At 42.9% G+C, this 72,089-nt stretch overlaps 1 protein-coding gene and 1 long non-coding RNA gene across 2 annotated transcripts; one reads left to right on the top strand and one right to left on the bottom strand.

Moving 5' to 3' along the window:
• Window positions 1-26,121: 26,121 nt before the first annotated feature.
• LOC117870920 lies at window positions 26,122-45,803 on the bottom strand. Its single transcript, XR_004644073.1, has 3 exons — window positions 45,672-45,803; window positions 26,620-26,852; window positions 26,122-26,201 (listed from the first exon to the last, which is right to left on the bottom strand). It is a non-coding gene; the product is annotated as an uncharacterized LOC117870920 (long non-coding RNA).
• OLFM4 (olfactomedin 4) lies at window positions 26,584-58,673 on the top strand. The gene is made up of 6 exons (XM_034758396.1): window positions 26,584-26,721; window positions 28,517-28,594; window positions 31,656-31,808; window positions 42,729-42,941; window positions 43,744-43,897; window positions 56,500-58,673. The coding sequence occupies exons 1-6, from the start codon at window positions 26,635-26,637 to the stop codon at window positions 57,300-57,302; spliced, it is 1,488 nt and encodes a 495-aa protein (XP_034614287.1). The 5' UTR covers window positions 26,584-26,634; the 3' UTR covers window positions 57,303-58,673.
• The last annotated feature ends 13,416 nt before the right edge of the window (window positions 58,674-72,089 follow it).

Here is a 72,089-nt window from a genome sequence, read left to right as displayed (position 1 = left end):
GACACCTGGGGTGGAAGACGACTTTACAGCAGGTGGCCCTTAGATTTTTCTGTCCTAGCATTCACAAGGAAGTGAGTTATTTTGTGCCTCCTGTCTGGAATGCCAACATGCTGGCCCTAAAGGAATACCCAAGGCACCCCTGATCCCTCTCCCTGTGGTCGGAGTGCCTTTTGAAAGGATCAGTATGGACCTGGTGGGATGCTTAGAGAAAAGCAGGTCAGGATTCTGTAGATAAATCTCTGCATTAAGCATCTTCACATAACATTCATATGACTTTGTATTATTCCTCTATTTTCATACAACTTTGTATCAGATCCTTATGTAGAAAACTTTGTATTGAGCCTTGGTATAATGTTAAAAAATGTCTTTTTGCTAGGAGTTGAATAAGATCTCCCCCCCCCCCCCCCCCCCCCCCGCACCTTTTAATCAATTGCCCTGTTGAATGAACGAGGTGTGAATGAGTAAGGCATAGAAAGCAAGCACCTCCAGACAGCAGCAACAGTTGGAGAGGGGATGGAAGCCAGACCCAAGAACAATAAAACTTGTCAAGTGGGCTCACTAAAGAAGATCAGACATATTGATGGCCTTGGGGGTTAAAAGCAAGCACCTTCGTTTGAAAACACCCTCTTTGAACAGCAGTGGGACAACACCCAGAATGAAGCAGCACAAGGACCAATGGACACAGATACAGATTTTGAATCTGGTCTAGATTTGCATGAGAGGGAAGCTGCTATAAATATGAGGTGTCTTGCAGAGGACCCTGGGTCTCATCTTATTAACATGGGACCATCGAGCCGGATCAACAGAAGCCCGGCTTCACCCCTCCCCCATCTAACGCACCTGGCCACTGAAGTTAAGGGGAGCAACTAGTTGGTAACAACAACAAGACGGAGTACGCTTGTGTGTGTGTGTGAGTGCATGAGTGTAATATATATCATATGCATATGATACGGTGTTGATTGATACATGTATTACCAATAAAATAGGCACTCTGCCTTATTCCCCGTGAAAAGATCCTGTGCAGTAGTTTAAGTACACAATTCCTCCACATACTGGTAGTGGTAGACTATGCGACCTGATACACCAAAGCTATCCAATTACGTTTGATGACTGCGACTGTCATAGCGGCAGAAGGTGCAAGACTATCATTGGACACTGCTCAGGAAGATGTGGGGTGTCGTCTGGGAAGAGCTTGAGGCGACGCTGGCCCTGGGGGTCATAGACGAATCTCGCAGTGAGTGGAGGAGCCCCATCGTCCTGGTTCCAAAACCTGACGGATCCATGAGGTTCTGCACATACTTCTGGAAAGTCAGTGTGATCTCCCAATTCAACGCCTACCGTATGCCTTGGGTAGAGGAGCTCAGAGTAGGGAATGCTGAGTTTATAGCTACACTGGATCTGATGATGAAAGGGTACTTGCAAATTCCCCTGACCCCAACCCATCCTATCCCAGGAGCAGGATGGGGAAGAACAGCCATTACTCTACCTACGTAGAAAGTTATTTCACCATGAGACAAAATATTCAACAATAGAAAAGGAGGCACTGGTGGTGAAATGGGCCATTGAAGCCCCACATTATTATCTGCTGGGGAACCCATTCCAGCTCATCACAGATCTATGGCCTCTTCAATGGATCCACTCTATGAAGGGCGCTAATGCCAGGATTATGAGGTGGTACCTCTCCCTGCAGCCCTATGAGTTTGAGGTACTTCACCACCCAGCTGAATGCTGACTTCTTTTCCCGAGTGGGAGGGGAGGAAGACGAGGGAGGTTCTCACTTGAGGGGGAAGGTGTGTGACAAGGTGTATCAACCCGACACTGCTGACCAATCACTCTGGGCCCAGGAGAACACCTCCCCCCTCTTGCCCCTGCTGCTCCAGGTGGTAGAAACAGATAAAAGGAGGCAGCCCAGCTCAGTCAGAGCTGGCAGAGCAGGAGGAAGGATGTGTGCTGCAGGCTCCTGCAGAGGAACTGTAGACTCTCCAGGCTGTAGGGACAGTGGACCTGGACTACATTGTGGATGCCCAGCTGGGATGCCAAGCTGATGTCAGCTGAGGAGATGCCAGAGATGGGCTTTTTGGTAGGAAGTGACCCAGGGGATGTGTTAGGAGTCAATGTCTGAATCCTTAATCGGGAATTTACTGGCTTCATAGGATCCTGGGTCGGAACTCAGTGGAGTATGATGGGCCTGGGTTCCTCTAATCCCCCACCCCCTCCACACTTGCCACTAGGCATTGCTACCGGGAGCTCCAGCTATAGACTGTAATAAATTCATTTGCTCTGCCCCACCCCAGGGGCTACAGACAGTTTGTTTGCTCTGCCCTGTCCTGAGGGTCAGAGCTCTCCCAACTTCCATTGTCTGCCCAGCCAGAGGGCTCAGTGGCCATAGATTGAGTGTTTGCCTTGCTCTGCCCTGCCCCAGGGGCTACAGACCACTTGGTTCCTCTGCCCCTTTGGAGTTCTGGGTCCCCTGATCGTGATTGCTTGACTCAACAGGGAATCTTGACAACCATGCTACAGGCAGGGCCGGCTCCAGGCACCAACTGAGCAAGCAGGTACTTGGGGTGGCCAAGGGGAAGGGGCGGCACATCGGTCTCTTCGGCAACAATTCGGCAGAGGGTCCCTCGGTCCCTCTCGGAGGGAAGGACCTGCCGCCGAAGAAGAAAGTGGGGTGGTGGAGCTGCCACGGATCGTGATCGTGGCATTTTCCGCCCCCCCGCCGCTTGGGGTGGCAAAAACCCTGGAGCCGGCCCTGGCTACAGGGTTTATCAACCCTGCACTGGGCAAGCAAAGGCGACTCCGCTCAACATGTTGAGACCCCGTGACAGGGCCAGACTTTTAGCATGCCTTTTCATACTTGCCCCTACTCATATTGTTATCTCCATGTCTTTCTTCTTTGGCCTAGGTGTTTTCCAGTTTCTCTCTATTTTATCTGTCTTTGTGGCCTTATTCATTTGACCTGTCAAACTGACTTACTTGTTTTTCCATACTGTTATCTATAGATAGCTGGTTACTCCCACAGTTTCTGTTTACCCAGTTTCTTACATGGGATTCCAATACTTTGATTCTCTTAACACTTTGTTGGCAACTTCTTACCTGTATTCAGTCTGGTTTTCTAGAGCTTGCTCAGTAAATGACCATATGTTTTTAAGTACCTTTCCATGCTATTATTATATTAGACATATAGATTATATATTAACATTTAGCTTTGTCAGGGTTTTGCTGAGAAGTCATGTGGCTAAGAGGCTAAGACTTCATTCTGCCATACTGGTGACAAGAGTTTTATTTATAGTATAGTTCATCTTTAAATAATAAGTCAGAGTACATTTATATCCTAATTCTGGTGATTTTTACTTTTTATCCTATTTAATATAACAGTAATTGTTGCTACATGTAAGAGATTTAAGAAGCTCAATCTCTTTTATTTATAAAAGAGAAGGATAAGAGATGACCAGATCGTAGTCTATAAGTACTTATACAGAGAGAAGATTTCTGATAGTAGAGGGCTGTTTAATCTAGCAGACAAAGGCATAGCAAGGTCAAACAGCAGAAAGCTAGACAAATTCAAACTGCAAATAAGGTGCATATTTTTATCAGTGAGGTTAAATAACTAATGGAATAACTTCCTGGGTTGGGGTGGATTTGAAGTATTTCAAAAATCAAGATTAGATGTCTTTCTAAAAGATACGCTGTAGTTCAACCAGAAGCTATTAGACTTGACACAAGGAGTACTGGGTGAAATTCTATGGCCTGTGCTCTACAGAAGATCTTAATGTTCCATTCTGGCCTTAAAAAGCTATAAATCTAACATCTGAGCATCAGGCAGCGGAAACCGTTTCTAAATCCATAATCCCTGGCACTGAGGACCTAGCTACCAAAAATAACCCCAGTGTCAACAGAATGTAGTATATAATATACTTAACATTGCTAAGATGTTTAACCAAATACAAGCAAAATGTAATAAATTAATTGAAGTATATAATATGAAGGCAAGAGGAAAATTGTGTTGGTAGAGAAATTTGTACTATTTATGGGAGTTGTGTAAAGTACAATAACCAATTCATTAGGGGATATTAAAAAAGGAAAATAGCCTAACTTTATTAGCAATTAATATTTAGCTAAGTGGTATTGTCCTTAGTGTATAACGAAAACAGTGGTAAACTGGAAAAGTGTTAAATTGTGTGGACAGATCCCCTTTTGGTACCATTCATAATCTGGGGTCAGTGGCACCTCATCCCTAATCGAGGCAATTATTCAAAACAATCTTGCTCAATGTTTGGTTCCATATATACCAATATTTGATCCTGACACAACAATATTTAACAAGTTAACCTACTGAATGGACATTAGCCATCTGGAAGACATCATCTACAAGGAACAGATGGATCTACCTCAGCTACTGGTGTATCATGTAGCAATGCAAATCTAAAGAGCGCTGCATGTGGCTCGTTGTGCCAGAAACAATCTAACATTATAACTTCAGTGGCCACAATGATTCGTTACAGTACAACGAGACAGAGAAGCGAGCTGCTCCTCTCTCCTGCCTGGTGAAGCTTACCACATGGTGACAGACAGCAGTAAGGGTAACATAATATGAATGGACAGTACTGTGTCGTAACCAATTACAAGTGAGAGCTCCATATGTAAATTTCTTGTAATGTCACTACTCCAATTTTCTGTTTTCCTCCTCATGTACGTAACACTGTAGGATATACTATAATTAATGCCTACCCCAGTTTTTCTACATGAATCTATTGTCCAAAGGGAGTCCCAATGTCAGGGTGAAGTTGAAGCTTACTTACCAGGTTTTAACGTATGTATTAATTCACTTACTTTAAATTTAAAAACGTTACTAGATTGGAAAGACACGCGTGTTAGTCAAATTAGCAATGACTCGCAGAAGGCAAAACTAGCCTTAAATGCCACGATGGGGAACTTAAAATACAGATTTCCCACACTTGGATAGAAGTTGCATGTAAAGCTTTGTTTGTGTTACAAGGTGCATTAATTTTAGCTGTGTTAATTATGTAGTGCTGCTCATGCAGTTTGGTAAAACACTTTAAATTACATATAAAGATCCTGTCACCGGGGCCACCGCTGCTCCCCAGCTCCAAGCATTCGCTGCCACGCCCAGTCTCAGTCAAGGAGATTTATTCTTTTATGACAAACGTTAAAGAAACAGAATGCAGTCTTTAGTCAATACCTGGCCCCCAGACTTCAGGGCCAATCTTCCCAGGAGTCTCTGGCACACCAGGTCCTGGCAGCTTCCTTGCCTCTGCCAGCTCTGCTCCGCTCGTGGAGCTGCAGTCATAGGGTTGCTTCTTTGAGCCCCTGGCCCCCTTGCTCCTTCGACCCACGACAGGAATTAGCTCCACTCCAGTGTGGCCTTTGCTGCCCAGGGTTCAGCCTATCTCAGTTCTTCCTCTTCAGCTGCCTACTAGCTGTCCTTTATAGGCCTAGGTGTAGCCCAGCCCTCTTTAACTGGCTGGATTAGGTTCACCTCACCTGCTCCAGTCCAGGGGAGCTGGGCTCAGTCTATCCAGAGACCAGCTACCCTGTGACAGGCCCTCATCACTGCTCCATATATTAGTCTGGCAAAGGTGTCTCTTTAGCTATAATAATTATCAAGGTGATAAGGTGGGGGCCTGTTGACTAATATATGTTGGTTATCATATATACATATCATATTAATAATATGTATTATCCGCACCATATTTATAATAGCATACATTAAGCACAAATATTATAGCACAACATATAGTCTACATTGGCCTATGACTTCTATATAACCCAGCTCACTTATGCTAAGTAGCCAATAATCCCTTGCATTCACTGAAAGAAGTTTTGGCCTGAGCAAAAAGGGAAGCTGTCAAGGTCAGGACAGATGAATGCTTCACCATAGAAATAGAAAGGGAGTTACTCTCACAGGCGTGTATAAGAATGTCCTAAAGGAAAAGAGCAAGATATATAATTGTTCTACCCTAGTACAAACCTAGAAGGTGCCTTCATGCCCTTTGGCACCTAAAATGCATATGTTCAGATCAAGGAGATAACGTGTACCCTGAGGTACCAGAAAAACAAGGTAGAAAGCTAGTTGGTTAAATCTAGTTTCAGATGACGCACTCAGTACCTTTTACTGTAAACAGGTAGGGTATAAAATAATGGCTTTAGGAGTACACCTTCTGTGGAAGGTGAAAGTAACAATGCTGCATAATATGGCTTCCCAGAGATTGGTATCATATAGAACCTTTTTTTCTGTACGATATTATTATTATTGCGTTATAATAAGAACCCGGATGGACGTCGATTTGTTTTGAAATATACTCAAAAGACCAAATAACCAAAGTGTAACCAAGTAATTGACTATACATTGCCTATAAAGTGACAACTTATCAACAATCTGCATATTAGAAACCTGGCTTCTGTTTCTCAGCTCTGCAAGACTGACCTTGTGTAATACTTCAGATATTTCTTCTTCTGTAAAATTTAAGCTTATAATTTGGCTAAATCTGACTGGATCATCTTGGAGACAGCATAAGATACCTGTCTCACCCCAGGACTCTGCCTCTACCACATTTCAAGTTACTGCTGCAACCTACTGAGCTTGTCTAAAATCTGCCAGAAAAAAATTAACAATGGAAAAACTACCTATTTCCCCCTAATCTTATTCTCTAAAATGGTTGTTCTGCTTTTGCTGAATCTTTAAAAAAATGAAATTAACCTGAGGCAGTGACTGAACAAGAAAAATTTCATCCCAGATGGTTAAAGTTTGGCAAAATTATAAGCAATTCAAAACAAGGCCTCTGTAATGGGAAGTGCTAGGTAGCCTTATCAGCGCCTCCTATATCATAGGGTTACATTCCTCCTTGGTGTAACTTCAGTTAAATTGAGATTGAATTGGGTTCATAAGATCTGGAGACTATAGAATTGGGCTCATAATGTCTACAGCTGTAACCATAACATTTCCTTAGGGAGCTAGTGAAAATTCAGGTTGTAATGTGGGTACTATTCTCAGGGAAGTTTCTTTTAGAATCATAGAATCATAGAATATCAGGGTTGGAAGGGACCTCAGAAGGTGATCTAGTCCAACCCCCTGCTCAAAGCAGGACCAATTCCCAACTAAATCATCCCATCCTTTCTCAAGAGCCTCCTGGGGCTGCTGAGCCACTCTGTTTTCTTTTGACTCTATTGCTTCAGTTGTCACAAGGTTCGAAAACTGACCTGGTAATTCATTCTGAACAGTAACATGATTTGCATAATGACAACTGCGGGGGACACTGAGCCAGCCTGTTCTACTGGAATTCTGCATACCACAGAGTGACGTTCAGCCTATCCCATACCAAGATTCTCAGGAACCTGACTGGTGCTCCAGTAACAACTCAAATAAATCAGAAAAAAAATTCACAGTCCCACTGACCATGCCCCCATTCCACCTTGATTATATGTCTCCCTGTTGTATGCATAATTCCACTAGAATAGCTAGTTCAGTGTCACCTGCAGGTGCCATTATGCAAAACACATTATTGGTCAGAATGGATCATCATGCTCATTATTTGACTGGAAGCACGTATATTCCATGGTCTACAGGTAAACCAAAATCCTGCACAATCTAACAATAATGTACTTTGTAGCTGAATATATATATATATATATATATATTCAGGCTGGCTCAACTAGCTATATAAATAAATAAATAAAGGGTAGGGGATTTCTTCATTTAGCTTAAATAGTGTGCGTGGGGGGAGGTGGTGGTGGAAAGGAGGGGGGCAGGGAGCTCTCTTTTCACCAATCTCTATGACCTCTTCAGCAATGACTGAAACTGAGTATGAAGTCAATGAGACTACTCATGTGAGTAGCTGTTCACTTATTCTAGCCTATTCTGGTTCTTAGCCCTCCTCACTGTAGTATCAGAATGCTTTCTGGCAGTGCATTAAGTGATGTAATTAATGTCTGTCACACGTGGTTCATTCTTTTTCCCTCCATTCTCCAGAGGGAAATTGTGGAGTGGAGGGGAGGGGTTTAAAATGTCTTCTTTTAACTAAACAATTTTGTGTGTTATATGTACACTGTACTATGTGTTTATATTGGAAAGGCTGAAGGAATGCACTTTGCATTTGGAATAGAAGGTAGTGAAGTCTGTGATGGTTCCTGTGAGAGTTTGTTTTACATTCTCTGACTGCCTCTAAGAACGCTCTGTTCCCTGCACAGATGAGCTTTAACCTTGCTGTAGAAAAATGGAAGAAAGGGATTCACAATCTGATCCTTTGATCTTTGTGGCATGTAGGGATGTTGTGAAATTTCTGAAGTATGGAGTAGTGGGTTAAGTTCTATGCATGTCCCATCCCTTGCCCAGCTTAGCTGTTTCAATTTCCTCTTTCTTGTGGTAGTTGTTGAAAACGATCTGTAAGATGACCTATTTCCCTTCATGCCAACTTCAAGAAGAGGGAATGCATAGCTTGGGAAGAGAATACCACTGGCAAGAGGTCACTCATGCTTCTTGTGCCAATGAACTCATTGTACTTTAGCTTGCCTACCCAATGCACACTGGAGAAGAGCCTTTTTCTAGTCAGAAGGTCAAAACTTGTGCTGCTGCTGTTACAGCTGCTTCTCTAGGTTCCACTTCTCTAGGTTCCACTTCTAGGTTCTCAAAGCAAGTGGAAATACTGAGAACCATGGAACTGAGGTTGTATGGTACCATTACGGTGAAACTTGTACCACTCCACAAGGGATAGCAAGATGATAAAGGTAGCAGTTTGCCTGGAGTATATGAAATGATACAAGCAGCCTGGAGCCTTCAGTGTGATCAAGATGGGTATTTATATTCGCAAGCCGTAGGCACACCTGTAGGGGTGACAGGTCTTTCACAGGCATCATCATTATCATCATCACCACCATTATTATTATCTTACACTTAAACTCTTAAATTGTTTGTATTTCAACTCCCTGGTGAGATAAGTCATGTCCCCATTTTACGAATGTGGAAAAGGAGGCACAGAGAGGCTAACCATGTTATCCAAAGCCACATAGTGAGTCAGTGGAAGGGACAGAAAATGAAACGAGGAATCCTGACAGCCTGAACTCACCACCATACCACACTGCTAAACAAACTATGACTAATAACATGACTTATGAAGGAAGGCTGAAAGAACTGGGTTTCTTTAGTTTGGAAAAGAGAAGACTGAGAGGGGACATGATAGCAGTTTTCAGGTATCTAAAAGGGTGTCATAAAGAGAAGGGAGAAAACTTGTTCACCTTAGCCTCTGAGGATAGAACAAGAAGCAACGGGCTTAAACTGCAGCAAGGGAGGTCTAGGTTGGACATTAGGAAAAAGTTCCTAACTGTCAGGGTGGTTAAACACTGGAATAAATTGCCTATGGAGGTTGTGGAATCTCCATCTCTGGAGATATTTAAGAGTAGGTTAGAAAAATGTCTATCAGGGATGGTCTAGACAGTATTTGGTCCTGCCTTGCGGGCAGGGGACTGGACTCGATGACCTCTCAAGGTCCCTTCCAGTTCTAGAATCTATGAATCTATAATATATGTAGATGATGGCCATTAGCTTATGCTCACTCTTTCCTAATCGTTCCCTAACTATTAGCCTTGTGAGTAGACTTATCTCTATAACGCAATACCCCTAATGCCTTGTTAACTCCATCCTGGTTCCTTTTCCAAGATGGTTTGCACACCATATCCATTATGTACCTTACCCACTAGTATGCCATCTGCCTTTGTTCTGTCCCAAGTTATTGATGAGCAGTTTATTCTTCCTTCTTTAAAGGCATTTTCATTTTTGCTTCTCACCTCCTTATCCACTTGCCTAGTGCCACCTGTAGCATATTCCTATTACACATTTATTTGTTTTCTAGCAATGGAGAGTCCTTTTTATTCTCATGTTCTCAGATTTGTCTTCTGCCTTTCTTTGTCATGCTGTACAAAGGTATTTTGCTCCCTGCTTTCACTCTTGATTCTTTTAAATAGCTAGTTATTTCTTTTTCTTAAGTGTCCTCTCAGTTGGAATTAATTCGCACACTCCTAGCATGTTTCATTATAGCCTGTGACATTATTGTCATTGTTCCATGCATGCACTTACAGTTCCTCTATTAATGCCCTTCATGCATTTTAATGCCTCCTAACAAAGTGTACCAGTTATCTTCCATGCTGTCTTTCCTGATCTTCATATAGCCCTCCTGCTTACTGTCTTCATCTCTCTGTGGGTTATCTGTTTTCCTTTGGCTTTGACACTGTTAGTAGATCAGGGCCGGTTCCAATGGATGGACCAAGTGCTCTCCAGTTTGCTTAATTTTAACTGATAGCAGGTTATTTTCCTAAGCGCTTGAATCACTTCTCTTTGCTCTGCCTGATGCATGTGTATCAACCCCTCTCTTTCCTCTTATGTTTTCTATGCATCCACCCTTTACAGCTGCCTCTTTCCCGATAATTAGAGCCCTACCAAATTCAGAGCCATGAAAAATGCGTCATGGACCATGAAATCTGGTCTCCCCCATGAAATCTGGTCTTTTTCTACCTTTACCCTATGCTATACAGATTTCACAAGGGAGACCAGTGTTTCTCAAACCAGGGGTCCCAACCCAAAAAGGGGTCCCAAGGTTATTGTGTGGAGAGGGGTCACGGTATTGCCACTCTTACTTCTGTGCTGCCTTCAGAGCTGGGTGGCCAGAAAGCGGTGGCTGCTGGCTGGGCATCCAGCTCTGAAGGCAGTACCCCACCAGCAGCAGCACAGAAGTAACAGTGGCAATACCATACCATGCCACCCTTACTTCCAGTCTTCAGAGCTGGGCGGCCATAGAGTGGCGGCTGCTGGCCAATGGCCCAGCTCTGAAGTCAACAGCTCAGAAGTAAGGATGGCAATACCATACTGTGACAGGTTGGATCACAGAAACCCCCTTGGGAATTGCCAACTGATGTGCCAAGACTACTTCTGCCCCTGCTTTCCCTGCCAGCTTGGAACTCCAGCACCCTGTCTTGTTGAGCCAGACATGCCAGTCTGTTCCAACACAGACCGAGGGTCTGAATCACGTGCCCCAAAGCTGCAGACTTAACTGAAAGCAACTTAAGAAGTGTTCTTGTCTTTAACACTCAGATGCTCAACTCCCAATGGGGTCCAAACCCCAAATAAATGCGTTTTGCCCTGGATAAAGCTTATGCAGGGTAAACTCATAAATTGTTCACCCTCTATAACACTGATAGAGAGATATGCACAGCTGTTTGCCCCTCCCCAGGTATTAATACATACTCTGGGTTAATTAATAAGTAAAAAGTGATTTTATTAAATACTGAAAGTGGGTTTAAGTGGTTCCAAGTAGTAATAGACAGAGTGAATTACCAAGTAAAATAAAATAAAATACAAAGTGAATTACCAAGTAAAATAAAATAAAACACGCAAATCTAATCCTAATACAGTAATAAAACTCAATACAGATAAACTCTCACCCTCAGAGATGTTTCAATAAGTTTCTGTCACAGACTGGACGCCTTCCTATTCTGGGCACAATCCTTTCCCCTGGTACAGCCCTGGTTCCAGCTCAGGTGGTAGCAAGGGGATTTCTCATGATGGCTGCCTCTTTTGTTCTGTTCCACCCACTTATCTATCTTTTGCATAAGGTGGGAATCCTTTGTCCCTCTCTGGGTTCTCACCTCTGCTTCTCACTGGAAAAGCACCAGGTTAAAGATTGATTCCAGTTCAGGTGACATGATCACATGTCACTGTAAGCCTTCATTACCCACTTGCCAGCACACACATATACAGGAAGACTTACAAGTAAAACAGAGCCATTTAGAGCCAATTGTCCTGGTTAATGGGAGCCATCAAGATTCCAAACCACCATTAATGGTCCACACTTTTCATAATTACAATAGGCCCTCAAAGTTATATTTCATATTTCTAGTTTCAGATACAAGAGTGACACATTTATACAAATAGGATGACCACACTCAGTAGATTATAAGCTTTGTAATGATACCTTACAAGAGATCTTTTGCATGAAGCATATTTTAGTTACATTATGTTCACACTCATCAGCATACTTTCATAAAATCATATAGAGTGCAACGTCACACATACCATACCCTCCTTACTTCTGCGCTGCTACTGGTAGTGGCGCTGCCTTCAGACCTGGGCTCTGGCCCACAGCCGCCGCTCTCCAGCTGCCCAGCAATGCCACTGCCAGCAGCAGTATAGAAGTACGGGTGGAAATACCATGACCCCCCTACAATAACCTTGCAACCCCCCCCCCCCCACAACCCTCTTTTGGGTCAGGACCCCTACAATTACAACATCATGAAATTTCAGATTTAAATATGCAAAATGAAATTTACAGTTTTTAAAATCCTATGACGGTGAAATTGACCAAAATGAACCCTGATTTTGGTAGGGCCCTACCTATGATGATCATAAGTGTAAACACCCTGGACCAATTTTTCCTTTTGATCATGGCAGTTCAATCCATTACATTGTTGGGGTTACATTGTTAAGGTTGAGAAGAGAGTTGTGCCCTCTTTGCAAATACAATGGTGTCCTCTGTGCTCAGTTTCAGATCATTCTGCCTGCATTAGGCCCCTCCTATTGTAAAAACTCCCTGCTTCCCACAGTCTCTGGAACCTAAATCCTTCTTTGCTGGACCAGTTATTTTGTTGGGCATCGTAGCAGATCGAGCACTCATCGCCACGGCATCTCCTGCTGGTTGCTTCGGGAATTAGCTCTTTCAGCCCCAGAGTGCCTCCAGGTGGCCGGTGTCTCTCCTGCCTCAGACCCCATGTCCCTCCTGGACCCCAATGCCTTTTACCCTGGGGTCCTGCCCCACGGCAGTCCCCCCGCTCCAGGTCTCCCCTCCCAGGAGAACCCCCAACCCACCTTGCCTCAGTGGCTACTGCCAGTCATCATCTAACCCCCTTTCTCTGGGGCAGACTGCAGTCTTTAATGGTCACTCATCACTGGCAAGGGGGTTGGACCAGCTGCCACTGCCTATCCCCGGGCTACACCTCTGCAGCACCAGTACCTCCTTAGGCCTTATACAAGGCCTCAGCCTGGGGAGTTGCCAGGCTGGAGCTTCGCAGCTCCTCTTGCCCTTCCCCAGCACTGCTCTGCTGCTGGTACCCTGTGCTCCCAGGCAGCTAGGTCCTGCCCACTCCAAAGCTGGAGTGAGACTGACCCAGCTCCTCTCTTAGCCCTTATATCAGGGCCAGCTGTGGCCTGATTGGGTGTGGCCACAGCTGTGGTTGCCTCCCCAAGCAGCCCACCCCAGCTGCCTTTAACTTTTCCCCCTAGGAGCGGGGTAACTGCCCCTCTACAGCCATTAACATTTCTGCTCTCTCTCATCCTGGGCCTGGCAACATTATGGTGACAAAGGGATTGAGCGAAAGCATTTGCTTAACTTTTTTTTTCCTCTGAAATTTTCTTTTTCAAAAGACTGGCTTCATGGTAATTGACACCGCAGTGTATTTCACAAGCATTTAAATCACTTGGTGTGGGAAAAAGAGAAGTAACTAAGTAGAGACAAGGTGGGTGGGGTAATACGTTTCATTGGACCAACTTCTGTTGATGAAAGAAATAACCTTTGAGCTTACACAAAGGAAAAGGTATATGGCGTCAGTTGGCGTGCATGTGTGTGTGTTTTCTCTTGGTCCCAGCTCTGAGCAGAAAGCTGGTTCAGCAGACCTCGATAGTACTACACAGAAAGACTACAGACTCGGCGGCGAAGGCACTTATCTAGGTTTATTGCTGACAAAGCATGGTCCTACTACCCTGGCTCTGTGGTTACAGGTACACTAACATGCATGCTTGTGACAATGGACTCAGCTCAGTCAGCAGCCGGACTTTCTGCTGCCCCCTAAGCTGGATGAAGGTGACACTCCTATGATTTCTCTTTTATCCATTGATACAAACAAGTTACGTATAACACTCCTGACATGTTTAGTTACTACCCCTACACCTTCTACCTGATGGTTCGAACAAATATCTCCATCCATCATCCTGTCCTCCTATCCTTGTCTTACTCAGGGTCGGTGTGATACTGTACCATCTCCCAGGATTGTGTTTATGCCAGAACTCTATGTTGGGGTGTAACTGTACTGGCCTTCTGGCCATAGGCGCAACTCTGTGGGTGCTCTGAGGCTGGAGTACCCACTGGGAAAAAATGGTGGGTGCTCACACCCACCGGCAGCCCCCTATCAGCTCTCCCCATCCCCCCAGCATCTCCTGCCCACCGGTGGGCCCCACCGATCAGCACCTCCCCCTCCCTCCCCACCCCTCCCGCCCGCCACGATAAGCTGTTTCGCTGTCTGCACGAGGCTCTGGGGGAGGAAGGGGGAGAAGCAAGGATGTAGTACACTTGGGGGAGGGGTCGGAAAGGGGCAGGGTATGTGTGGCCTTGGGGGGAAGGGGTGGAGTGGGGGCCGGGCCTGGGGTAGAGCTGGGGGTCGAATACCCCCGGCACACTGGCAAGTTGGCACCCGTGCTTCTGGCATTTGTTTACATGAATACCTAGTACCTAGTATGTCTCAGAAGTGCTGTGTTTTAGCAATGCCAGCCATACTTTCGCCAAGTTCATGTACCGGACAGTTAACTTGTAAGCAAGCTTCTGCTTTATGACAGGGCCTGACTTTTGCTCATTGCATGGCTTTTGCTGACTTTGGTTCAGGCCCAGCGCTCTAGACTTTCTCTCTCTACTAGAGTACTCAGGGAGTAAATAAATAACCAAGTAAGTAGATAACTCAGCAGAACAATGTGCCTTCTGTAATACATGTTATGAAATAGTGTAGAAACTCTGGTGTGAATTCTTGACTAATGTCTTACTGAGGATTGTGACGGGTTGGATCACAGAAACCCCCTTGGGAGCTGCCACCCGATGTGCAAAGACTACCCCTGCTTCTGTTTTCCCTGCCAGCTCAGGACTCCAGCACCCTGTCTTGCTGAGCCAGACACTCCCGTCTGGCTCCAGACACAGACCCAGGGTCTGAATCACTTGTCCCAGAGCTGCAAGTTTACCTGAAAACAGCTCGCAGTAGCGTGCTTGTCTTTAGCACTCAGATGCCCAACTCCCAATGGGGTCTAAACCCAGATAAATCCGTTTTACCCTGCATAAAGTTTAAAGTTTATGCAGGGCAAACTCATAAATTGTTCGCCCTCTATAACACTGATAGAGAGATATGCACAGTTGTTTGCTCCCCCAGGTATTAATACATACTCTGAGTAAATTACTAAATAAAAAGCGATTTTATTAAATACAGACAGTAGGATTTAAGTGGTTCAAGGTAGTAACAGACAGAACAAAGTAAGTCACCAAGCAAAATAAAATAAAATGCGCAGATCTATGCCTAATCAAACTGAATACAGATAATTTCCTCACCAGTTCCAGAGTGCTCCCTTTTACAGGCTAAGCTCCTTTTAGCCTGGGTCCAGCAATCACTCACACCCCCTGTAGTTACTGTCCTTTGTTTCAGTCTCCTTCAAGTATCCTCAGAGGGGGGGGGGGGGTTGAGAGGCTCCTTCTTTAGCCAGCTGAAGACAAAATGGAGGGGTCTCCCACAGGTTTAAGTAGACTCTCTCTTGTGGGTGGAGACCTCCCTCCTATGCAAAGCCCAGCTCCAAGATGGAGTTTTGGAGTCACCTGGGCAAGTCACATGCCCCTGCGTGACTCAGTCTTTGCAGGCCAACGCCATTGTCCACATGGCATCTTGCATGTCTCCAGGAAGACTTCTCATGTGGATTGGAGCATTCCAAGATGCATTGTTCCCTAAGTGTCTCCTGATCAGGTACTTAACCTGGCAAATTCCTTCCTAAAGAAGCTGACCAAATGCCTCACAAAGCTTACTTAGAAATCAGGCAAGCATACAGCCCATATTCTTAACCTCGAGTAGAAAATGATATATATGTACAAATAGGATGAATAGATATAGTAGACCATAACCCTTACGGAGATATGTTACATGGCACAGGCAGCACAAAACATATTCCAGTTATGTCATACATACATTTATAAGCACCCCCTCCCCATAAAGCCTTATGGGGTACACTGTCACAAGGATATCCTGCCTCCTGGAAATTTCTTATTTTGCAATACATGGATCCTTGTTGGATGCAGATTCTATAATAAAAGAAGCTGACCCCATTAGCTTCAAAAGAAAACATTTTGCAATCATGTTGGATAAGGAAATGTCCTTGCCAAAACCCTTATATGATTTTTAGTCAATATGACTTAGGAATAATGTTTTCTCGCTGTTTTTTTGGCCTTGGGTCAAAAATACATATTTTTGGGGGGCGTATTTCACAAGCGTTAGACAAGCTTTGTTAAATCCACAATATACAGTGTACCGGACAAAACACATTGGATGGTTGAATTTATGTTTCTGGGGCTTATCTCTTCTGCAGGCAAAACAGCAGAGCCTCTTTTACATTAGGATTGCAAAATGTTAAGTACAATGCAATGTACTCTCACACTGAACTATTCTGTCAGGTTAGCACAATTAAATATTACATCCTGGTTTGGGGTATTTATTTAAAAAAAAGTCACGTCATAAACCTGAGCTGCAGCTGGACTGTGAACACTTCACAAACAATTTGGAAATCTCAGATCAACTAGATTACGTGTCATTTGACATTGTCTAGCAGGTAGAGCCGAGGTTTAGAAATTATGGGACCTACATTCTCAGGGCTTAGAATTCTCACACGCTATTTCCTGGAGCCTTGGGTGCTTCTGCCTTGCAGGGTGCGCCAAGGTTCGGAGGCTTCTGCCTCGTGGGGTTTGCTGGGGTTAGGGGCTTCTGCCCTCACGGGACATGCCGGGGTTTGGGGCTTCTGCCCCATGGGTTTGAAAATATTTATGGGAGCTCTTCTCTGGAGGGCTCTAGCTGAATTTAAGCTCTGTCTGCTCTTCGTTCTGCCATTAGCCTGCTATATGTCCTTGGGCTAGAACTGATCCGAAGTTTTCTGACTAAACTTGGTCCTGGTGTTCCAGGCTGGGCAACCCAACAGCAGACAGTCTGGCAGCCAGGGGAGCCTTGGCTGGAGCCGAGTCTCTAGGAGCTGTTAGGATTGCCACTCCACAGTAGGCAGCTTCCCAGCCCCCAGAGCCCTGGCTGGAGCTGGGACTCTCAGGGCTGGCTAGGGTCCTTGCTCTGCTGCAGCAGGGACCAAGTCAGCACCAGAGCTGGGGCCCTGAAGCTTCTAGGCTCCCAGATCTATCAGGCTCCCTGCTGCGGAGTAGAAAGCCTAGAAACCATGAGACTCCTGGTTACATCAACCATTACAGGGCTTCCTAGCTGGGCTTGGTTCTCGGCTCTGCAGCAGGAAGCCTGGAAGACATGAAAACCCTGAGAGCCATGAGAACCCCAGGCATGTGGGAAAAGCCCGCATAGGGAAATGGAGACCCCACGAGGAGTTTCCCTCCTTGCGAGGCAACCAGCCCTAGCTTCCCAGGGTAACAAACAGATAGAATCTTTGCAATATCCATGGATGTCATAGAATCATAGGACTGGAAGGGAACTCGAGAGGTCATCTAGTCCAGTCCCCTGCACTCAAGGCAGGACTAAGTATTATCTAGACCATCCCTGATGGGTGTTTGTCCAACCTGCTCTTAAAAATCCCCATGATGGAGTTTCCACAACCTCCCCATCTCAAAAAAGATATATTGGAATTGGAAAAGGTTCAGAAAAGGGCAACAAAAATTATTAGGGGTATGGAACGGCTTCTGTATGAGGAGAAATTAATAAGACTGGGCATGAGACTCTTCAAGCCCTCGGATCGCTAGCCCTTCCTGCTTCTCCACGTGGGCACCAATGATACAGCCAAGAATGACCTTGAGTGGATCACCGCGACTACGTGGCTCTGGGAAGAAGATAAAGGAGTTTGAGGAACAGTCAGCATAGATTCACCAAGGACAAGTCATGCCTGACTAACCTAATTGCCTTCTATGATGAGATAACTGGCTCTGTGGATGAGGGGAAAGCAGTGAATGTGTTATTCCTTGACTTTAACAAAGCTTTTGATATGGTCTCCCACACTATTCTTGCCAGCAAGTTAAAGAAGTATGGGCTGGATGAATGGACTATAAGCTGGCTAGATCATCAGGCTCAACAGGTAGTGATCAATGGCTTGATGTCTAGTTGGCAGCCGGTATCAAGCGGAGTACCCCAAAGGCCGGTTTTGTTCAATATCTTCATTAATGATCTGGAAGATGGTGTGGACTGCACCCTCAGCAAGTTTGCAGATGACACCAAACTGGGAGGACTGGTAGATACTCTGGAGGGTAGGGATAGGATACAGAGGGACCTAGACAAATTAGAGGATTGGGCCAAAAGAAACCTGATGAGGTTCAACAAGGACAAGTGCAGAGTCCTGCACTTAGGACAGAAGAATCCCATGCACTGCTACAGACTAGGGACCGAGTGGCTAGGCAGCAGGTCTGCAGAAAAGGACCTAGGGGTTACAGTGGACGAGAAGCTGGATATGAGTCAACAGTGTGCCCTTGTTGCCAAGAAGGCTAACAGCATTTTGGGCTATATAAGTAGGAGCATTTCCAGCAGATCGAGGGACATGATCATTCCCCTCTATTTGGCATTGGTGAGGCCTCATCTGGAGTACTGTTCTCAGTGGTAGCAGATGACAGAACAAGGAGTAATGGTCTCAAGTTGCAGTGGGGGAGGTTTAGGTTGGATATTAGGAAAAACTTTTTCACTAGGCGGGTGGTGAAGCACTGGAATGGGTTACCTAGGGAGGTGGTAAAATGTCCTTCCTTAGAGGTTTTTAAAGTCAGGCTTGACAAAGCCCTGGCTGGGATGATTTAGTTGGGGATTGGCCCTGCTTTGAGCAGGGGGTTGCACTAGATGACCTCCTGAGGTCCCTTCCAACCCTGATATTCTATGATTCTATGATTCTAAGTGCCATGCAAATACCTGTTCTCACTTTCAGGTGACATTGTAAATAAGAAGCGGGTAGCATTATGTCCCGTAAATGTAAACAAACTTGTTTGTCTTAGTGATTGGTTGAACAAGAAGTAGGACTGTGTGGACTTGTAGGTTCTAAAGTTTTACATTGTTTTGTTTTTTGAGTGCAGTTATGTAACAAAAAAAATCTACATTTGTACATTGCACTTGAACGATAAAGAGATTGGACTACAGCACTTGTATAAGGTGATTTGAAAAATACTATTTCTTTATCATTTTTACAGTGCAAATATTTGTAATAAAAATAATAATATAAAGTGAGAACTGTACACTTTGTATTCTATGTTGTAATTGAAATCAATATATTTGAAAATGTAGAAAAACATCCAAAAATAGTTAATACATTTCAATTGGTATTCTATTGTTTAACAGTGCAATTAAAAGTGCAATTAATCATGATTAATTTTTTTGAGTTAATCGCGTGAGTTAACTGTGATTAATCGACAGCCCTAGTTTAAAGCAAACAGCCTAAGAGTGACACTTTGTGGTCACAAAAAAGTGACAGCATTCATCTTAGAGAAGGTGGAGCTTGAACTGATCTTTAAGCTAGAGACTTTGGTTGGATTTTCAAAAGTACCTAAGTCACTGGGAGTTTTGGTCTCATCAGTATTTTCGAAAATTCCACGTCGTACCACTGTTTAAATCATTGCTTGTATATTATATTTGTGGGTTTAATGAACAGTAATATTGTATGTGAGAAAGTGAAGGTCTTAGCTATGAGTATTACCTTTGGAAGGATGATTTTGAACAGAATTGACATTTTTAGTAATTAGGTAACTGACTAAATTCCTAAGCTTTAACTTTAGCATTACACTGGTATGGATGTTCCCATAATATAATTGGCATATAAACTTAATTGGTAAATCGACAAGGGCTGGGAATCTAAGAGAATCCCTAATTCTTGGGTTGGGACAAAAATTGCCAGCCCAGATTCATATAGAATAGGATAGTTTCTTTATGTAACAAGACTGTCAGACTTGGAGTAACTGATTTGGTCTATTGCCTATTGGACAAATTTTAACTTTTCTTGTCAAATTCATTCTTTTTAGTTTTGTAAAAAGACCCTACCAAATAACCTTCTTTATTTTGTTTTCTGTAATTCTCTCAAATTATTTTTGCTAATGAAACTTGTACATTTACAATCCTCCTCCAGTCTGTACTTTAGCTAAGGTACAGAGGCACAAGAACCGTGAGAAAGGTGGCATAGGTAACTGCTTAATTAAAACTACTTAACTAATGTATGTTTTATACCTTTATTGTCCTCTCTGATTTGGCACCTGAAAGATCTTCTAAAGACAGATTTTAAAGGAAGAGACACAATACTGGTAAGGTACAGAAAGGTCTCTGGTTTTGCCAGAAAAAACTGGGAAAGAAATTAGCTCTGAGAAAATAATTAGCACGGCCATTGGCTTATTCACAGACCATAAATTATAATGAAAGATCTGGGAAATGCTACCGAGAATCTAGAATCTGAAAACCAAGCCCTATGAAATTAATTGAAATGTCAGAATCCCCAGAGACTGAGTAATATATAAACTCAAAAGAAGTCCAGGAGGTAGACTATAAGGTGAATAGAAAGCTGGCTAGATTGTCGGGCTCAACAGGTAGTGATCAATGGCTCCATGTCTAATTGGCAGCTGGTATCAAGCAGAGTGCCCTGGGGTCGATCTTGGGGCCGGTTTTGTTCAACATCTTTATTAATGATCGGGATGATGGGGTGAACTGCACCCTCAGCAAGTTCGCAGATGATACTAAGCCTGGGGGAGAGGTAGATAGGCTTGAGGGTAGGGATAGGGTCCAGAGTGACCTAGACAAATTAGAGGATTGGGCCAAAAGAAATCTGATGAGGTTCAACAAGGACAAGTGCAGAGTCCTGCACTTAGGAAGAAAGAATCCCATGCACCGCTATAGGCTGGGTACCGACTAGCTAAACCGCAGTTCTGCAGAAAAGGACCTGGGGATTACAGTGGACGAGAAGCTGGATATGAGTCAGCAGTGTGCCCTCATTGCCAAAAAGGCCAACGGCATATTAGTAGAATATTAGGGCTGTATTAGTAGAAGCATTACCAGCAGATTGAGGGAATTGATTATTCTGCTCTAGTCGACACTGGTGAGGCCACACCTGGAGTATTGCGTCCAATTTTGGTCCCCCCACTACAGAAGGGATGTGAACAAATTGGAGAGAGTTCAGCGGAGGACAATGAAAATGATTAGGGGACTGGGGCACATGACTTACGAGGAGAGTCTGAAGAAACTGGGGTTAATTAGTCTGCAGAAGAGAAGAGTGAGGAAGGATTTGAAGCAGCCTTCAACTACCTGAAGGGGGGTTCCAAAGAGGATGGAGCTAGGCTGTTTTCAGTGGTGGCAGATGACAGAACAAGAAGCAATGGTCTCAAGTTGCAGCGGGGGAGGTCTAAGTTGGATATTAGGAAACACTATTTCACTAGTAGGGTGGTGAAGCACTGGAATGGGTTACCTAGGGAGGTGGTGGAATCTCTATCCTTAGAGGTGTTTAAGGCCCGGCTTGACAAAGCCTTGGCTGGGATGATTTAGTTAGTGTTGGTTCTGCTTTGAGCAGGGGATTGGACTCTCCTTCACCCTGATATTCTATGATTCTATGACTCTATGGTCTCTAGTTGAAGGGAATTGTCTCTTGATGCCAACAAATTGAAGCAGTATGAATACTCCCAAAAGAGGGCACTGGTCCAGGAACTTATAACACTGACCCTGGGTAAAAATGTCATTCTCAAACAGAGCTGAAGAGATTAATAAACATAACAGGAATTAATCATACCCAACACGGATATAAATGATCTTATAGGCCTTAATTTTTAGGTAAACTTTGAGCGGAGTAAGAATACTGAACTATAGAACATGTCTTATCACCATAGAACGCAGTGGTAATGATGACCATACTATTCCGGGGCAGTTAGATCTTGAGGAACTCTCTCTTTAAGGGTTAAAACAGAGCATGATAACTCAGACAGAATTCCCCTGGATAAAGTCATTATCCTCACGCAGAACGCAAGCCACATCCTGCAAAAGTGGTAGAAAGGTCCAAGAGACCTGCTAAATAAAATGGGACTCTGAATCCTGAGACTGACAAAATATGTTTCAACGGCTTTTACCTTAAGCCGGGAAATTCTAAGGATCCACCATTAACGCCCCATTTGCAGAAGTGGCTAGATAGGGAATGGGGTTGGAACTGCGACTTTAATGAATGCCTTCCCGCAGCTCTTGAGAGGGTCTGGCAGAAGGATGTTACATGCAGTGAATGGGTTGGATCTGTCACTGCCTTTGTGACTCACCAGTGGAACTGGTCAGAACATTTCAAAATACATATTTTTTTGATGAAAAAAGGGACACCTTTCTATGATTTTTTCCCTCCAATTTTCAGCTAGCTCTACTCATCAGGCACATAACAAGGCCAATAGGGTGGCCAGAACATTGGACTAGGACATCCACAGAAGGCTCATCTGCCCAGAAACCTAGATGCCAACACAGCTGGTTACAGCCTGTGTTAGATCAAATTCTAGATGCCAGGTGAAGCTTCGGGGACATGACTTATCCTTACACAGAAAGTTTAAGATCTTATGTATTCATAATAATGAAGTATAATGAATCAAATTGGTACAGGTCACCTTTCCTTCAGTTGATCCTTCTCAATGTGTTTTCCACCCCCTTCCTCCTCCTTTCTCATCTTCTCTTTGTCAGATCTCTCCAGGCCAGCTACAGGAAAGCACTTAAGCTTGTACTAATTTTAAGCATGTGCTTAAGTCCCATTTAAGCCACTCTGCTTTTAATTATTTTGTTTCCTGGAGTTCATACTTTGAGACTTCTTCTGCTGGGCTGTCACTTTTACACTTGGGGCTGCTTGGTAGTTTGTGTACTTGTATTTGCGGCTGTCTGATAGGTGCTTTGGTCTTCTTTTCAGTAACTACCGTGTGTATTACAGCCTTCTGGTCCAAGGAAAGCTGGCAACAAAGCTGCTTATTGTAATTTATTTCATTTAAGTAGGGTTATATATATGAGCTGCTGTGTAAATATTAAACAATTAACCTTAGTGTCAGGCTAACCTGCACGCTGGCTTGTCACTAGATTAAAAATGCTTTTGCACCTGTGCTTAGGAGTCATTTAAAAACATCTTGCACCTTCAAATAAAAATATGCTTTCTTGTCAGGGTTTTCCTCCACCTGCTGGTGGCAGCAGGGGTGGCAGAAGCGGTGGTGGAGATGGGAGGGGGCGGGCTGCCGTCCCTGCAATGGAAATATTGTGGGGGCTCCATCCCCAGGTAAACTTACACGTCTGTGGGGGGAGAAAGGGACAGAGGGACGGAGGCGAGAGCAGGATGCAGAGTGGCTGGAGTGGCTGCCATGGGGCCAGGGAGCAGGGATCCAGAGGAGCTGGAATGAGCCCAGGAGCAGGTGGGAACACCTGAAACCCTCCTTCCCAGCCTGGAGCCGCCTGCCTCTCCCTTCCCCCTGATGAGCACTGCTCTTCACTCCCTCTCCTATCCCTTTGCCCCCTCCCATTGGCAGGGAGCTTCTGCCTCCCCTAGATGCCAGATTCCCTTGGGGACATTCCACAGACTAAAGAGGGTGCGCGCAAAAGTTCATACTCACTAGGAGCCTGATTCAAGGCCTGCTGAAGACAGTGAGAGTGTTTGGATGAGGGTTTCAAGTATCAGGGGGTAGCCATGTTAGTCTGTATCTACAAAAACAACAAGGAGTCTAAGGTGCCACCAGACTCCTTGTTGTTTTTGGATGAGGGTTTGGATCAGGTCATTGGTCAATATTCACTTTGGTGAGGATTCTCCTTAGTGCTGGTGCGGGGGATGGTGCATAGACACTATGATTTTCCCACCCTCTCCCAAGCCCTGCTCCCTTATGCCTACCCCTGACAACAGCATGGATCCATGTACCTGTAGAGGGACTACCACGAAGGCTGGGAGAAGGGAAGCTACAAGGCCACAGAGGAAGCACCTCACTGTTCTGCTCTTCTCAGCAAGAGATCCACCAAGTTTTCATTCGTTCCACCCACAAAGACAGATGGGACAATCGGGCCCATAATTTTCTCAATTAAAACAGAATCCCGCATAGTAAGCAGAATGTTTGGAACACCTTGGGTGGCCTGTTTGTGATTAGAAATGAACCAGCCAAGCAAATATTTCAGTTACCTTGTCCTCCCAATTCCCATGCTGCCAATTTGTTTGTGTTCCAACTGCTGTCACTTGTCAGATGTTTTTAAATTAAATTAATGGAGATATCCCATCTCCTAGAATTGGAAGGGACCTTGAAAGGTCATTGAGTCCAGCCCCCTGCCTTCACTAGCAGGACCAAATACTGATTTGGCCCCAGATCCCTAAGTGGCCCCCTTAAGGATTGAACTCACAACCCTGGCTTTAGGAGGCCAATGCTCAAACCACTGAGCTATCCCTCCCCCCGCATAGTTTAGACTGCATAATGTTTTGTGCACTAAGTTAAACCAACAGTGTAGCTCTAAATTTGCAATAGAGTTAATCAATACAAAATAAATCTATGTGCTTATTCAAAGTCAACAATAGAAAGTAAACATAGAAATCTGACAGATTTTGAGAACTGTATGTCCCAAGAATTGATGAAAAACAATTTGTGCTGTCCACAGAATATAGCATGTCCTGTGGCTATCTACGCAATACCGCTGCCCTAGTGGAAAGTGCAGTCAAATGGTAATAGGGCCAGATCCAAAGCTCATTTATATCAGTGGGATCTTTCCATTAACTACAGTGGGCCTAAGGTCATACCTATAAAGCAGAGGGGCTGGAACTTTGAAGACTTGGATTCTATTCTTGACTTTGTCACACTGGCTTCCTCTCTGAGGGTCTATGCTGCAGCAGAAAAAGGTTTGTTGATATAGCTATATAGGTCTAGTTATACTAAACCCTTCTAGTGTACATTCAGCATCTACCAGCAAAAATGTGCTTTTGCTGGTATAGCTTATACCAGTTCCCCAAACAAAATAAGGACTTTTATGCTGGTTTAATTGCACCTACACTAGGACTTTTATCAGTATAGAAATGTTGTAAAAAAATCACACCCTTAATCAACATTATTATACCTGCAAAAGGTTCTAGTGTAGATCTGGTCTAAGAGTTAGTTGTCCCCTCTGTAAAATGGAGATGATAATAATAGTAATCCACTGCTGAAAAGCTCTTTAAATTCTTCAGAAGGAAGATGTGGTACATGTGAAATGCTGTTATTACTTAGAGGAATTGGAATAACCTCATATCTGGAAGGACACAGAGTTTCTAACTTGTTTTGTTAGTCAGGAAATAGGTGGGGTAGAATATTATGTTCCGATATGGGGCCCCTTTGCACTGCTCCACCAGCACAAAACAGGTGAGAAACTTGACAGAACTGGCTGATGGGATTTCTCCTGTATAAGGGGAATCCCCAAAGAGCCTACAGCTGTCATAGTGGCTTCCTTCAGCCTGTGCCACTTCTGCCTCACCTGCATGCTGGGGGACCTCATATGGAACACAGCTCTGCGGCACTCAGGTGTTGTGTACCCTCTGTGTAAGGTCTCAGAATCCTCCCCCTCCCTCATTTTCTTACACTTAAAGAAGCAGTACTCAGAAAACAGAACCCAAGCTGCATTCTCCACAATAAGTATGTATTATTTAAAAATACAGCTGCAGACACTAATTAAAGGTAGGGGAACTGACCTGAACTTCCACCCAAACTCACACCTTGCCTTCATGCCAGTTTAGAAATGTCTGGATAGCCATTTTCATTCTTGCTTGCCTCTATACCTGGCTCCAGTGAGCACTGAAAGTGGAAGTGCCTAAATGCCATGAGACCAGCTCATCAATTGCCTGAATGTCTTGAAATCTGCTGGCAAACCATGCAGATCTTTGTGCTCCCATGAAAAGGGCTGTTCCACTGTGTGCTGTTCCCTGATCTCCCCTGCATCAGGAGCCATGGTACCAAAGCTGTAGGATGGGTGTTAACACTGAATTGCAGGTCTGTTGTGGCTGTTCTTCAGCTCGGCCCCCTCTCCCATCCAATGGTTGGTTTTTAGCCCAAATTTGTGGAGCCCCATGTGCATTATGCTCCTGTTAAAAGGCATCCAGAGGCTTAGAGGAAGGTAGAGATGCTCCTTTGACATTGTATGTGAAATGACCTACCTTGAGCTGCTTTCACCCCATCTGAGTTTAGAAGCAGGGTTAGGAAGATGATGTGGCCCAGGTTGTCTATGTGCTCCTGAAAGGATTTACAATAAAGATATGGATAAAAGTCCCATAAAAGGAAGCAGCTATTCTCCCCACCCCCCGCAAAAAAAAAAAAAAAAAAAAAAACCCCAACCAAGAATGCATTTTAATTATTGCAGTCCTATCAAATTAATTGATCTGTCCATTATGTACTTATTCCTTTGTGCCTCTCAGAGCACAAGATTAGATATTGGGAATGAGGAAGGGCTTTGTTTTTGACAGCAGGCAAAAAAAAGTTATTATGTTTGTATAATAGCTGTTCAGTCACTTTCTGTGCCATGATTCACTCACCTTTATGAGAAGTGTCAATAAATATTATACATGTTCCTCTTTCAAAGCACCAAACTCCTACTGGGGGAATTCCCAGAGTACACTATAAAAGGGCTCCCGCTGTCCTTTCTCCATCATACCTGTTTGCTGAGAAGATGAAGTGTGCAAACTTGGCTGTGCTGCTGGTCTTTCTACAAAATGCCATTGCACAGAATGCAGCCACCACCACGATCCAGAATGTGGTAAGATGCGTATTATGATTTTCACAGGCTCTAATGTATTCTTTTTTCCTCTCACTTATTCATGTTGCTAGGAAAATCTTTTAAAATTATTTGAGGCAAGTTTTCAGATCTCCATTCGTTCTGTGGACTCTCTGTAAGTAACAAGTGCAAAATACCACCTTTAACAAATGTGCTGGGATTTAATTATAAATCTGAAAACAAATTACACTGTTTTAAAAAGACAAAATTCTGCCTTCAGTTAGGTGAATGCAACTCCCGTTGCGAATTGGAATAGAGTTTAAATGCAAAATGCAGGTTGTAATTAATTAACTATGGTTTGTACCTGAGATGAGCTCAATCCAAAACCGCAGATGCAAACACCACACAGCCTTTTGGAGTGTTGAAGATCTGGATTTAGATCTCAGTGTCTCAGGTTCATTTGCCCAGCACTTTGAAAACATAATGCGCTATATGAGTTCTAGGTGATACTATTAATGCAGTCTCTTGGTCTAGTAGGCCTTAAAAGTGCTGTGGACTCAGGTAGTGAACTCAGCATCTAAGGGGAGGGAATGTTTTTCACTGCAGCATGATTAAGCAGTGGAAATTCCTGGCAGTAAAAATCAAGGCTGAAGTGTAAATATATAATGATAAGCTGAGGACGGGGGAATTTAGAATGTCAGAAATTTCTCCTCATTATGCTCACTCCTGGGTAAACCATAATTTGTGCAGACATTTGTAAAATTTATGATGCTCCTTGTAACTCTGCTGTTAATCACTATCAGCCTCCCCTGTACAACGCTATCAGGGGGCCAGACAAATGGCTGCGTACGTTATCTTTTTGACCAGCTGGCACAAAAAAACCCTGTTTTTTCTGAATCAATTTAAACAAGTGGCCATTTTCCTGCCATCTTCCAGTTCCTCAGCTGTCCAGATGGCTGTTTTAGGGGCTCCTTAGGAGTGGGACTGTCTGACTGGATGGGGGAGTGAGGGAGCAGGTGACGGGGATGCAGTGGCATGAGGCACTGAACCGGTTCTTGGATGGAGTAGTAGGAGGCCTGCAGGGGAAGCTGGCTAAAACTGGGGCTCCAGAGCTCTGTCAGAATGGAGTTTTGCTTCCGCATGGCTTTGAAGTTGTGCAGCCGGGGATGACCCCTGCCATACAGAGCTCCTGCAGGAATGGCGCATTGCTTTTGTATGGCTGACTAGCAGCTGCCTCCTTGTGCAAGCCCCTTCCTGCCCCACATGCCTCAGGTTTATCATGTCAAATGGTTTTGCAAGCATTGGAGATTGCCACAGTTCCCATTTGGTGGAGCTCAGCTGCGTACATTGGTGGGCTCCGTCCCTGCGATATAATGTTTTGTGCAGTACACAGGACCTTGATTACTGTAGGCTCCCAGGGATGCATGTTAAGATTCAAGAGTGGCATCCAATCTTGCCAGTGCTCTGGAGGGGTAGGACCTGAAACCTTATTCCATAAGATGGCCGTGAGAGGGTATATATTACTTTAGCATAAATAATGCACACTGATAGACTGAGCATTTGCGGCTTTCCATTGATCACATGAAGCTTTTTTCAAAGGAAGGACTCCATGAAACAAAGTTGTACCAGAAGAAACATTAACTGTCTCAGCAGTCAGTCAGAAATCCCAATCAATGTTAGAGCTGCTGGAGATGGCTCCCTTCACAAAATCAAAGTGTTTCAGAATACTGAGGAATCTGGAATGCTGATTGTCTGTCGGGAGAGGGGGTCATGATTTAAATAGGGATGGGACACGTAGTATGTTGCATTGTAACAGGTATTTTTGTTTCCTTTCCAGCCTACCCCTCTTCCTACCCTGGTGGAATATCTGACTGAACCTCAGGCCACACTCAACAAACCTCAGTTCATGCCAGAGGTATACCATTGTTTACTGTTCTTGGAAAGCTATAGTAAACATCATCATTAAGATAAGAGAGATGCGTGGTCTAGTATATTCAGCGCAGGACTGGCAATCAGGTGGTTTAGAGGTCTAATCCTGGCTGTCACAGGTCTCTGTGTCTTATGCCAAATTGCTGAGGCTGAAATTTGAGTGCAGGATTTTCAAAATTAATTTCCTAAATTTAGGCTTCTAAATCCATATAAAGTCGCCCAAATAAATGGCCTGGTTTTCAGAAATGCTCAGCACCCCGCAGCTCTCATTTACTTTATTAAGCTACAAATATTTGGATCAGGCTGAATAATATTTCTTTTAGACTCAGATACCTTCATGTAATACATGATTTAATTTTACAAACAGAACTTTTGCAGTCAAGTCCTTGCTGCAGGCTAGGACAGTTTGTTAAATACTCAATGAAGCCTATTTAGCTTTTAAAAATACCACAAACCATCCAACCAAAAAGAGCTGAGCTTCAGCATATTTTTATATAGGACTTGGAAAGATGTTATGACCAACATTAATAGTTCTATTGACATTGCACTGTGATCAAAGGAGTCAGGGACCCAGGAAGATCTTTATAATAATTAATTAATTAATACTGCTTATGGTTTCATCAATATCATGAACCCAGCATACAATAATGTCAATGGAAGAAATGAAACAATTCTGTCAACATCATATTAAGTCTGAGGAAGATATGAACTTGATGTGATGTTAATGTGCAAAGGTCTTGAAATCTGCAACCATTTTTCATGCTGAATAGTTCTCCTGAAACCTGCCCCTCTAAATTCCTGTTAAACATTATCAGCCTTTAATTCTTAGGTCTTACAGGAGTTGAATGACTCAACCCAGGGCCGGCTCCAGCATTTCTGCCGCCTCAAGCAAAAAAAAAAAAAAAAGCCGCGATCGGCGGTGGCAATTGGAAAAAAAAAAAAACAAGTCGTGATCGGCAGCGGCAGTTCAGTGGCAGGTCCTTTGCTCCTAGAGGGAGTGAGGGACCTGCTGCCCCTGAATTGCCGCAGTTGCTGCCCCTCTCCCTTGGCCACCCCAAGCACCTGCTTGTTAAGCTGGTGCCTGGAGCCAGCCCTGACTCAACCTATTGATACCATTTATTTTTTTGGAGGAAGGATATTCTTATGGTTAAGGCACTAGCCTGGGACTCAGGGAATTTGGGATGGTCCAATGATTGGGGCATTGGCCTGGGGCTTTGGAGAGCTGGATTTAGATCGCTGCTCTGCCACAGACTTCTTGTGTGACCTCGAGCAAGTCATTAACTTCTCTGTGCCTCAGTTCCCAATCTGTACAATGGGGATAATAGCACTTCCCTACCTCACAGAGGTGTTGTAAGACAAATACATTAAAGATTCTGAGGTGCTCAGATAGTAGGACAATGGGTGCCATAAAAGATAGAATTGTTGCCCCTGCCACAAATTTCATGTGTGATCTTGGCCAGGTCACTTAAACTTTCTGAGTCAAATGCTGATTCCTGTTGAAGTCAATGGCAAATTTCCCATTTCTGTCAATGAGGCTCCTCATTGGTAAAACAGGGATAACAATATTTCTTCCTCCCACCCTTTAGCTATCTTGTCTATTTAGGCTTTAACCTCTTCAAGGCAGGGGATGTCTCTTACTATGTATATGTACATCTTCTAGCATAATGAGGCCGAACCTCAGAAGGGGTAACTAGACACTCCTACAATACAAATAATATTTTTTTAGTAAGTGGTTGAATCCATCCATTGAAGTTTGGTGGGTTTTTGATAGTTTAAATCCACTTTTAAAATAGTTATTTAATTTATTAAATAAACATAGATAAAGGGCAGTTTGTAATCTGTATCAGGGATAAAATAATGTCCCCTCCTCACAGGCTAGCACAGATAGGACCTTATGAAAGGTAAGTACAATAACCATATTTGTCTGTTCATTGGATGTTTTCCTCTCTGCTCCTTTTTTCACCATTCCTGCTGAGCAGAATGCAAATCCAGTAATGTGAGGAGTCTGAAGGTGACAGTTCCAAAAGCACCTAAGGGACTTAGGAGCCCAAGGCCCATTTTTAATAGTGACCTAGGCCCAGATTTTTAAAAACTATTTAAGCATTGCTGCACTCAGTTTTGCAATGCCTAACCAATTTAGGTGTCTCAATTTCATTTTCAAAAGGGATTTAGGAGCCCAAATTTAGGGATTGTGTTAATCAATAAAGGAAGCATGGAATGTGGAACAGAAGCCTGTTTATCTCACTTTATTGGAAGTGGACAAATTTAGTCATGGTACAAAACTACTCATAAAAGCGATATTCAACAGCCAATATTTTATTATTTTTTAACTCTGACTGCCCCAATTAAAAAACTTGTTTATGTTCCTATGCACTGATGGAGCAGTGATAAATGTCCATTACTCCTCTCAGTACCCTGCAGTAGCAGGCATACCAGCTCTCATGTGCATGTGGTTGAGTATGCAACCTGTTTACCAAGGGTAGCTGAAAAATATCAAATGAAACATATTCCCAGTGGGGAAAATAGGGTTAAGTAAAAATCAACATTTTCCATGAAAATAGATCAATTTCTGTGGATTCTTCCATTAGTAAAATCCAAACAAAACTTTGTAAAGTGCTCTGAAATTAATGGACTAAAAGCACTAACTGGACCTGATGCAAAGACCATTAAAAGCAATGGAAAGACTCCCTATAAGATTTAATATGATTATTTCCTGCTCTGCCATTGACTCGCTGTCTGATCTTAGAAAAATCATGTAACTTTCCTGTACCTCAGTTTTGCCAGCGTTAAAATAGTTATAATAGAATTTAACTACCTCTATAGAGGTGTGGTGAAGCTTAATGAATTAATATAGGAAAATACTTTGAGTTTATTGGAAGAAAGTTGTAATAATAATAATTAATAAATGCTTTCAGGGTCAGTATTATTATTAATTATTACGCTCAACTTTTCCCTGCTTGGGGACTGTTGTCAGTCCTTTGGTGTTGTTTCCTAGTAGCATATTGACAATTTTTTATTTGCTTTCTGAAACAAACTTGTTCTTACAGCCATTTGCCAATGTAACCGGCTCTTTGAATGAAAATGGAGTGTGCCAATGCTCAGTGTACCTGCCAGACACCGCGTTTCCTGTGCAGAAGGTCGAGATGCTGGAAATCACGGCCCGAGTGCTTTCTGAGAAATTTGAAATAGAACTTACTAAAGTAAGGATTTTTGGTTTTTCTTTTAAAAAAAATCTACCAGTCCTATTTTTAGTGAATGTGAAACAGTCCAGCAGTCAGAACTTTGCAGGGCCTGCCTTCCAAGCACTGCAGTGAGGGGCATGTAAAAATTGCAAGGAAAAGGGTGATTAAACATAAAATGTTCAATATTGTAGCATGCAAGCTGGGCCTTATAACAACATGAGTTTCAAGTATCCTCGGGCCTCATTCCTGGGCCTATAGACAGTCCCTACGGAGGTTCGGGGCCTGGGGCGGAAGTGATGGATTTGTCTCTTCTGGGACCGACTGCGCCAGCCAATCGCACTGGCCTGCAGGGCCTCCCAAAGCACGGGGCCTGGAGCAGTCACCCCAATTTGCCCTACCCAAGGGACAGCTCTGCCTATAGGCACATGGTGTTCTTGGAGGGATGGAGGAAGAGCTATGCTACTCTTTATGAACCATGGAACAGTCTTGTTGGCTTGTAATTGCTATATACAGTCACAGAGGAAGCCATGATTCCTGCTCCCTCCTGTGTTATTACCAAGGTCGACGAGAGGGGGGGAAGTCGGTACAAATTACTGGGGCCCGATGGTCCAGAAGGGGGCCCGGGGTCCGGCTTCCCCCCCCTTGTCAGCCCTGTTTAGCCGGTCCGCCCTTGCTGGGGGGCCCGAAAAATTTTTTTCACCGGGGCCCGAACCTGCTCTAGGCGGCCCTGGTTATTACTTGTATGTAACCAGCTTATGGGAGGGAATGAGGGAAAAGAGAGCAAATGTCAGCTCAGCTCAGGTTGAAGCAAAAACCCACCCCCTGACCCCCTCCATTCCCATAACAGTTGAAAAAAAAATCAGTTATTTTCTCTGTCAACATCTGATGGTCTAGCAATGACTGTTGAATTATGCATTCTAGTTAAAGACAAACTCCTTACCCTTACACTACTTTGCTTGTTTGTTACAAGGATTCAGATCTCATTTTTCTTGCAAAAATCAGGCAAAACTAGGGGACTACCGTGGTTTCTTGAGAGAAGGAGAACCTACATTTGATTTTTGCTGGTAGATGAATATTCAGGGTTTAAATTAGGTGTCCATGAGAAAGTGTTTGACTTCTCCAGGAGCCAGACATCTTAAGAAATGAAGTGTCCTTGAATTAATCAGTAGAAAAGGCACAGCAGTAAATTATAAATTCTAACCATAAATATTCATAACTCTCTTCTAGTATAATCAAGAATAGATAAGAAGTTATGCATAAAAACACAACAATGTGGGGCCATAATCCTATAGAAGGTCTTTTCAGTTAAAATAATTTGCTTTGAAATAACTAGCGCTAACGATGACATACATTCAGTTGTCAGTGAAGGTATGAAGGGGCAATTTGACAAATCTCAGTGCCTCTCGGCACAAGAGCTACCTGATCACTTTAGGAGGAATATGGAACTTGACATTAATGATCCATGAAAACACTAGGTATTTAAGGGCCCCAAAGTGCTCCCACTGTGATCAGTGGCAAAATTTCAATTGCTTGCAGTAGGACAGGATCAGGTCTATAATTCCCATCCTGAAACTTGGACTAATTCTGCAAGGCCCTCCCAGATCAGAGAGGACTGAAATAAGATCCAACTGAAGCCAATCTTCTATTGAAGTGAAACTGCATTGGGAGTTCTGCCTGACTAAGGACCATGGCAGGAATTGGCTGATTTTTTGAAACCTTGTAGCCATTCTCTGTTAAAAAAATGGCTGGACTCTAGTGACCAGATCCTCAGCTGATGTCATTTTCTTCAAGTCAATGGAGCTCTGGCAGTGTATACCAGTTCAGGAGTTGGCCCTCACTTTTCAACTCCAGTGGGAGATACCAAAAAAAAATCTTGACCTAATCTGAGTTTCACTGCACTTTATCATGTTGAGTTTGATTTGCCAAACAGTGTTACAATGCATCCAGTTAGATATAGTGTGACAGATCCTCCAATGTGATCCCAGGAAAAGAGACATCAGGTCAGAAATGAAAACAAACTGTATTTTTGTTTAACTACAGGGGTGTTACAATTTCATAGTTAGTTATTATGTTGCTTGATCATAGAACGAAAAAGATACCAGGCGTTGACTTGTTCATCTCTGAGTTCAAGTAAAATTGAAATGTCTGGAGATGGGCAGAAGACGCTTGAATCTATGTGCATATCTGTACTTGTCTCATGTAAACATATTTCTCAGGCTCTCTTTGAAATGAGTTTCTTACCTTTCTAGTTGTAAAGATACCCCTCAGTGTGTAACCCAATGTACTGCTGTTTCCTGAAAATACTTATGACAAAATGAAACAATAAAACTAAAAGATCTCCCAACTCATCCTAGCGATAGAGTGGTCTGAACCAAAATTCTGGGTTCCAAGCACCCCCAAACTATGGGGATGTTCAGATCTACATCCAATTTTGCAGCCCAGACTCGTCTTTACACATTATGGAGTGGGAGCGTCTACTGAACTACTGTGAAATTTGAAACAACTAGGCAAATCATAAACACTTGGATTTTGGTTTTGAATCTGAGAACCACTTTACAAAGAGGGTTGGAATAACAAACAGATCCTCAACTAATTTAAATGGATGTAGCACCATGGAAGTTAGTTTACAACTTACTAATTTACACCAGCTGAGGATGTGACCCAAATGCCATAACTATATTTCAGCATCCCATTGTGGATGGGTTCAATCTTACCTTACTTACTTAGTCAAAACTCCATTTAAAGCTAATGGGAGATTTTCCTGAGTAAGACTTGGAGGATCCAGCCCCTTAAGAGGTGCTATACATGTATTAGAAGTCCCAGATATACAACCTGATTGAATCTTTAAGCTTTTGTCTGATTGTAGGCTGCTAATTCAACAAGCAAGGGGGGGGGGGCCCTTTTATAAAATCAGCAGGCAGTGAATTTCACAAAGAGATACTCTGATATTCCAAATCAGTAAAAAACTGTAGCCTGAAAATGTTGGACTAATTTTTTCATCTGTAATTATCATGATGAAAAAATTAACTTGTTAGACTAATGCAGGAATCAGCTTTGTTCACAACAGTGAAGAGGAGTATGGCTCTCTTTGTGCATCTCATTAAAAGGGAAGAATAGCAACTTTAATCCAATGGGAGAATGTGCCTTTCAGTGCTTTGACCACAATGCCCAGAACATGCTTGAGCAATAAAAACAGGAAGAGCAAACATACCTGCCCAACAGAGATGAAAACTATATTCAAGATAGATTATTCTGTTGGAAATATTCCTCTTGATCTCAGGCTGGGTTATATGACATGCGGGTGGCATGCTCACCCTGTGATCATGGAGGTCAGTCTTGCCTGTGGCCAATGCACTTGCACGTGAATTGCTTGCTCATTTCATTTCTATCCCCCTTTCTCTCCCTCTCCATCTTTTTTCATTTTATGCCTTCCTTCTGCTTCCTCATTCCTCCACCCCCACCCTCCACCTGCATGCTGGAGGAGTGTCTGCTTGCATGCTGAGAAACCTGTGTTGATAAATACCACTTTTGGGTAACTGACACAATAAATGAACATTACAGATTTTCTCCCTGCCCTTTTCAGGCCCTTAGTGTGACAATGCTTGCAAAGCAGAAAAAACTAGATAGGAATTATTCTTACGCATGCCTAAAATAGATGAATTTTATATTTCTTTAAGGGTGAAATTCACCTCCTGCAGAGGTCCACCACAAGGCCTATGCACTGCTCAAACCCCACTGCAAAGCTCTGGGATGAATGTGAGATGCATGGTGAATACTGATCTGTACCCCAAAATGTGGTTTATGTACTAGATTTCAGAGATGGTGTGGTGGCCTGATAGAGGGGAGCAGATGGTTTCAACACAATCCCCCACAGGTAGATACAGTCACAAGCTATTAAGGCAAAATGGGTCTAACTGCCAAGCAATAGAGCAGCCTCATGGGAGGCATTCTCCTAGATGGCCTGGCTGGCCAACTGGGAAAAAACAGTCTGAGGTAGAAGGAAGACTGGGCATTCCGACAAAGTGGGCATTCACCCACGAAAGCTTATGCTCCAATCCATCTGTTAGTCTTAAAGGTGCCACAGGACTCTCTGTTGCTGGTCTCAGACCTGAAGCTCTTACTTATGTGAGTAGCCCATACTTATGCAGGTAGTCCACGGACTTCAACGGATTGCAGATTTGGCATATTTTTGGCAACTAGATTTTCTTTTAAAGCATTTATTTTCTTTAAGTATTTTAATATTATTAGCATCGGGATAGATGCTCACATTTCTGAACGTTTGTGCCTGTGGTATAGGTAATTGTACACATCAGTACGCGTTTTCTCCACATGGTTGCCTACTTTGTGCTCACCAGTTTGCAAATGCAAATGTATTTTTGTGCATGCGGTGGGTTCATGTGCAAATTTTACAGGCACAGTTTAGACACTAACTTTTAAACATCTTCCTCACAGAGATTACTGGGGAAATCTCCCAGCTCTCACTGGATTTTTGTGAGTAGCAAGGTAGTCAGAATCCATCTCTCTTCAAACAACATGGATCTTGCTCTATGGACTGGTCCATGTTAGGGTGGAGGTAGGGAAATTTAGACATATCTATGGTGAATGTCCAGTCAGTTAGCTCCATATATAGAAATACAGTTAAACAGACACTATTTATTTTGATTGCCAAGTACAATACATTTTATTATTCCTTAGCTTGAATTTATACAGGACTAAAACTATGAGAGCCAGATCCTCAGTTGGTGTAAATTGGGGACTCGGTTGGTGTAACCAGGAGATATTCAAAGACCTGAAACTCAAAAAAGAGTCATACAAAAGTGGAAACTAGGTGAAATTACAAAGGATGAATATTAAAAAAACCCAATAGAAGCACGAAGGGACAAAATTAAAAAAGGCCACCCCCCCCAAGATTAATCTAGCTAGAGACATAAAGAGTAACAAGAAAACATTTTACAAATATATGAGAAGCAAGAAGACGACCAAGGACTGGCGAGGCCCATTACTCAATGACGAGGGAAAGACAATACCAGAAAACACAGTAATGTCTGAAGTGTTAACTGCCTTTTTTTGTTTATATTTTCACCAAAAAAATTATCAGTGATTGGAAGACTAACATAGTGAACATCTGTGTAAATGGGGTAGGATCTGAGGCTAAAATAAGGAAAGAACATGTTAAGAATTAATTAGACAAATTAAATGTCTTCAAGCTGGCAGGGCCTGATGAAGTACATCATAGAATACTTCAGCCAGTTCCTTAAGATATTGCTGAGCCATTAGCAATTATCTCTGAGAACTCATGGAGGATGGGAGAGATCCCAGAGGCCTGGAAAAGGGCAAATATAGTACCTATCTATAAAAAGGGGAATAAGGACAACCCAGGGAATTATAGACCAGGCAGCTTAACTTTGGTGCCCGGAAAGATAAAGGAGCAAATAATTAAACAATTTGCAAGCACCTAGAAAAAATAAGGTGATAAGTAGCAGTCAATCTGAATTTGTGAAGAAAAAATTACGTCAACCTAATATCCTTCTTTGACAAGGTAATAACCTTGTGGATAGTGTGGACACAGCAGATGTGATATATCTTGATTTTAGTAAGGCTTTTGATACTGTCTCACATGACCTTCTCATAAGAAAATTAGAGATATATAGCCTAGATGAACCTACTATAAGGTGGGTGCACAACTGGTTGGAAAATTGTATACAGAGAGTATTTATCAATAGTTCACATTTGAGCTGGAAGGGCATATTGAATGGGGTCCTGCAGGAATCTGTCCTGGTCTGGTTTTATTCAATATCTTCAAAAATGGTTTGGATAATGGCATAGAGAGTACACTTATAAAATATGTTGACCATACCAAGCTGGAAGGGATTGCAAGTGCTTTGGAGGACAGAATTAGAATTCAAAATGATCTTGACAAACTGGAGAAATGGTCTGAAATAAACAGGATGAAATTAAATAAAGACATATGCAAAGTACTACCTTTAGGAAGGAATAATCAATTGCACAAATACAAAATGGATTTGACTGTGTAGGAACACATACTGCAGAAAAGGATCTAGGGGTTATGTGGCATCACAAATGAAACATGAGTGAACCATGTAATATTGTTGCAAAAGACCTGAACATCATGCTGGGAGGTATTAGCAGGAGTGTTGTAAGAAAGACACGAGAAGTAATTCTTCCATTCTACTCAGCACTGATAAAGTCTCAGCCGGAGTATGGTGTCCAGTTCTGGGCACCACACTCTGAAAAGATGTGGACAAATTGGAGGAAGTCCAGAGGAGAGTAACAAAAATGATTAAAGGTCTAGAAAATGATGACCTACAAGGAAAGATTGAAAAGATTGGGTTTGTTTAATCAGGAGAGGAGTAGACTGAGGGGGGAGGTGAAAACAGTTTTCAGGTACCTAAAAGGTTGTTATAAAGAAGAGGGTGAAAAATTGTTCTCCTTAACCACTGAGGACAGTGCAAGAAGTAATGGGCTTAAATCGCAGCAAGGGAGATTTAGGTTAGACTTTAGGAAAAACTTCCTAACTATAAAGGTAGTTAAGCACTGGAATAAATTGCCTAGGGAGGTTGTGGAATCTCCATCACTGGAGGTTTTTAAGAACAGATTAGACAAACACCTTCCAGGGATGGTCTAGATCAGGGGTCAGCAATGTTTGGCATGCGGCTCGCCAGAGTAAGCACCCTGGTGGGCTGGGCCAGTTTATTTACCTGCTGATGCAGCAGGTTCAGCCGATTGCGGCCCCCACTGGCCGTGGTTTGATGTCCCGGGCCAATGGGGGCGGCAGGAAGCCATGGCCAGCACATCCCTCGCCCGCACCGCTTCCCGCCGCCCCCATTGGCCCGGGACGGCGAACCACGGCCAGTGGGGGCCGCGATCGGCTGAACCTGCCGCGTCAGCAGGTAAATAAACTGGCCTGGCCCGCCAGGGTGCTTACCCTGGCGAGTCGCGTGCCAAACATTGCCGACCCCTGGTCTAGATAATACTTAGTCCTGCCTCAGTGCAGGGTTCTGGACTGATGATCTATCTAGGTCCCTTCCAATCCTACATTTCTATGGGTTTATGCTAAATGGCTTCCCTCAGACTCAAAAAGTAGTTCAGTCACAGTTGCATAAAAAATTGTAACTCTGAAAAGAGGGTCCTCTTATCTTTGGTTTGCCTCCTTAAGCTAAATCACTGAGATTCAGTAGTCAGACACATTATTATTTGTTTAATCGATCGTATTTGCTCTGCACAAGTATTGATGTACCATTGACTAAACTCCCAAAGACTTGCCCCAGCATGTACTGAGGTTCAGTATATATCTTGGAAAGAATTATTAGGGGGAAGTCTCTTCTCTGGTTGTTACAAAGCCCTGGTCAGGAATCTGTAGGCAATATCACCAGGACAGTAGAACAGCAAAGCTCTAGTCTTAATGAAAAACTGTACCCATGTCAAATTTTTAAAAGTCCATTTCGGAGCTGTCCTCTTGATTAAAATAGAGCGGAAAAAAATTGTGACTGGTGCAAAACACTCTTAATTCATCAGAGGAGTAGCCGTATTAGTCTGGATCTGTAAAAAGCAACAAAGAGTCCTGTGGCACCTTTAAGACTAACAGAAGTATTGGAGCATAAGCTTTTGTGGGTGAATACCCCACTTCGTCTGGGTATTCACCCACGAAAGCTTATGCTCCAATACTTCTGTTAGTCTTAAAGGTGCCACAGGACTCTTTGTTGCTTTTTACAGATCCAGACTAATACGGCTACTCCTCTGATGAATTAAGAGTGTTTTGCACCAGTCACAATTTTTTTCCGCTCTATTTTAATCAAGAGGACAGCTCCGAAATGGACTTTTAAAAATTTGACATGGGTACAGTTTTTCATTAAGACTAGAGCTTTGCTGTTCTACTGTCCTGGTGATATTGCCTACAGATTCCTGACCAGGGCTTTGTAACAACCAGAGAAGAGACTTCCCCCTAATAATTCTTTCCAAGATATATACTGAACCTCAGTACATGCTGGGGCAAGTCTTTGGGAGTTTANACACAATAATATAATTCTATTTATTCCTGCTGAGAGATACTTCTTACCTTTTGGAATGCCATTAAGGAAAAATGGGAACAGTTTTAAGTCATGTGGGAGGAAGATTATATCTTTCCCAAGATGTTCCATTTGTATGGAACTCATATTTTTCAGAGAATGCTCCAAATCCACATAATGTTCTTGACATTCTTCTTCACAGTGTTTGCACCATGACCTTTACATTAGTAGATACATGTGCAAAAGTATATTTATCCAGCCATCTGTTTAGTGGTTCCACATCTGAAGAGGCTGCTGCACAAAAGTTATTCTACCTAAAGGCTCAAATAACTATTTCACCTCAACTGGCCTTCATTTAAATCAGTTTCAGGATGGATGGATCGGATTTGTAATAGTGCACGGTGCTAAAATATCCCCTTCTTCAGGGGACTCAATTAGTTTTAATGCAGAAAAGATTAGATACTATTTGCAGAGTATCAGGGGGTAGCTGTGTTCGTCTGGATCTGTAAAAAGCAACAAAGAGTCATGCTTCTGATGCAGTGGGCATTCACCCACGAAAGCTTATGCTTCAATACATCTGTTAGTCTATAAGGTACCACAGGACTTTTTTTGCTAGTTGCAGAGTGGTGGCCTGACCAGTGCCCACGGAAGTCAACAGAAAGTCATCTTGGAGAAATTGGTGGATCTTTCATTATCTTTTTCAGCCCCAGAGAGTACATCTATACAGCAAGTGGCAGGCCGCAGCAGTGAATCTCTGAGTCCAGGTCAACAGGCTTGGGCTTGCACGCTGTGCTAAAAATAGCTGTGTAGGTGTTGCAGCTCAGGCTGGAGTGTAGGCTCTGAGGTCTAGGGAGGGGGTTATTTTTAGCACTGCTATTTTTAGCACGATAGTGAGAGCCCGCGTTTGTCGACGGGCTCAGAGACTCGCAGACGGGGCTGTGTAGACATACCCCAAAATTCTTCATGTACATCACTTATCTGAAATAATCACTGCAGATTCCCTGGTAGAATCTGGCCCCTGAAATTCTATATAATCCTGGATAAAGTTAACTCCAAGAGGGAACATTAGTGCGTGTAAGCGGGTGGCTTGCCCTGTGCAGGCTGGAGGGCCTGGGGCACAGGGCCGGATTAATCTTGTGTGGGTTTGGTGCCAAACATATTGTGGTGGGGCTAGGGTGACCAGATGTCCCGTTTTTAAAGGGACAGTCACGTGTTTTGGGACTTTTTCTTATATAGGCGCCTATTATCCCCCACCCCCTGTCGTGTTTTTTCACAGTTGCTATCTGGTAACCCTAGGTGGGGCTGTGGGGGTTGTGTGCAGGTCACTGTGCGTTTGTGGTGGGGGATATGTGGAAGGGCACCACAAATGGGCATAGCAGGTCCAGGGGATGCTGGGCATTGGGAGCAGAGGGGTATTTGGGCAGGGAACCGTGGGGCATGGCCCAGGCCCGCCCCTAAGGGGAAGAGGCATGCTGGCAGCACAGGGCTGGGTGGGCCATGGTGTATCTGGCAACTGCCGGTTTGTAAACAGTGCCCTTGCACTGGGCTGGGCGGAGTGGGGACACCCTCATCATGCCATGCCCCATTGCCCCTAGCCAGCCCCTCGCTCTGGGGACCAACTTCCCCACGCCATGCACCACTATCCCCACCGGCCCCGTTTCTGGCCGACCGCGCCGGCTCCGGCCCCAGCGGCTCTGGCCCGGCTCGGCGTGGCTCAGGCCCCGGAGCCCCAGCCCTGGCCAAGCAGCCCCGGCCCTGGCCGAGCAGCGCCGGCCGAGCACCCCCAGCGGCTCTGGCCCGGCATCAGATGATTCCCCTATAAAAAGTAGCTGGAAGCTGAAGTGAGGGGAAAACTCAGGGAGAGCAAAGACTGCTGGGAGTAAGGAGGCGCCAGCAGAGTCCTGGGATTTGTGACTATGGTTTATCTATACCAGTGGTGCCCAACCTTATTACACAGGAGTGCCACATAAACCTTATGTGGGCCAAACAGATTCTACATATTTTAATAAGATTTAAAGTTACATGTATTGATTTATATTTGAAGTTTAGCTTGTGTTGTATGTATTTAGATAGGTTGTTTCTATGTACAGTATTGTCTGTTTACACACTTGTGTAAACTAAAATGATGTAAATGTGATGACAAAAGGCTAATGAATTGGCCGAGTTTGGACCATGGGATGTGAATAGCAATGCGCACCAGGATGCTGAACTGTAACTCACTCGTGTAGATGCTGCAGGTGCAACACATAAGGTTCCTAGTTTGCCTTCATGTCATCCTCTTCAAACAGGACTACATTAATGGGAAGAAGGAACCTTTTAGTTCACACCCCTGGCATCCACACAGGGGAGTTACAGAGTAGTTCTTTGGTGCTCCCTGCAGTCCGAACCACAGGTCAGTACAGATGTAGCCTAAGATTCCAGCTAGGAAGTGCTGGCAATAGCCTGCTAAGGCAGGGAAGACCCTGAGAGAGCAGGGGAAAGACAGCCAAAGTTCTCCAAGCAGGGAGGCTTGGGAGCAGGAAGAGAAACATTTGCTTGTTGGACTTTAATTTGGGACTCTGAGTTTTATTTTGAGTTTGTTTTGTGAATAAACCTAGGTTCCAATGAGGGGTATTTTGACACCAGAAAAGGAGTGTGGAGTCTTCATAAGGGGCCCTTGAGGGGGAAACATGCAGATGCTGCAGGGTGATCTCTGGCCATAGGGGCTTGCTCACAGTGTGGTTGCTCTTGTTACAGTGAGGAATAAAAAAGTGAAGATTATGAATGAAATTCTGCCCTCAGTAATGCACAGGGGTAAATGAAGGCAGAATTTGACAAATTTATATATAAATGCATGTAATAAAGATGTCAAACATGCCTGTTATATTTGTTCAGCTGAACTTGAAAATGTGCTTGTTTTTTTTTTTTTTAGGTTAGCCAATATACCAAAGCAATTGAAATATATGAACAGAAAATCAGAAACCTAACACTCAAGGTGGAACATATGGAGTCAACCAGTGTTTCTTACACTGAGTTGGACTTTCAGTTACTGAAACTGGAAATCAATGAAATGCAGAGACTGGTCACTCAGCTGAAATCCACACTTGTTGGAAGCAATGTGATTGTTGAACAACTATACGTGGAGGTAGAGTATGAGGGTTATTCTGCCATTCAGAAACATTCAGTTCTCTGTTACACCAGTGAAATTTGGAATGTCTCTACTATTGTCAGTGGAGTTAGTCTGGATTTAAATCAGTGTAAATTAAAGCAAATCTTGGCCTTAAGCATGTTTCTTCATATATAGCAAAAAATGGCAATTTTTATCGTTTGTGTGACAAAGTTAAAGTTCTTGGATGCTGCTATATTAAATAAATATGCTGTCTAAATTATTATAATAAATATTAATTTATGGGCACCTATGCCTGAAAGCTTCTGTGCTCTAATAAACATAATTAAAAATTTAACATTTTATGGTAGTGACCCGATTAATATAAAATCAAGAACTGGAAAAGACTCATACCTTCCCAATATTCAATAAATCAAATTTTCAAAATTATCACTCATTCACCTGGAGTGAATAATTGTTTTTGATGGTAAGTAAAAGATCATTAGTTTCTTCACTATCCTCTTCAACATTAAATGAGTGTGTGAGTAGATTATTTATCTAGGCAGGTAAGTTTTCAAGACATATCTGCAAGGCTGAAATCATTTATAGGTAACAGTTAATAACCAAGTAAGCCTTATTGGATATTTTGGGGTGATCTTTAGCATTACGGTATATGATTGAGTGCTAAAATCTCAAACATTTTCTTGTGGTTACACACATCCGCATGAGATCTGATGTTTATGCTAAAACATATTCTTGTGAAATGATAAATTCATCCTAAAATATTTGTGAAATAAACTTGACTGTAATTTAAAGTCATGCTAAATTTTTATTTCTCCAGATTAGGAATCTGACTGTTATGGTAAATGATCTGGAATCATTGGACAAAAACAATATCCTTGCAATCCGTCGAGAAATTGTGACACTGCAGAATCGATTGAAGGAATGTGAAAAGGATAGAAATCAAACCACTCCACCTTCCTATTTCCCACCAGGTAAGCATTCCGTGTATAAATCACATGAGAAAGGATGGTAGAAGTAGGAAGAAGACTGAGTTAAATTAAATGACAATAAAGCACAGGTCGAAAAGTAACATTTTGCCCTTCTTCCAAACTCTCTTTTGGTGGTATAATATAAGAACATAAGAATAGCCATATTGGGTCAGACCAAAGGTCCATATACCCCAGTATCCTGTCTTCCAACAGTGACCAATGTCAGGTGCTCCAAAGGGAATGAACAGAACAGGTAATCATCAAGTGATCTCTCCATCCCTGCCCATCCTGGCTAATAGCCATTGATGGACCTATCCTCCATGAATTTATCTAGTTCCTTTCTTAACCTTGTTATAGTCGTGGCCTTCACAACATCCTCTGGCAAGGAGTTCCACAGGTTTACTGTGCGTTGTGTGAAAAAATACTTCCTTTTGTTTGTTTTAAACCTGCTGCCTATTAATTTCATTTGGTGACCCCTAGTTCTTGTGTTATGAAAAGGAGTAAAAAACACTTCCTTATTTACTTTCTCCACACCAGTCATGCTTTTATAGACCTCTATCATATCCTTAGTAGTCTTTTTTCAAAGCTGAAAAGTCCCAGTCTCTTATTAATCTCTCCTCATATGACAGATGCTCCACAACCCTAATAATTTTTGTTGCCCTTTTCTGAACCTTTTCCAATTCCAATCTATCTTTTTTGAGATGGGGTGACCACATCTGTATGCAAGATGTGGACGTACCATGGATTTATATAGAGGCAATAGGATATTTTCTGTCTTATTATCTATCCCTCTCTTAATGATTCCCAACATTCTGTTTGCTTTTTTGACTGCCACTGCACATTGAGTGGATGTTTTCAGAGAACTATCCACAAAGACTTTAAGATCTCTTTCTTGAGTGGTAACAGCTAATTTAGACCCCATCATTTTATACGTATAGTTGGATTTATGTTTTCCAATGTGCATTACTTTGTACATTGACGGGGCCACTTAGGGATCTGGGGCAAAATCAGTACTTGGTCCTGCTAGTGAAGGCAGGGGGCTCGACTCGATGACCTTTCACGGTCCCTTCCAGTTCTTGGAGATAGGATATCTCCATTTATTTATTTATTTATTGAATTTCATCTGCCATTTTGTTGCCCTGTCACCCAGTTTTGAGAGAGATGTTTTTTCTGACTAACTCTGATCATGATTAACTTCTGTTAAAGTGATTTGTGTCTTGTCAGCATCACTCTACTGCTGCTTGGGAAATTTGAGAAGCAGCTGATGCATGGCGCTGTTTGTATGCAGACTCAAGAAGACAAAATTGCGTAGTTTACATTTTTCATTAATATGCAGAAATTTATTCTAACACATAAAGGCTAGAATCTTAGGGTGAAATCCTAGTCCCATTGAACTCAGTGGGAGTTTTGCCATTGTCTTCAATGGAGCCAGGATTTCACTCTTTTTTTTTTTTTAAAGAAAGTTTAAATTCTGTAGCAATTGATAGCTCTCCTTAAGGGAAAGCTTCCCAGTCACTAATGAGTAGGCAAGAGGATTTTTCAAGCAGTGTTACTCCCTTTGTATGCATTTTTATGTCTTCTTTTTGCCAAATTATTTTAAAGCAGAAGGTATTACAATGTTCATAATACAATGGGGGAAGAAGACTGCTTATTCACCGATACCTAACAATTTGGCTAGCAAATCAGAGGTGAACCAGACTACTAACAAAGAGTTTGGAGAAACCTTTGAACAAAGCAGAGCACTTTCCACTGTACAGATAGTTCACGTATTACCTACCGGTACTTGCCTCCTACCACCTTCAGGTCAGTTATTTCAAGCTTCCCATTAGCAGGAGAGAGGAACTGGTAGAAGTAAAAGTTTTCCCTCTGCGGCCTCTTCAGGTCTTGCCAGCACTGCAGGCAGCCAGTGCAGTTTGTCTCTGATAGGAAAAATGAACAGCACTTTCTCTGTTGGGTCAGATGATGCGGGGGTGGGGGGAGGGAAATACACTCTAAAGTCCTTTGCTAATCCTTAGGAAAGGCTTACCAATTGTTCAGTGGAAAGTGTAGGGTTTAAAAAGCATTTGAAGGGCATTTCATTGATTTATTGAGGGTGATGGTGTGTAGAGAGAGGCTGCCTCTTTCTTCTCAAGCCTGAGAACAAGTCTTTCTTACAGTTAAAAAGTGCTAAAACCTTTAACCATAGTGCTGTGTTCAGCAGGTGTATGTAAGAGGAGGAGGGGCTCATTTCAGGGTTAGTGGACTGGACCTCTTTCTGGTTGACTTGAATGTGGCATGCCTGCAGGGCACACAGGGCCAGCTCCAGGCACCAGCTTGGCAAGCAGGTGCTTGGGGCGGCCACTCCGGAGAGGGGGCGGCAGGTCCAGCTATTCGACAGCAATTCGGTGGACGGTCCCTCACTCCCGCTCGGAGTGAAGGACCTTCCGTCGAATTGCCGTCGCAGATCGCGGCTTTTTTTTTTTTTTTTTGGCTGCTTGGGGCAGCCAAAATCCTGGAGCCAGCCCTGAGGGCACAGCAGCTTTCTTAGCACCGGGAATGACATGGAAGGCCAGCTCCTCAGCTGGCATAAGTTGCCATAGCTCCATTGACTTTGGTTGGACTATGACAGTTTATACCAGTTGAGGATCTAGCTGATTACTTTTTGGATGGTTTCTGGGTTCAATTCCCCCATTGGCACAGAGGCTTCAGAAGGCCCCTACTGCAATGAAACCTCAGTGGTTCTCTTGTTTGAGGGGGGTGTGAAGTGTGGAGAGGCCATAGGGAGGGACTCTGTACGTCTTGTGAACGGTAGAGGTAACTTGCCACCAATTTCAAATAGGTCAAAACAAGGTTTGGTGGGAGTTTGGGAGCAGGGTGGGATTGTGATTTCTGGATGTGCCATTAGGGGGAGATCCAATGACAATAAACCATGCTGAAGGGGAGTATATCAGTGCCATGGTTCCTACTCTAGCCCAAGACTGGAATAGCAACTATGGCGAGCCTGGGAATTTTCCTGTCTATTAGGGAGTGGAGTTGCTCAGCTACTACTGTGTAAATACCTAGATAGAGACAAAGATTCAGATCCCTAACCTGCTGAATAATTGACCACACAAAGCCTGCTTAGCCTGACTTTCGTGGGGAGGGAAAGAAGGAAGGGGAACAGATGAATTGCACTCTCTTTGCAGTGGGTGCAATCTTTCATTTCATGTCATATTGTTCAAAACTTTCTACACTGATTGTACACAGTATAGTTCATTTCCTTAACAGAGAGAAAGTGGGAGGGAGAAGTTGCTGTTTGGGAACAGGGGGTGAATAAGTGAGCTTGGTGGATTTCCTGGATGGGTCCCTTTGGAGGATGCGAATAGTTGCACACACTAGACTATCAAAACTCCCTAGCACGCCTTTAGGCAGTTACACACAGATTTCCATACATTTCCTCCACAACTTTGATTCCTGTCAAACCACTTCCTCTGCTTTTGGCTCATACTATATTTATAATATTTGTATTACACTGATCCTTTGTCCTGCTTTCAGATCTGTTCCCCCCCGCCCCTACTTCGTATTTTGGTTGGGTAAAGTGGACTTGGGAGAGCCTGAAAAATCCCTAACTTGTCTAAGGAGGGTTTAATTAAAGTTACTTGCTCTTGCTCTTTGGAATACAGCCCCTCAAACACTGCATCCCAAAGTGCTGCTCACTGACACGCTGTGTAGCGAGAGCAGGCCTATTCTCAAGCAACCTATCAGAAAGTAAGTACTGCTCTCCATCTGGCCTGCTCTCTGACTGCAGTTTTCTAGTGCATGGCCCAGTCCGAGATGGGATTCAGTAAATGTGTTGATAATAAAAACTCATTACTTTTACCATGCCTGCAGCAGTTTCCAGCACCTCTGTCACTATTTACTGCCCCAAATCAGCAGAAACTTATCCAACCTCTTCCCATCCCTTTGACAAACTGAATGACTGTCTCTCGTTTGTGTTGATTTCAACTGATTGCATCAGGGCAGGAGTACAGAGACGAGTTCAGTGAGGGCTCAGCAGCCGGCTTTTTGTCACACTGGACTAAAATTATCTGGTAGTCAGCGGAGAGTCAAGAGCCAAATGAGACACTAACAGGCAAATGGAAAGGCAAAGCTGTTTTTTCCCCCCATTGTGCCTTCATGGACTAATATACCAGACTTCAAGTTATTGGCAAACAGCTCTCACCAGGGTGGGAACATGGAATTAGCCTCCATGGAAGCTCAGGCATCTTGGTATGAGGGTCACACTGATTTCATGCCCCCTCCCCATCTAAGTAAAGCTGGGATGTAGGAAAATAAATGCCTATAGTCTGGTTGTCTTTTGGGGTAAGGTACCAGTTATCACTTGAAATGTTAATGCCTTAGTTACAGATATGTTTATTTAGAGCTGGATATTTCCATGGTGTTTGTACAAACACAGGCCCACTCCAAAAAGCTGATCTGGGTGGATGGATCCCTGTGCCCCTGATATCAGTGGGAATCAATGTGGGTATAAGTATCTGCCTGCATGGGCCAGATCACAGGAGTAGGACCAAAATGTAATATGTTCCTTTCCCCAGAGAGCTTACTATTTCTGGGTTGGATGGTGTCTCAGCCCTTTGGAAGAGGTGGCACATTGCCGGGCTGCCCCAGGAGCAACACAGGAAAAATTGTGGTGCAAGGAGCCACATTTTCCCTTTCTGACTTGTTCTTCAGGGAGCACAGGCAATGTTCCCTCTACTTTTTTCCATTCATGTGCGGAATGAATTTTGTTATGTGCACCAAATTATCGAGGTAATGTGTGGATGTGTGCTACCAGTAGAAACAAAATACTTAGATATAATATATATATTTAAAAAGTTACCATAGGGATAATTACTCCATCCAGGACAGGTTAGGCATTTTAGAACTCACTACTCAAAGCATTAAATTTAAGCGTAAGAGAAATAAAAATTATGAAATGCATAGATGAGTCAAAAAACTCAAATAACAGCATGTTGAAAGAATAAAATTACAGAGACTATGTGTGAATTGCAGGAAGTATTAAGAAGTAACGGCAACAACAACAACACAAGTATGTGTTGGGAGGTGAGTGTGAAAGAGAGTGTGTGTGTGTGTGTGTGAGTGTGAGTGAGAGAGACTGTGTGTGTGTGTGACAGACAGACACACACACACACGCTGCCCCTTTAAGTATGCTGCCCCTTTAAGGAGATCGGCACTCACCAGTCTGAAGCCTGTTTGTTCAGACACAGCAGCAGCCACCAGCAAGCTCCAAGTTCTGAGCTCTGTTGTGTCCCTCCCCCGCTCTGCAGAGATGGGATATAGGGATGGTGGGGCAGGGGAGGGGGATACCCTGACATCACACCCCCTCCTCTTCTCCTGATCTGCACAGCAAGCAGGAGGCTCCCGGGAGCAGCTGGCCAGGGACTCCCAGGCATGGGGCAGGAGCAGTGCAGCAGTGGGGGGAAGAGGGCACCTAAAGCGTGCAGCACTTGATAGACTGCTGGGCGGCCGCCTGGCCGCGCAGCTTAGAGGGAACTATGGGCACAAGGATATCAATTCACTGCAGTCACAACCCCCAGCCTGCCATCTTAGCTGTGGTGACTGGTACACTGGGGCTATGGAGCCATGGCTTCCCGCCTTTCCATGCTCACTCCTCTGCCCCTCAGAAGTGGGTTAGCAAGCAGACATGCAGCGCCACTTCCCCCTGCGCATCCTGACCCAAAGTCTGGGTAGCCTGTGTGGGGGAATAAAGTGTATGTGTTTTCTTAGCTCCCTCTACCTTATTCCCCTACGTGAACATGCAGCCCACCTCTGAAAAAGAGACAAGACACGGCTTTAGCCCTGGGACTTCAATGATCAGAGGTCTAACACAGTAAAAAAGGAGTTAAAATGCTAAAGTCTGAATAATTCATAGGGATTTATTTCAAGTGCCGCCCAATATTTACAAAATGACATGACACTTTGTTTCTTTTGTGTATCTTTTTCCACAAGATCCAGACAGGAAGGCAAGTTAAGATTAAATAAACAACAATGAGTTCCTCTGAACCTGTGCAGAAGACAGATAACCCACCCTGACTACCACAGAGGTTTTTTTTTAAAACTCTTTCTGGGAAAGTTTTCAAAAATCAAAATCAAACATCCACTGTATGGAACTTCACACAATTTCTCATGTCATTAAACTAAACATGCTCCTAACTTTATTTTAATAATTCATACATGGTTTCATAAATAAGAAACAAACAAGTGTTCAGCAGAGAGATCTCTTTAAGGGAAGAAATAATAATTTATTATTTCTTTTGTAAGAAACGGTCTCTCTGCTGAACACACGTTTGTTTTTTATTTATGAAACAGTGCATGAATTATTAAAATAAAGCTGGATTGGGTTCAGTTTAATGACATGAAAAATTATTTGAGGTTGCATATATATGAGTTTAGTAGTACCTCAGTACCAGCAATATTATTTGGAACAAATCACAGATTTATGGAAGCACTTAATAACCATTTAATTTTGAAATAAGATTGCTGTGAGTTAAGTTCAATAATAGATTCAATATGTCGACAGTTAAGAACAAACCATAATGCCGGAGGTAGCGATATACAATAGAGATATAAGGCAAATGGCTCAAATTGATTTATGGAGTTGGCAGGCTGCAAGCCACTGTGCATCATCATCTGCATTATCTTTCTTGCACTGCATTAGCTGAGGTATGAGCACCTCCAAACATCAGTATGTGTGCCAAGTACCGAGGCCATGCTAATTGCCATTTGCAGAGCTACAGCCTGCCTGGCCATACAGTGCCTGCATTGTGTGCTATATCTGGAAATGAGGTCTCAGGTCTCAGTGGTCCATTCACAGTCAGTAAAGCACTTAAGCACGTGTTTAAATGCTTTGCTGAATCTGAGCCTAGAATGCCGATTTGCTGTAATTGGAGCATTATTTGGTAGTTTTTTCAACGAGGGAGCAAAACCCAGGGCTACACCATCTTCTAGCACTGTGTCCTCAGAGAAAATTAATCCGGGGGAAGTTACAGTGGCACAGAATGGCTGTAACCTCTGCTCTGGCCAACTAAGCCCCACAGATGGCTGGTGCTGACCAAGAAGGGGCATGACCCGGGTGGCCAGGGGAGGCAACAATTCAGCACAGCCTCTCTGCAGCTTCCATCAGCAGGGCTCCATAGAAGCCCCACGAAGAAATGAAATCTGCCTCCCACCCCCCACAGTGAGGACAGTGAGTGAATTCCTGATCCCCACCTGCTTTGGCACCAGGGGTCAGGCTGGGCTAGGGAGATGTGGGAAAAGCTATACAACAGAAGAAAGGAGACAGTGGAGCTTAGGAAAGGTGGAAAGACAAAAGGAAGGGAGACATGGTGAGTTTCACTGCAAAACCGTATTTCATAGACTGCCACAAATGTTACAATTACAGTTAAATGCACATTAATATTGGATTCTGCAGATGTTACCAATAGTTAGACTGAAAGGCCAGAAAGACACTGTCCTGCCTCTAGGGCAATGCATCCCTCTATCTAGATGTCGATAAATCATCCCTGCCAGGGATGACTTTGATCCCTCTATTTCTGAAGAAGAAATGTTTTGCATTTGTAAGCGCCAGTTTTCTCCAAGTGGCAGGTGTGCTCCAATCATTTCCCAGAGAGAGCATCTTCAGACTGGCCATAAGGGGTTTCCTCCCCTGTGCATATTGCTTTGTATTTTGTGGACTGTTCAGAAGATGTTTCTGGCCAAAGGAACCTGCTCGTCTGGGTCTGTCAGTGGTAGTATGCGTTTCCCTATTCTACTCCATGGGTGCTCTTCAACCCTCCTTAAGGGGGATCAGCTTTAGGTATGAGAGCATAGTTCTGTCTTTGTGTTATCTCAGTTCTCAATGCTAATAAGGGGGTGATGGTGTTATTTGTGCTGTGGCTACTTCTCTATTAGGAATAGATTAAGGCCAGCAACTCTTTTCATATAGGCTTGCAAACAGCCATCAAATGATATTCACTGAAAAGATAAAATATCATGAGTGATGTGGAGCAAGTAGACAAGGAAAAAAGTTATTTACTTATTCCCATAATACAAGAACTAGGGGTCACCACATGAAATTAATAGGCAGCAAGTTTAAAACAAATAAAAGGAAGTTCTTCTTCAAACAGTGCACAGTCAACTTGTGGAACTCCTTACCTGAGGAGGTTGTGAAGGCTAGGACTATAACAGCGTTTAAAAGAGAACTGGATAAATTCATGGAGGTTAAGTCCATTAACGGCTATTAGCCAGGACGGGTAAGGAATGGTGTCCCTAGGCTCTGTTTGTCAGAGGGTGGAGATGGATGGCAGGAGAGAGATCACTTGATCATTACCTGTTAGGTTCACTTCCTCTGGGGCACCTGGCATTGGCTACTGTGGGTGGACAGGATACTGGGCTAGATGGATCTTTGGTCTGACCCAGTACGGCCGTTCTTATGTTCTTAAGTGACTTGTGTCAAAGATACACCCCTCCCCCACTAGAGCATGTGCAACCTCGACACTGATCTAGGTGTTTATTATGTAATCAGCTGGTGTCATGAATTGATCAATTAATAGAAACATGAAACTCAGGTCTTGGCAGGTAAAATGTCCTTCATCTCTAAGAAGGAGGGAGCATTGTCTAGTGGTGAAAGCACCCTAGTTAAGAAATGTTTGTTCTAGTCTTGGCATTGCCACTCACTTGCTGTGTGACCTTGTGCAGGTCACTTAGCATCTGTGTCTCAGATGACCATATTTTTAAAGGAAAAAGAAATCTGGCACATGTACATGGTGACATCTTTTAGGGCTGGAAAGAGTCAGACAAAAGGACACTTATTTTAAAGTGTGCTGGTGTCACCACGGCCAGCTTCTGACTCAGAGAGGGACATGTGTATTTTGGAGTGGAGGATTTTTTCAATTTTTAAATCAGCTTCTGTACCGAATGACTGGAGGATAGCAAATGTGATGCCAATTTTTAAAAAGGGCTCCAGAGGCGACCCCGGCAATTACAGGCTGGTAAACCTGACTTCAGTATCGGGCAAACTGGTTGAAACTATAGTAAAGACCAAAACTGTCAGACACATAGATTAACATAATTTGTTGGGGAAGAGTCAACATGTTTTTTGTGAAGGGAAATCATGCCTCACCAATCTACTAGAATTCTTTGAGGGGATCAACAAGCATGTGTACAAGGGGGATCCAGTGGATATAGTATATTTAGATTTTCAGGAAGCCTTCGACAAGGTCCCTCATTGAAGCCTCTGAAGCAAAGTAAGCAGTCATGGCATAAGAGGGAAGGTCCTCTCATGGATTGGTAACTGGTTAAAAGATAGAAAACAAAGGGTAGGAATAAATAGTCAGTTTTCAGAATGGAGAGAGGTAAATAGTGGTGTCCCCCAGGGGTCGGTACTGGGACTAGTCCTATTCAACGTATTCATAAATGATCTGGAAAAAGGGGTAAACAGTGAGATGGAAAAATTTGCAGATGATACAAAACTACTCATGATAGTTAAGTCCCAGGCAGACTGCAAAGAGCTACAGAAGGTCTCTCAAAACTGAGAGATTGGGCAACAAAATGGCAGATGAAATTCAATGTTGATAAATGCAAAGTAATACACATTAGAAAACATAATTCCAACTACACATATAAAATGATGGCGTCTAAATTAGCTGTTACCACTCAAGAAAGAGATCTTGGAATCATTGTGGATAGTTCTCTGTCCTTGTGGATAAGGGTGAAGCGGTGGATGTGGTATACCTAGACTTTAGTAAGGCATTTGATACGGTCTCGCATGATATTCTTATCGATAAACTAGGCAAATACAAATTAGATGGGGCTACTATAAGGTGGGTGCATAACTGGCTGGATAACCGTACTCAGAGAGTTGTTATTAATGGTTCCCAATCCTGCTGGAAAGGCGTAACGAGTGGGGTTCCGCAGGGGTCTGTTTTGGGACCGGCTCTGTTCAATATCTTCATCAACGACTTAGATATTGGCATAGAAAGTACGCTTATTAAGTTTGCGGATGATACCAAACTGGGAGGGATTGCAACTACTTTGGAGGACAGGGTCATAATTCAAAATGATCTGGACAAATTGGAGAAATGGGCTGAGTTAAACAGGATGAAGTTTAACAAAGACAAATGCAAAGTGCTCCACTTAGGAAGGAAAAATCAATTTCACACATACAGAATGGGAAAAGACTGTCTAGGAAGGAGTACGGCAGAAAGGGATCTAGGGGTTATAGTAGACCACAAGCTAAATATGAGTCAACAGTGTGATGCTGTTGCAAAAAAAGCAAACATGATTCTGGGATGCATTAACAGGTGTGTTGTGAGCAAGACACGAGAAGTCATTCTTCCGCTCTACTCTGCTCTGGTTAGGCCTCAGCTGGAGTATTGTGTCCAGTTCTGGGCGCCGCATTTTAAAAAAGATGTGGAGAAATTGGAAAGGGTCCAAAGAAGAGCAACAAGAATGATTAAAGGTCTTGAGAACATGACCTATGAAGGAAGGCTGAAAGAACTGGGTTTGTTTAGTTTGGAAAAGAGAAGACTGAGAGGGGACATGATAGCAGTTTTCAGGTATCTAAAAGGGTGTCATAAGGAGGAGGGAGAGAACTTGTTCACCTTAGCCTCTAAGGATAGAACCAGAAGCAATGGGTTTAAACTGCAGCAAGGGAGGTCTAGGTTGGACATTAGGAAAAAGTTCCTAACTGTCAGGGTGGTTAAACACTGGAATAAATTGCCTAGGGAGGTTGTGGAATCTCCATCTCTGGAGATATTTAAGAGTAGGTTAGATAAATGTCTATCAGGGATGGTCTAGACAGTATTTGGTCCTGCCATGCGGGCAGGGGACTGGACTCGATGACCTCTCGAGGTCCCTTCCAGTCCTATAATCTATGAATCTATGAATCTATGAATAAACATCCACTCAATGTGCAGCGGCAGTCAAAAAGGCAAACAGAATGCTGGGAATCATTAAGAAAGGGATAGATAATAGGACAGAAAATATCCTATTGCCTCTATATAAATCCATGGTACATCCACATCTTGAATACTGCGTACAGATGTGGTCACCCCATCTCAAAAAAGATATATTGGAATTGAAAAAGGTTCAGAAAAGGCAACAAAAATTATTAGGGGTGTAGAGCGTCTGCCATATGAGGAAAGATTAATAAGAGACTGGGACTTTTCAGCTTGAAAAAAAGACGACTAAGGGGGGATATGATAAGAGGTCTATAAAATCATGACTGGTGTGGAGAAAGTAAAGAAGGAAGTGTTATTTACTCCTCATAATGCAAGAACTAGGGGTCACCAAATGACATGAATAGGCAGCAGGTTTAAAACAAACAAAAGGAAGTATTTTTTCACACAACGCACGGTAAACCTGTGGAACTCCTTGCCAGAGGATGTTGTGAAGGCCAAGACTATAACAGGGTTCAAAAAAGAACGAGGTATATTCATGAAGGATAGCTCCATTAATGGCTATTAGCAGGGCAGGGATGGTGTCCTTAGCCTCTGTTTGCCAGAAGCTGGGAATGGGCAATAGGGAATGGAGGACTTGATGATTGCCTGTTCTGTTCATTCCCTTTAGGGCAGCTGGCATTGGCCACTGTCAGAACACAGGATACTGGGCTAGATGGACCTTTGGTCTGACCCAATATGGCTGTTCTTATGTTCCAATGATGTAGTGTTCTGCGTTCATTGTGAAACATGAACATGAACAGCTCATTCCACTGTGCTGTTTGTTCTCAGTAAACAGTGTAAATTCTACTCAGCATAGCAATACATCTTGAACAAGCATTGTGTAGCTATAAAAAACCAAACATTTTGGCTGATGAAATGGAAAAAAAAAAACAGAATATTTTAGTCATCCTGAAGCTCCTGTGACATCATAAGAAACACCAGGACTGTCCTGTTTAAACTATGTAAGGTCACTTTATAGTTACCTCACATGTAAACTGGGGATATTTAACTCCAGCTCACAGGGCTGTTGTAAGGCTATGCTCATTAATGTCTGAATTGCTTTGAGAGCTTCAGATGGAAGGTACTGTGAAGTATTGTTTTAAAGTGGTGATTTTGACAGCAGCATGCTAATCTGAAATGAGCCTCTAGAACTAGTGCTGCTAATTCTCCCTCCAACTTCTAAAACTCACTGTTGTACAATGAGACAAGATGTTCCTTTTTCTTGTTTCCTACATTCTCAGAACTATGCTCCACTGCAGGAGCCAATGACCTAAAATGCTTCTGAAATTGTATTTTCTATGTGATTTCCCAACCCATCTGATCATAAACTGATCATTTATCTGAAACAGAAGCTGATCACGTATTTACTGCGAGTGAGTACTGACTGAAAACAGAGGTCCCTATAATTTGGTGCTGGATTGTTGGCTGTTTTTTTAGTATGACCCCCGTTCTAGTGGTATGGGCCTTTGACCGCTGTATCTCAGTCAGACTGGAACAGCTACAGTAATGAAATCTGTGTGCTGTTTACATGGTGCAAAGCAAGTCGTTGACAAAGATATGTATGTATTTCTGTCCTTGCAACTAACCTGATTCTTATAAAACACACACTGTAAATCCTCTCCCCTAATCATGCCATTTGAAAAGCCCGCATTTTCTTTTTGCTTACAGGTAGTTGTGGTCATGGTGGAATTGTGAATATCAGCCAGCCCTATGTTGTACAGCTGAATTGGAGAGGATTTTCCTTCAAATATGGTGCCTGGGGTAGGGATTACTCTCTTCGGACGCCAGAGAAGGACCTATACTGGGTTGCACCTTTGAACCCAGATGGGAGAATCTTGGAATATTACAGACTTCATAATTCCTATGATGATTTGCTGCTATTCAAAAACGCTAAAGAAAGTAGAATTGCATACGGGGAAGGCAGTGGCATTGTAGTTTACAATAATTTCATGTATTATAATATATATAGTACAAGAGATATGGGCAAGCTCGATTTAAACACAAACACATTGGCTTTGAGGAAAACTCTGCCAAACGCTGCTTATGGTAACCGTTTCTCTTATGCTGGTGTTGGGTGGCAAGATATAGACTTTGCTGTGGATGAAAGTGGATTATGGGTAATTTATTCAACTGAGGAAAGCACGGGTAACATTGTGATTAGCAAACTCAATGAGACCACACTTGATGTGCTCCATACTTGGAAAACAAGGCAGTACAAGCCATCTGTTTCTAACGCTTTCATCGTATGTGGTGTTCTATATGCCACAAGACCTGTCAGCACTAGGAAAGAGGAAATATTTTACATGTATGACACCAACACTGAACAGGAAGGTAGAATTAGTATAATTATGGACAAAATGTTAGAAACAGTTCAGAGTATCAACTATAACCCCTCAGACCAAATCCTGTATGTTTACAATGATGGCTACCTTGTTAGATACAATCTGATTTTTCAACCTGCGTTACACTGATATGAATTTACATAACAGCTAGAGATCATAGAAAGTCCAATTTTATATCCCTGTTGACAATGTTAATGTCCTAATCCTCCCAAGAGTAGCTACTGGGCCTAAGGTTTATTACCATGAGCTGTCCCAGTGAAGGGATTACTTACACTAATAACCTCTATGCCTGGTAATAACTAGTTGCAAGATTGGGTTCTTAGCTTTTTAACCGGTGTTTAGATACAATGGTGACAGGTGTACTAGAAATGCCTCTGCTGTAAAGATAAATAGATGACTTATTGATGGACAGAACATGCATAGCAATAGGCTCACACACTGATGTGCATTTGGAGGAATGTCTGTATTTGGATAAAACACAGAAACTGAACTGCTGTTTTGTCATCAGTGCTCAAAATATGGAAGGCCATAAATATATTAATCACTGGCATCAAATAATTACTAAAAGATTAAAATTAGAGGAGAATTAAGACTTGATCTTTAAAGAGCAGACCATCGGTTAAGATGAAGCTATGGAAATGGTTGCCATGGCTCCTTCCTTTCAACCCATCAATGTATTTTAGATGGCAGGGCTCCAATGGACTACTTTCCTAAAGTTGCACTCCTGGGAAAAAAACCTTACCCATTTTTGGACGGTTGCATTTTCTTAGCACTGTGTCCTGGGAGCATGAGCCATACCCCACTGAAAACCATGGAAAGAGTTCCATTGACTTTTAATAGTCTCTGGTAGTCCCTTGGTGTATGCCATATGCTGCAGTAGAGCAGAAACTATGCCACCCTACATGCTTCCATTTAGCATTCTGCAATTTACTGTGACCTCCATTAGCATCTTTCAAAAACACTCCGAAAACAAGGAGCCAAAATTCGTTTCCAGTATAACTCCATTGGCTTCAATTATTTTACATTGGGGGGTGAATCTGGCACATGATTTGTCCGTTACAGAATACTGAAGTTAGGAAAAAATCAGTCAGATGCTCTTTATTTTTAAAATGCCACATAATATTTTTTATCAATATCTGTACTGTAATCATGTCAGAAATACTGACGTGTACAATTATGAAAATGCAGTGAATGTTTGCTGGTTTTATTTTATTAACCCTATCTTTGTTTTCTTATAACCTGGATCAGTAGATGTGAATGATTAATTTTTGTTTAATAAAAAGTGTTCTAAAAATCCAAACCCTACAGTTATTTAAGTCATTATGCGACAGCTGGGAAACTTTTGGGATGCAGCAAAAAGCCAGCTTGACCAAACAATATTGGAAACAGAGATCATCATAGTCCATAGCTCCTAGAACAACACAAAGGTGTGAATCAATCTGTCAGTAACTAGATGAGGGACTTTATTTCCACCCATTGAAATATGTTCATCAGTTAGATTAACATTCAAGTAACATCTCAACTTGGTGGAGAGAGGTCTGAGGCTGATGACCCATCTTTAAGTCAGGTGCTGCCGTTTACCAGGTATCTGCATCTGTTTCCTGAAAATCTGTGAAATAAATTTGAAAGCCAGCCAGCACTGGCACAGTAACCTGATCCACGAGCATGGGCCTATAAGGAATTCACAATAGCCCTACCGAAGGATGTTTAAAAATAAAAAAGCTAATAGAATATTTCTTGCTTCACATTTTTTGGCGAACCAATAATTCCCAAGGGTTGCCCTAATCACAGGCATCTCTATATGGCAGCTCTATATGGCATCACATTTTAAGGAGAAATTTGGGGCTAGATCCACAAAGTGGACTTAAAGTTAGGTGTTGCAACACTGAACCTAGGTCCCCTGCCACTTACTGGAATCTTCTGCTCTGACTCAGGTACACAGGCTCCCCATAAACCAGTGGTTCCCAAACTTTAACAACTCACGAATCCCTTTCACTAAAATGTCAAGTCTCGTGAACCACTTCCTAAAAATGAATATTTCCAGGGATTTTCTCCCTTACCTCAGCATAAATTATAAAAGCAGTAATCTTGGAAATTTAAAATTTGTTTTTATGACATGCTTATTACACACTATTAATTATTATTTATCATTACAATATTTTTATTACATTATGAAAACAGGAACACCCTTCCAAGATCTCACTTTTGTAGCTTGTATCACTTTTGATTAAGCCTGTTATAAGACAAGGCTCCTATCAGAGGTACCAGTAGAAAAAATGGGTGCAGGGGTAAAGCCCCCCCACATCCTGGGGCCTAGGGGGAGGCACTGCCAGAAAAGTGGGGTGCCCTACAGGATCTGCCAGAAAAAAAGGGGAGGGACCCATGGGGGGGGGCGGGGCGCGCAACACGAGGACGACCCGTACTGGCACCTCTGGCTACTATGTTTCATCAAGGAGTATCAGATGTGAAACAGCATGAAAATATTTAAGAAGCCAACTCAAAGAGTTCCTCCTACACAAGTATTGAGGTCTTGAGCAGTCCAGGCAAACAAAGCTTAAACTTGTTCTTCATAATAATTTAAAAACAACACTGGCAGCCTATTTAATTATAAAAACAGCAACCCCCCTCCCCACACCTCCCTTTCTATTTCATATAAGGAGTCTAGAAATTTAAATCTCCTCAGTGTGATAGACATGCTTGCTTTGATCTGCTTAGCTCTTGGAAGTCCCCAAGGCCCCGGGCTGCTCACCCGTGCTGCCCAGGGTCCCTATGGACAGCTCTGTCTGCCTTTAGGGAATTTTTTTCTCCTGAGAACACCCTGTAACATTGTGAACTCCCAGGGGTTCACGAACCCCCATTTGGGAACCACTGCCATAAATGTATGCGAAGTTTTAGGCATCCAAGAATGAGATTCCCAGAAGCTGAGGGGGATGCTGCTTAAGCTAGCCAGTAGCAAATGCTGAGTAGAGGGTTGGGCTCGAGTCCAGTTAATGCCACTTGGGATTCACAGCTGTGAACCCTTTCCTGGAATTAGGTGTTTAAACCAGGTCAGCCTGGTCTGAATGGGGAAAAGAAAAGACAACTTGGAGGTTGCGATGCCATTTTATACACAGTATTTAGAGATTCAGCTTGGATGTGGGAGATCAGGGTTTAAATCCCCACTCTTCTTGTGTCAGAGCAAGCACTTGAACCCAGATCTTTCACTGCCCAAGTGAGTATGCTAAGCACTGGACTACATGGAGGGTGGGAGGAGGGGCTTTCTCAATCTCACCTGTTGAAGCTGCTTCACTTTGTATGAAATACTTAAATAGTCAGTAGGCCAAAAAGTAGTTAGAATGACTCTGTAGTAGAGGGATTATAGTATCTAGTTACAGACCGAAGTTCTAGTCCTGCACCAATGACTGTTTAAACCCGGACCACTACTTAGTTCTAAGCTGTTACAGCATCTTATTATTGTCACTGTGAGAAATCTTGTGATTGGCAACAAACTTGCTAGTAGCAGGCATAGCCAAACCACTCGACTTTCTTGTGTAGGAGGTTCTTATTTACCGAATAGGCTGTGCAATGTCAGCTCACGCTGTGTCTAATATCAGAAAGACTAAAGCAAAGGGCAAGTCTAGCTGATTTTGTGCATTTTCCACTTGCAATTTTTGAGTGTCACATCAGCTGGACAGTTCCATGCCTTTCTGTACTGTCCAAAGAGCGAGTGCCTCTTCACAGTCATGCAGGTGCCTAGTTTGGGGTAGGGCCCCAATGGCCTCATACAGTAAATGAGTTTCTGACATGGTACTCTCCAATTTACAAAGAGGGACACAGTGTCCCCAGTCCCAGCACAGGCTTGCCAGATTAAATGGCAATGCAACAGGAAAGCAAGAGCCTTCCATTGAAGCAAATGACAAAACTTCTTTTTCTTCAGTGGGAGTGAAACTACAATGAACCAAAACCTAGATACAAATTCAGTTGTTTGGAGACCCATTCCTGACCCGATTCCTCTCTACAGTCTTGCATCTTGGCCTGTCTCTGTGTCATCTCCTTGTGGATATTTTGCTATCTATTTAATTGTAACTTGGTTAAAATTGAGCTCCTTTCATTGCTCTCAAGATCTCCATTGCATTCTCAGTCACCATTGACAGTACAACCATCCTTCCTGTCACTCAAACTCATCATGAGAGTCATCTTTGACTCTTCACCCTCTGTAGAGCCATACATCCAAGCGGTATCCCAAACTTGCCACTCTTCTACCCTAGCATTTCCACTACTGGGCCTTTTCCCTAAGTCCACATGACAAGCACTAGAGAGTTTCAATCTGACACTTCTCTGACCTTCCTGGCACCCACCTCACTCTCCTGTCTAGTCAAAACGATGTTGCAAAGTCACCTTTTTGACCTGTCACAGTGACAATGACAGTCCCCTTCTTGAGTCCCCTAGAACATGTCATATGAAAGCTTTTTGTTCCTCCTTTATGGCCTTTCACAAACTGACCCTTCCCCACTTGTCTACTCTTGTATCCAACCCTGCCGCTTCTGCTCTGCCAATGCTGTCAGCCCCCATCATCCATTAGTTCACCTGTCACACATACACTCTCATTTTCTTCCATTCTGACTCTTACGCATGGGCACTCCCTCTAAACTAATCCATAAATCCACTACACTGTGCTCCTCCAAATAGCTCCTTAAGACCGACTTCTTCCAGATGCCTATGGTAAGTTGCCAACTGATTACAGCTAAGCAGATCTCTTCAGTAGGAACTTCTAATATTTATCGTATTTAATTATATTAAAGACATGAACCAACTCAAAACAATCTATCCGTGCACATAGCTGGCCTCTGCAAACTCATGATCTTGTTTCTTTTACCTTCACTGTTTATCCCTCATTCTTTTCAATTGTTACAATTACTTGTTGCATCTTATCTTAAATGTTGTTGTATGTTCTTCTAGGGAGGAACTGCCTTTTTGCTCTGCGTTAGAACAGCATCGAGCACCAATTGTGGCCTCTAGGTACTTCTGGGATACAAACAATAAATAATAGCATGCCTGGGATTTTTTTGTGCATCTGTGTTTTTGTCTGAAATTTCATGCGTGCGGCTATGTGGAATGAATATAAATTGGCTTTGAAAAGTGGGCAAACAATATGTTTCCAGACAACTGTGTGAACATTCTGTTGCACATAATGACATTTAAATTTCATGAATTCATCCCTAAGTTTATAAGGTAAGATGGGGATCTCTTTCTCCTGTAGATATTATGTTGGTTTTTTGTGATTGAATATTAGTGCTCCTGAAAGTTAGAGACTAACAACACTAGTCAGAGGCAATCACAGAGCACAAAGCCAACAGGAAGTCTTTTGCACAGTGCACTATTGGTGGGACTCAGTCATAAAAACATTTAGCATGTCTCTTGAGAATAGATTGAAAAATCATGAATTGCAGTCTCTGCTGAAGATTCTTGAGGAATTCTGTTCCTGTTTGTTCTTAGTCTGTTTTCAAACTCTAACAAATAGTTCTAGTGTTAATTACTTAACACTCTTTAGTTATTTGCCAGCGTAGCTCCCTTGGAGTTCAGGGAGCATGGCCCCTTTAAAACTTCATTCTGAGGCAGAAGTAGTGCATGTTGTTTCAGGGACCTGGGGAGCAGAAGAGTGACAGGGCAGGTATGTCCGTAGGTCCAGACAAAAGGGCTACACTGAGCAGGCCCTCATGTAATGAAGCAGCGGAGAACGAGCCTGGAGCTTGGGAGGGACAAAGCGACTGACTGGGGCCACTCTGGGACTGGAGCCAGGAGGAGCACTGTGGTACTACTGGGGCCTTGTGTTGGATGTAAGCCTGTTTTACTGATCCTCCTATCTTCCCCCCGTTGTTTTTCTCCATTCATCCCTCTGTGATGAAGTATTTCCCTTTCCTATATTCCTTGTACTATTCTGGTGCGTGTGTATTTACTCCAGGGGATATGGAACAGACACTCCTGAGTTGGAAGGGAGTTTCCCTGCTGCATTACTGCACTCGCCTTTTCTTGGCTGGAGCGGTCTGAAAAGCAAACTCCTTCTTGGCCACAAGCTCACTAAAGTTACACTAGCAAGTTAAAATAGTTTCCTCAATTATACACTCTTTTGGCTTTATCTCCACCTTCAAATTTTCAGTTCTGATTGAGTTAGCCTTGTCAGTGTACTGGTAATGACTTACATTTTTACATGGCCACTGATATTGAGCTTTATCTCCAGAAAGATCCTAAAGAACCATACATGCCACATTTGTGTATGTACATGTAACTCATGGTGAATGTGTGTTACAGGTCCCCTGCTGTAGCTGATCTGCTCTATCTTTCCAAGAAGTAAGGATTTGTTCACACAAGGAAGCTATATCACTTTAACTACACGGGTACAGTTAAAGTGGTACAACTGCTAGTAAGAGATCAGTTATACTAGTATCATCATCATCGTCATCATGTTCCTATTACACCTCTGGCATTTAGGGCAGTGACGAAGCTCCTCCACTCCTGTCTGTTTCTGGCAAGTCTTTCAATGGTTCCCCAGCTGTGCCCCTGGTTTTTCAGCTCGGCTTCCACAGCTGTTCGCCATGTTGTTTTCAGGCGGCCTCGTTTTCGCTTGCCTTCAGGTGTCCATCTTATTGCTACTCTGGTGATGGAATCAGTTTCCATTCGAAGCACATGACTGATCCATCTCCAATGCCTCCTGGCAATGATGGTGCTCAGATCCTTGTCGCTGCACTGTGTCAATAGATCTTGGTTTGAAATTGTTCTGGGCCAAAAGATACAGAGGATTTTTCTGAGGCAGATTGTATGGAATGAAGACAGTTTGGACATGTCATACTTTCTCATTCCCCAGCATTCTGCACTATAAAGTACTGTTGAAAGTACACAGCTCTGCTAAATCTTGAATTTGGTTATGGGATTGTATTTTGAAGATTTCCAGACTGTATTTAAACTCCAGAAGGTGTTCCTGGCTTTAGTGATTTTGTTCCAGATGTCCAGGTTTGTTCCACCATCTTGGCTGATGGTGCTGCCCAAGAATGTGAATGTTTCTACATTGGTGAGAACATAATCCTCTATCTGTTCTGGTGATGGTGAGGCAATATTAAGGGTCATATCTGTCTTATTGCGATTGATTTTCAGTCCAGTTTGCTGGCTGAATGTGTTGAATCAAGTTGTTTTTTCTTGTATATAGTGTTGGGTATGTGAAAGGAGAGGGACATCTGCGAAGTCCAGTTCAAGGGATGAGATGAGCAGGGTCGGCTCCAGGCACCAGCTTAACAAGGACCTGCCGCTGAACTGCCGCCGTCGATTGCGGCTTTTTTTTTTTTTTTGCTTGGGGCGGCAGAAATGCTGGAGCCGGCCCAGGAGATGAGTGTCCATTTAATGCCTCTTGGCATGTCTTCTGTTGTATGCCGCATTACCCAGTCAATGGCAACGTTGAAGAGGATTGCAGACATGACACACCCCGATGTACTCCTGTTTTGACTTCAAAACTGAGCTCATTGTGATCAACACGGCATGTAAAGTTGAAATAGATGATGTTGATTATATGGAAAGGAATTCCATATGCCCACAGAATGCACCATAGGTTGGTCCTGCGAATGCTATCAAAAGCCTTTTCAAAGTCTATGAAATTTATGTAGTGTTGCCCTTGCCATTCTAAGCACTGTTCTATTAGGTTTCGTAGAGTGAAGATCTGGTCTGTACATCCATGCCCTTTCCAAAACGAACAAACACACCACACACAAAAACCCAGCTTGCTCTTTTCTGAGAACACTATCGTCTGCCTCTGATATATGTTGGACTATGATCTTACACAATACTTTGCTTGGCACAGATAAAAGTGTGATACTACGCCAGTTATTACAGTCACTGAGAGTTCCTTTCTTTGGTATCTTCACTATAACCTCATTGGTCCACTCATCTGGCACTTTTTCCCTTTCCCAGACTGATGTAATTAGTAGGGCCAGGATAGATGCTGCAAATTTGGGATTTACCGTGAACAATTCTGCATTCGAGTTATCCTTGCCAGGAGCTTTCCCGTTTTGTAAGGATTTGATGGCTTGAATGATCTCTTCCTTAGTTGGGGTGTCTGTGTTGATATCAAGATCTTCTGCCTCCTGGATGTTTGCTTCCTCTTTAGGTAGTTCCCTGTTTAGCAATTCTTTGAAATGCTCTGTCCAGTGCATTTCCTGTTCTTTTTTGGTTGTTAGTAGGTGCCCTTGTTTGTTCCTGATGAGAGTTTGTTGGTGTCTGCCATTTACCACTGATAAGCCGTGTCATTTTGTAGACGGTTCCTTGTTCACCACGAGCAGCTGCATCCTCTGCTTGTATTGCCAGATCATCAATATAATGCCGTTTGTCCGCTCTCACAAGGCGTTTGAACTCCTGGTGTGCCTTGCTGTACTGCTCGTGGTATTTGTCCTTTTGCTTCTCGGATTGTGTGTCAAACTTTTTTCTTCAGGGCTCATCTGGTTTCTATGGAGTTCCATGTGCCGGGTGTAATCTACTCCTTCCTTCTCTTTTGCCTGTAGCCTAGACAGGCTTCACTGCTCTGTTTATAAAACTGGAAATTAATATTTAATCTCACTGAGGAGCTGGGAATCTCCTCTCACCAAGAGGCTATAACACTTGTTACTTGGTCCCACTTTTTGTTGATCTCCTCATCTGCGTTCCCCTCCTCTTCATCAAGGTCTGCAAGTGCTTAGCACCTGTTCTTTAACTGCAGAATGAAGGCTTTCTGTATTTCAAGGGACTTTGGCTTCTCAATATTATAAAGTCTATGTCCCTTGTTTGATGGACCCACACTTCTCAGTTTTAGCTTGATGGAGGCTGTCACAAGGTGGTGGTTGCTGCCAATATCTGCACCCCTTCTCACTTTCACATCTGTCAGTGAGCATCGCCATTTGCCATTGATCAAGATCTAGTCAATCTGGTTCTTATCTCTGATATTTGGAGAGCACCATGTGAGCTTGTGAATTTCATGATGTTCAAATAGGGTTCTGCCGATGACTAGGTCATTCATATTACAGAAATCAACAAGCCTCTCTCTGTTTTTCATTCATGGTGCCACACCCATGTCTTCCCATTGCTCTGTTGTTGTTTGTGTTGTCCTTACTGACCTTGGCATTCAAGTCTCCTATGATGATAGTTAGGTCATGGCATGGTACTCTCTCTAACTCTGCCTGTACTGTAAGGTAGAATTTGTCCTTTACTTCATCACTCATTTGTTGGCGCATAGCACTGAATTGGAGTGATATTATTGTGTTTCCTTTTCAGTCTGGCTCTCATAACTCTGCTGCTGATGGATTTCCATTCCAGGGAATGCTCCACTCCCTTTTTCAGAAGTATGGCAACACCCTCATGGTGTTGTCCATCATCCCGTCCAGAAAACAGCAAAGTTTCTCCTGAGGCTGTTAGTCTTCCTGATCCCATTCATCTGCTCTTGTTTAAGGGTCCTTTATACTGTTACAGCTGTTCTCGTACAGAAAGAGCAACAAGTATACTGGTATCAGCATGCAGCATAGGTGTAGTCATGTAGGTCCCAGGATATTAGAGAGACAAGGTGGGTGGGGCAATATATTTTATTGGACCAACTTCTGATGGTGAAAGAGTACCTTTCCCAGACTTGAAGAAAAGCTCCCTGTAGCTCAAAAGCATCTCTCTCTCACCCACAGAAGTTGGTTCAGTAAAAGGGATTACTTCACCCACCTTGTCTTTTTGATATCATGCTATAAGTCATCTTTATACCACTGCAACTGCATCCACATTAGAGCTTCTAATGGTATAACTATTGTAGTAACAAAAAAACCACCTATTTGAAATAGTTATCCTGGTTAAAAAAAAATAAAGTATAAACAGGCCTAAGTCTAATGATGTTCAAAACTGCTGAACAACTTCAAAGAGCTATTTAAAAAAATAAAATAAAAATCAATGAGAAAAATAAAGTTCTCTCTCCCTCCACACTCTAAAATGTGGAATTCCCCCTCCAAATGACATTGAGGCAAGGTTCAGGATGGGAAATATGCAGTTGTGCACCAATGAGAGGAGTAATATCCAGTAGCTTGTAAACCATCAGGGCTGGGAATTAATATTTAATCTCACTGAGGAGCTGGGAATCTCCTCTTTCCAATGGGCTATCACGCTTGTTCCTAGCCTATCCAGGTTTTGACATATCAGATTTTTTTTTTAAATCACATTATGATTTGTAGAAAAGAGAGTGTGTGTGTAGCAAGAAGTCCCTCTCCTCACTTCTGGAGTGCGGACAGTAAGCAAGCTGTTTGTCATGCACAGGGCTGCAAATGGAATGAGCAAAGCTGAATGGGCAACCATTCTTAGGAACTCTACTGGGAACAGCTACAGCCATTGGCCTGGTTTCTCTGAACTAGCTGAGTTGTGCTTGGCTCAGGTTTGGCATGTGGAGGAATCAAAGGTGACTTGCAGCCATCACCCCAGTATTGCGACTGGAGGGTACTGGCCTTGGCGAAAGTCAGGGCAGCTTTAAGTCTTATCTTATGCTGGCTGCTAATGGCCCCCAGGAGTCATTCCAGAAGCTGGGAATCAGCTGGATGAGGCAATATCCTGACGTCATGCCTTTCCTCCTGCCCCATCTCCTGTGCTAGGATTTGAGTTGGGTTACAGCTTCTTTGTGCAGCTAGAGTGGTGCAAAGCAGTCAGAAGTCACTAGAAAACTGGGCCCACCATTTGGTTCTTAGGGAATCAATCCTGCTCCCACAGAACTGATTGGCAAAACTTCCATTGACGTTAGGCCTCAAATCTTATTCATGCTTTTCATGAAGCAAACAGTGAAGGAGTTTGAGAGGGAAATGTGATAGAGGTCCAGATTTAAAGGAGAAAATGAACTATTCATGTGCTCTTTGCAAGCACAAGTCTCAGAACTGAGTTGTTTTACTGTACTGAATTTCAAAATATGTGGGAAAAGGGAAGTGGAAGCTTACTGTTAGCCCATATAATTATCTATCTAATCCGGGGTCGGCAATCTCTGGCATGTGGCTTGCAAGGTAAGCACCCTGGCGGGCCAGGCTGGTTTGTTTACTTGCCGCGTCGGCATCGTGGCTCCTATGGTCTGCGGTGCGCCGCCCCAGGCCAACGGGGGCTGCGGGAAGCGGCGCAGGCCGAGTGATGTGCTGGCTGTGGCTTCCCGACGCCCCCATTGGCCTGGAGCAGCGAACTGTGGCCAGACCCCTGATCTAATCTATAATTTTTTTTTTAAAGCACCAAACTGAGTGGTACCAAAAAATTTTTCATGCAGAAAAAAATATTAAAAAGATGAGGGATTCAAATAACTTTTTATAACCTAATAAAAGTAAGAGGACACCAGATTTGTATGGAATGTAAGTGACTCTGGGAATAAAATGTATGCAGTCCCTTGCAATAAGGGGCATTTTGGAATCTTAAGTCATAGTTTTGGTACTTTGGTTCTCAGCTCATTTTAAGTCCATAGGTATGTCTTCAGGAGAATTCCAATTTCCAGTTAATCAGAGCAGTGCCTTGCTTCTGATTTGGAATCAGGGCTGATTGATCAAAATAAGAACCATGGAAAATTGAGCCAATCAGTCAACAGCAGTGTTAAAGACTGAGATTTAAGACTCAAGTCTCCCTATGAATGTCAAAAATGCATATTCAAACAGCATAGATTGTTGTTACCATCCACATTCTGAACAGAACCCAGAGCCTTAAACTGTTCTATTTGTTGTATACATATGGAAATATTGTTTACAGCAGAAAAGTAGAGGTGCAAATCCCTTTTATGCATTAAATGTGGGGCATTTAATACATTCAATAGTAAAGCAATTTTATACATTTTGAATGGAAGCATTGTTTGCTTATTCTTCTCACTGTGACAACCCCCCTGGAAGGGGGTTAAAGGCTCAGACTTTTTGGAACTCAATAAAAAGGCTTGAGTGATACAACTGCACTCTGATTTAATGCTTTCTGATTCTCCCCTATGGCAATATTCTACAGAGCAGGTAGAATATTCCACTGTCGCAGGGTCCCAGAGCTCAGGCTCCAGCCCAGCCCAAAATCTCTATACAACAATTTTTCAGCCCCACAAGTTTGAATCAGTTGGCTCAGGCCAGCCTGAGTTTTTATCCCCATGTAGATATACCCAGAGGAGATGGAAAACAGTGAATCCACTACTGTCTCTCTCTTCCATGCTCCATACGAGTTCTCTTCCTTCTCCCTTTTTAATAGGAGGGGACGAAGTGACACAGAGGGATTTGGAGACATGCCCAAGGGCAGACAGGAGACAGCCAGTCACTGGAAGACCCAGGAATCAATCCCAAGAATTACTTCAAACCATTTCTTTTAGTTCTAATCTCTTTGAACGAATGTTCATTCAGATTCAATGATAATCGCCACAGTGTACATACCTAGAAATACAGAGTGCCACTTTGTGTTGATTTTTAATTTTATTCAGTGTTAAATCAATACATTTCCATATGGAGAGATCAGTAGCATAATTTGGTTTTTAAGTATATACAGTCCCCAACCAGCATTGGAACTATGTTATGATTCACAAGCAGTTCATGAATATTTTCTTTGCATCTCTGAGACATTCATCTGGAGGATAAGATGAGTTTTCCATGTTTCTCACAGTCAGCATGTGGGCAGGTGAAGTGGAAGGGAGTTTGGATCAGTGGATCATATGTGATTGAAGGGAGGCAAGTAAAGATTGGTATTGTTATGAGCTGGGTGAAATGCCGTTATGGGGTGAGTCAAGAGATTGATGGGTGTGAACTCACCTTCAATTAACATAAGTGTAAGCATAAGCACCACCTAAGACAAAGGAGTTATGTGAACCTACTCAGGAGTTTTTGGCTGAGTATTGTTTTTTGGTAGGTGTGCATGGGAAAAGAGCTCACAGAAACTGTGGTCAGACAGGAACATTTAGAGAGAGAAAGGCAGCCTGAAGGAACAGCTATATGTATGTGTCTGAACCTGGAAGAAACCAGGGAAGAGCTTTTGGGTTGGAGTACAGGCTGAAAAGAGTGCTTTTGGCATTGTGATCCAAAGATGTAATTTCCTATTATCTGATTCCTTCTGCATTCGCTGGACACTGGACTTTGTACATTCTTTGTAAATCAAATTGTATCCAGAAATACTTAACTACCACCAATTTCTGCTCCCCACAGGGTACCAAAATGACTAGCCGCTCAGGTTGAAAAGGGGCAACAATATTTACATATGGAGAAGGTTTGTGGTCCCCATTACTGTTGAAGAGGTACAGTGGCACAGAAGTATGGTGGTTAGATTTCAAGGGATCGTTGGTGGGTAGATAAGGAGGATAGGGCAGAGTTTAGGATGTTTATGGAGATTTAACTTAGAATTGCCCAACTTGCAGATTGTTAAGAGAAAATAGACTTGTGAGAATTCAATTTTTTTAAATATAATTTTGATGGATATCAATGTTTATTTTAAAGCATTTTTAAAGATTTTTTTATTAATTTAAATTTTCAGTGTCATGGGAAGTTATGGGGTGTCAGACTATGGTGGGGGCTGAGGTCAGATTATTTAATGACAGTAGATATTGAGAATCAAAAAGTTAGCTTTATAACGATTAAAACAAATTATCACCACATGTCAACATATGCAAAATAAATATCCTTACATTAAACTCCAATAAGTTCGCAAGCAGCATTCTTACTTATCTGTAAATTTTGATTATTGTGGATGGAAATACTTTTTCATTGGTTTGTGTGTGTAGGGTGAAATTGATGTTTATCAACTTTTACTGATAAAAACTAAATTCTTCCATGCCTATCTATAGATGCCACATTTTAGCACATTTTTCTTAATTAAATTATGCATGTTTACAGCTATAAAAATCTTGAGATTTTTGTTCTGAAATTTTGTATTTCTAAAGTCACATACTCTTATTCTACACAGCAAAATGTATATATATTAACTACACAGTGCATTGAATAGACTTTGAGGGCTAAATCTCTAAAGCATTCCAAGGATTTAATCTTGTATCTATCTTAGTGAGTGAATGCTAACAGTCGGTGATAGGATCAGAGCAAAAGCATCAACACAGGTAGTGCTGTGAAACATACCTGGTATGTGGGACAAACACAGATTTGGTTGATCAGGTCTGACACCAAGGTTCCAGCGTTGTCAGTGAAATTCTGACACTTCAAAGAGCACAGTCTCAGCGCAGACATTGCAGATGAAATCAGCAACAAAGAGGTTAATGTGCTGAGAACTGGAAAGCAGACTATGGCTAAATTGAGCAAAAATTGCCATTTTGTACCTGACTTTCACAATCCATCATTCATTTGCAGCTATATTGTGCTATCAATCCGTGTGCATTCCATGGGATTTCAGCAGCACAACTCCCATTAACTTTAATAGGAGTCAGGAGAATAAAGTGCTGAGCTAAGCACTTTGAAAATGTACCCTTTCATTCTTAAAAATATATTACTCTGCTTTGTGCAGTGGGGAATCTGTAGGAAATAGAGCTGAATGCTTCATAATAGCAGTGTGCTTTGTGTCTAATGTTTACAGTGTGGTTCATAGGCTGCTTTATACTACAGTGGACAATAGATTTCATTACTCAAATGACCAAATGATTTAGAATTTATCGACACGAAGCAGACAAATCTCTCTCAGTGAGATAACAATTAGGTGTATGTGCGTACGTGTAGGTAATGCAGGAAAGACAGACCATTTAGGAAAATTCACTGCTGCTGCCTCTTTTACGAAAGCCAGTTGCCAGGATACAGTCAAGACCAATGCTGTGGCGCAGTTCTGGTGTTAAATGAAAATACCCCCCAACCCCCCATCAGCTACCAAATGAGACTCAGAGCCAAATATTTAAACCCTAGGCCAGAGGACCAGTGCTTAATTTGTGCCAGCGTTTGCTAGGGCTGAGCTCCAGCACCCCTATGCTTGGCAATTCATAGC

Source organism: Trachemys scripta, chromosome 1, assembly GCF_013100865.1.
Source record: "Trachemys scripta elegans isolate TJP31775 chromosome 1, CAS_Tse_1.0, whole genome shotgun sequence".
Taxonomy (NCBI): domain Eukaryota; kingdom Metazoa; phylum Chordata; order Testudines; family Emydidae; genus Trachemys; species Trachemys scripta.
This window is presented reverse-complemented; position numbering and strand designations above follow the sequence as displayed.

What these genes read in the sequence shown, in the direction of transcription:
- OLFM4 (XM_034758396.1), top strand. Translation starts at nt 26,635, where the DNA reads ATGAAGTGTGCAAACTTGGCTGTGCTGCTGGTCTTTCTACAAAATGCC. An exon ending in TTGAAATAGAACTTACTAAA is followed by an intron (nt 31,809 to 42,728) that starts GTAAGGATTTTT and finishes TTTTTTTTTTAG; the next exon opens with GTTAGCCAATATACCAAAGC. An exon ending in ACCTTCCTATTTCCCACCAG is followed by an intron (nt 43,898 to 56,499) that starts GTAAGCATTCCG and finishes TTTTGCTTACAG; the next exon opens with GTAGTTGTGGTCATGGTGGA.